Genomic DNA, 72,089 nt, shown 5'->3' with positions numbered 1-72,089 from the left:
AACGAGAGAAATGTTATCATTTCCGCTCAGAGAAAAATTGAAGTAAAATGTCTTATCTGCCCGGCGCCTCCCGCCAGGCATTGGAAGGGAATTCCGAATTATGGAAAGTTGTGGAAGGGGGGGAAGCCGTCGGGTATCATCCCGTTCATCTGTGCCTGTCACTTCCACACGCCATAGTTTTAAATATATTTTATATCTCTTTCTTTTTATCTTCCAGATAAAACTCCGTTTTCTAATTCCAAATTTGTTCTGTCGATTTTCGGGAGTTGGTTGATGAAGGATAACGAGATACGTGTCTAAGGTAAACTGTGTCCACCACAGTCACGGACGGCACGTGTCCGGGGACTGTGTCCACCACAGTCACGGACGGCACGTGTCCGGGGACCAGACTGATCCAGGAGAACAAACACCGGTTGTCCCGCGACACCTGTCACCAATAACAACGCAGTGACATGAGAGTGAACGATAACTATTATATATATATTGAATTGTTCAGTATGATGCGAGGTAGCAGCTGCCTCTACACGTGTTTAGAGCCCGGCAGCTGCATCTACACGTGTTTAGAGCCCGGCAGCTGCCTCTACACGTGTTTAGAGCCCGGCAGCTGCCTCTACACGTGTTTAGAGCCCGGCAGCTGCCTCTACACGTGTTTAGAGCCCGGCAGCTGCATCTACACGTGTGTAGAGCCCGCAGCTGCCTCTACTCGTATGTAGAGCCCGGCAGCTGCCTCTACACGTGTGTAGAGCCCGGGAGCTGCCTCTACTCGTATGTAGAGCCCGGCAGCTGCCTCTACACGTGTGTTGAGCCCGGCAGCTGCCTCTACACGTGTGTAGAGCCCGGGAGCTGCCTCTACACGCGTGTAGAGCCCGGGAGCTGCCTCTACTCGTATGTAGAGCCCGTCAGCTGCCTCTACACGTGTGTAGAGCCCGGGAGCTGCCTCTATTCGTATGTAGAGCCCGGCAGCTGCCTCTACACGTGTGTTGAGCCCGGCAGCTGCCGCGTGTACAGAGGTCAGCAGCTGTCACTCTGAGTGAACAAAAAGACTGACCAGACCTGCTCTACATGGGTATACTAAAGTAGTTTCTACTTTTCATATTTCACTGTAGGTTTGTAGCATATTCCTAATATTTACCACATTTTAATGAGAATATTCAGTTCAGTAACGATTGGATAAAAAGATTCAGATTCTCATTATAGTTGCAGACTTTTCTCTTTTGCAGATTGATACCAGACTAAATTTTGTGTTGTACAGTATAGTGATTGGTATTTTGAAATATGTGAGCAGTGGGGGGGGGGGGACACTCTCCCTAGAACGAACGAGTTAATAAGAATGTGTTCGTAAAGTTTATAAATAGAACACAACACGAAATTTTCCATTGCCACAATGCTATGAATGGGGTGTATATATATATATATATATATATATATATATATATATATATATATATATATATATATATATATATATATATATATATATATATATATATATATATATATATATATATGTCGTACCTAGTAGCCAGAACGCACTACTATGCAAGGCCCGATTGGCCAAATAAGCCAAGCTTTCTTGAATTAATTGTATTTCGACTACCTAACCTACCTAACCTAACCTAACCTAACTTTTTCGGCTACCTAACTGAACCTAACCTATAGAGATAGGTTAGGTTAGGTTAGGTAGGGTTGGTTAGGTTCGGTCATATATCTACATTAATTTTAACTCAAATTAGGAAAAAATGACGTCATACATAATGAAAAGGGTAGCTTTATCATTTCATAAGAACAAAAATAGAGAAAATATATTAATTCAGGAAAACCTGGATTATCAGGCAAATCGGGCCTAGCATAGTAGTTCGAGAAGTGCATTCTGGCTACTAGGTACGACATATATATATATATATATATATATATATATATATATATATATATATGTCGTATATATATATATATATATATATATATATATATATATATATATATATATCTGTGACGATAATCTCCTTCAAGAGATTGAGCCTGCTCTTCCCTCCATAATTACGTCTTCACAATTATATAAAAAGACTATGGAAGAAATGTCCAACAACGACAACAACACCAGCAAGGCTTGCCAGGGTGAGCAAAACGTATGCAGCCAGCCACCTGTTCGAACTCCAACCACCAAACTACCCGTTGATCGCTACGGCTCCGCTGATTGGTCGCCGGTCTGGCTGCACCTGCACTCGCCCCCCATACTACCTGATGTCTGGGGTCGCCCCAACATCAGTCCTCAGAATGTTCAGTGCTTTCGTGGCCAGCACTCCTCCCAGCTAGACGTTAGCGTGTACTGAGAGAGGTGGTGGCTTTAAGCCAATATTCCAGCACCTCCCACTTACCTTTGTGTTGCACTTCTTGTTATTTTGCCTTAACGTAACTTTTCATTGTGTCATTTAATTATTCTTATTATTTTGATTGATTTTATTATAAGAATTTGTTTGTGCATTATTTTCATGTTTTGATTTATTTAACGTAATTAAAATTTCATTGTTAAAGTTTTACTTGTGTTTTGTGTGTCTTCTCCTTACCTTACCACAGACGAAGTTCCAGTTTTTCTATTTTTTTTTATAACTATGTGACGAGGCCATACCCCTAGCCTTAAACAGCCGAACACCAACGCGTTACCGTCACAAGTTATATGGGGGCCTGTCCTAGGAGCTTCACTCAGGTACTGGTGCCAAGTGGTAATTTATGGTAAGCGTATTTAACTTTGTTAACGTAGCTTTACTATTTTTCATTCAATTTCATTTTTTATAAGGTGCGGTGTATTGTGCATTACGAGAGTAACATATAGTGAAGGTGAGACAACTTTGGATTACGTGGTGACTGTAGGCCGCAGTCATACTCTTAATTGGTCATCTCTCCCTCCTTGTTATTACTCGTGTTTACCATCTATGTCCCTTGAATATTTCTCATTCTGACAGATCATCATATTGGTACCCTGGTACTGTGGTCTGCCCCGGGTCAAGAGTACCCAATCTTCTGCAATCTGACTGTAGGAGGATAAAGAGGGCCATAGTTCCTCTAGCTCGAACTTTAGTTGCTGAATTGGGACCTCAGCAGCAGTTCTCGTCACCAGTTGACACCTCGCACCCCTACACGTCAGTCAGAGATGATGATACATACAACGGTAGGGAATTAGCTTATTTTTTCAGAGCACAAAAGTTCGCTAATTCTGTAAGTATCATATTAAATTCAGTAGGAAAAACTTGCTTTATGTCCTATAGAGACTTGGCAAGGTATGCCTACATCCTTGGACTACCAATTTTACTTTTGAAGCATTTAACTGTTTCATTTGTTTTCGAAACTCTGTTTCATTTGTTAGTAGGATTTTCTTGCCCTTATTCTCTTACATGAGTACCGGGTACAAGATTTCCTGCGCCCTTGATTTAATTTAATCATTTAATATCTTTCACTTAACGTTAATTGTTAAAGATCACACAGGATAGGTACCAGTTGCCACGTTGTCCTGTTTCTGACATTTCATTATTGAATATTCGTGTACCTTTATTTGCTAATTTCACCATGTTTCGTCTCCAAACTTTCCGTGCAAATCCAGCAGGTGAAATAGGGACTTTAAGTCGTGCCAAGAGGACTGAACTACAAACTCTTGCACATGAGTATCAACTAGAAGTTCCCTACCAAGCCAACAAAAATGACCTACACAACCTGTTGCTGGATTACTATTTAGAGCAAGGTAAGATAGACTCTGAAACTCATGAAACTTACTATATTGCAGATAAAACTGATTTGGCAACGCTGAAACTCAAACTAGAGCTGGCCAAGATTGAACGTGAGCAGCAAAGGGAAGCCCGTGAACAGCAAAGGGAAGCAGCTGCTTTGAGGAGAGAGGAACAAGAACGAGAAATCACCCTCAGAGAACGTGAAGCTGCCTTGAGGAGAGAAGAACACGAACGTGGACTCGCCCTCCAGGAACGTGAGGTTGCACTACTCCAGGAGCGGGAACGAGTACAGCTTGAAACCAAACGACGCGAGTTGGAAATACAACGCGAACATGACAAGCAACAAGCGACTCTGGCTCTTGAGTGTCGTCAACGGGAATACACGTTGGAAACTTCACACCTCGCTCAACGCCAGCAAGCTACTGCCAATCTTCCCGTCAGTTTTAATATATCACATGCAAGTAAGTTAATGCCATCCTTTGTAGAAGCAGAAGTTGATGTGTTCTTTACCACCTTTGAAACCCTTGCTAATCAACTCAGTTGGCCTGTCGACCAATGGGCCACACTTCTCAGAGTCCATCTTACAGGTAGAGCTGCAGTCACACTCAGTACTTTGGCGTCTGAGAATGACTACTACACTCTGAAACAAGCAGTGTTAGACGCCTACCTACTTTCCACAGAAAGTTATAGAAGGAAATTCCGTGACCACCTGAAGGCAAGTACCACTACCTTCCTTGAGTTTGCTAACACGAAACGGAGGTATTTCATGAAATGGCTGGAAGCAGCACATGTCTCTACTTTTACAGAACTCGTCAACCTGATGCTTGTTGAAGAATTCTTGAGACGTGTGCCACCTCCTGTCCGCCTCTACTTAGCAGATAAAGAAGAAACCGACTACCTGAAGTGTGCTAAGTCGGCTGACACTTACAGCCTCATCCACCGGCTGACACCTGAACCATCCTCCAGTAAGAAGTCGTGGTACAGTTACGAGAAGGTGAGCCCCGATCAAGCTGGTTCACAACTGTACTGCAAGTATTGTAGACTCTATGGACATACCATAGACAAGTGTGGTAAGTCTCAATACAAGGGAACCACTGACCAACAAAGACCCAAACCAACTCCTCCTAAGTCCGGTAAGCCTGTGATGAATGTTGGTGTTAATGTTAATGATCTTTCTCTTTTCAGTAACCACCTGTATACTGGAACTGTCTCTGCCAACGGTTCAAATCCGGAGGGACGTTTCAAATTGAAGATCTTGAGGGACACAGCGGCTCTACAATCGATCATCTTGAAGTCGGCTGTGCCCAACATAGTCTACACCGGGGAAACAGTCTTCATCACTGACCTCACTGCTACCACTCCATACCCTCTCGCCAGAGTCCACCTGGATTGTCCCTACGTGAACGGGGAAGTCCAAGTCGCCGTCAGGGAAAAGCCTTTTCCCATGCCTGGAGTGCAACTTCTCCTAGGCAACGACTTGGCAGAAGACCTGCAACCGACCAACCTGATCGTCATGGACAAACCCCAGGTGTGTAACTGTGCCAATAAATCCTATTCTTGAGTATGTTCCAGCAGAGGTTCAAGAGAGTGATGAAGTTTCTCCTCCGGTTCTCGTGACCACCCGTGCACAAGCCGCACGTCCACAGCCAGCTGACTCTACTGCTACCGCTGTCCCTCAAGACCCTCAGAAACTCCCCCCGCATCTGACCAAGTTGGAGTTCCGTAAGTTGCAGAGGGAAGATCTTACTTTAACACCATTGTTTTTCCAGGCTGAGACACAACCCGACAGTATTCCTGGGTTCTTCCTAGAGAACGACTTGCTCTACCGCAGATATAGACCCAGTAAACTGAAGGAGGAGGACGATTGGGCCAACATCGAACAACTTGTGATTCCCACCAGCCTGCGGCCCACTATTCTACACCTGGCCCACGGAGCATTCTCCCACTACGGCTTCAACAAGACTTACCATGGGATTCGCCAAGACTACTACTGGCCAGGTATGGTAAATAACGTCAAACAGTACGTAAAACAGTGTCATACATGTCAGATGGCAGGCAAACCGAACGTCTCCATTCCCAGAGCACCACTGATTCCCATACAGGTGCCTGCGGAACCTTTCCACAGACTCATAATAGACTGTGTTGGTCCTTTACCTCGGACCAGTTCAGGTAACGCCTACATCCTAACCATCCTGTGTCCTACCACCAGATTTCCCATAGCAGTTCCAGTGAAGAACATCACGGCTGCTACGGTTATCAAACATCTATTGAAGATCTTCACTCAATACGGATTTCCCAGGGAGATTCAAAGTGACTGTGGCACCAACTTCACCAGTGATCTCTTCAAAAGGACACTGGAGGAGTTCAACATCAAACAGGTATTGTCCAGCCCCTATCATCCTGCTTCACAGGGTTCTCTTGAACGTAGTCATCAGACCATCAAAGCACTCTTGAAAAAGTTTTGTAGTGAAACCTCAAAGGATTGGGATAAGCAGATTGACCTAATAATGTGTATTTTCAGAAGTCTCCCCAATGAGTCCCTAGGAGTATCTCCTTATGAGATGCTCTACGGCCGTAAGTGCCGTACTCCCCTTAAGGCTTTCAAAGACTCTCTCAGAGATGCCACCTTCAGTGAGCATCAGAATGTGCCCCAGTTTCTTCAAAACCTTCAACACATTCTAGAGAGAGTCCACCGCTTTGCCCATGATAATCTATTGAAAGCCCAGGTGAGAATGAAGACTCATTACGACCAGACCAGCAAAGTAAGAAAATTCAAGCCGGGAGACTTCGTCCTTGCCTATTTTCCTATCCCAGGTTCACCTTTACAAAACAAATTTTCAGGACCCTACTGCGTCAAAGAGTGCAGAAACAACAACACATACGTCATAGAGACTCCAGATAGGCGGCGGAAGACCCAGCTGTGCCACGTCAACCTCCTGAAGCAATATAATGGTACTCCTCCCACTGTCTTGATTAATTGTTCTACCTTCACAGAACCCTACATCCACAGTGAGACCATCCCGGCTTCTTCTCCCGAAAGCACTGACAAGGAGTCGGCGCTTTCTAATTCCAAAATCCTTAATGATCTTCCCAAATGCTTTCAGGATAATAATCGTGCTCCTATGCCCTCTTCTAATTCCACTCTCACCTCGTCAGATAAGCCCTACATCCTCCATGTCGACGCCAATGGTACCGACGATGGTGGTGTCGTGATGCAGCAACGAGGCGAGAAGAATACACCTGTCAGCGACTACTGCTACAAGGAACGACGGAACAATTGGCAAGGAGCTACTCTTCCTCATCCTGAAGCTTCAGCACTTCACTCCACACCTGAAAAGTGCTCGGTCCACCATCAATACGGACCACACCACCCTACACCTCCTGCAGCACGCCCACTTCTCATCTCAACGTCTTCTACTATGGGCTTGCTAACTGCAGAAATTCAACCTGGAGACACGCTATACCAAGAGTCTGACAACATCTTAGCCCATGATCTCTCCAGAGTTTATGAAGTAGAAGCAACTCCATCTAATACTCCACCACATAACGACGTACTTCTTCCAGAACCGCAGGCTTCGGGGGAGAGTTGTGACGATAATCTCCTTCAAGAGATTGAGCCTGCTCTTCCCTCCATAATTACGTCTTCACAATTATATAAAAAGACTATGGAAGAAATGTCCAACAACGACAACAACACCAGCAAGGCTTGCCAGGGTGAGCAAAACGTATGCAGCCAGCCACCTGTTCGAACTCCAACCACCAAACTACCCGTTGATCGCTACGGCTCCGCTGATTGGTCGCCGGTCTGGCTGCACCTGCACCCCATACTACCTGATGTCTGGGGTCGCCCCAACATCAGTCCTCAGAATGTTCAGTGCTTTCGTGGCCAGCACTCCTCCCAGCTAGACGTTAGCGTGTACTGAGAGAGGTGGTGGCTTTAAGCCAATATTCCAGCACCTCCCACTTACCTTTGTGTTGCACTTCTTGTTATTTTGCCTTAACGTAACTTTTCATTGTGTCATTTAATTATTCTTATTATTTTGATTGATTTTATTATAAGAATTTGTTTGTGCATTATTTTCATGTTTTGATTTATTTAACGTAATTAAAATTTCATTGTTAAAGTTTTACTTGTGTTTTGTGTGTCTTCTCCTTACCTTACCACAGACGAAGTTCCAGTTTTTCTATTTTGTTTTATAACTATGTGACGAGGCCATACCCCTAGCCTTAAACAGCCGAACACCAACGCGTTACCGTCACAATAAATATATATATATATATATATATATATATATATATATATATATATATATATATATATATATATATATATATGCCTTCCCGGACCTCCAAAAAAAAAATCACAACAAAGCAATCATTTGGTGACTTGTATAATACAGAACACAGCCTATCACCTTCCTTGACGGAGTTATCCTGCTTGTGCATGATGGCTATCTAGTTGCTGGAGAAGACGGCGCGATGCGCTATCGCCGGAAAGTAGGGGGGGGGGGGGCTGGTTATCTTCAGTCATGTTTCGTGTGGGAGGTGATGAGTTGGTAGGAAATACCTGTGGGCCATCATCTATGTTGTTGGTTTCCTCTCTCAGGTCGCTTAGATTCCTCATTTATGTAATGGGTCACCTTTTCCCTGACTTTGGTGTAGTGTCAACACTCTTCCTATCAGCCACTGTTAATGGAATGTTTCTCGATGAAGTCCAAAGAAAGCACGGCATTGGCTTGTTTGGGCACGGGAAAACTGTTAACTGAGGCGGCGTGGGTCTCAGCTGATACAAGTCACATCGTACGCGCGATGGTTCACAGTGTATTTCAATCCTACCTAACCCAATCCAACCGAGTCTAACACAGCATAATTTAAGCTAACCAAATTATGTATACAGATTTAATAATTGAAAAATTTGCAATCGAAAAGTATTGTGTATGAGCTGACTGTACCCCTCCTTCCCTAGTCGGCCGTGCGGACGTTTTTGTACAATACTCCAGCCACTTGCCGGTCGTTATTGTACGATACTCCAGCCACTTGGCGGTCGTTATTGTACGATACTCCAGCCACTTAGCGGACGTTTTTGTTCAATATTCCAAACATGTGGGGGACGTTCCGGCGGGTTCGGTTAGTGATTTGATGAATTAAGGGGGAATTGAGAGGATGTTTGGATGAACGAGTGCTCGTATAACGAAGACCTCCTTTATAACGATATTCGTTACTCTCGTCTCAGTGTATATACTGCGAGAGATTACTCTAATCTCGGACTATGTTCAGAACTAAAGTATACTTGCTGGTAGACTATTGTGGCGGTTTTCTTTGTTGACCCTCACGTCGTAGACGTCAATATCGACTGCATCAGATTACTATTTACATTAAATGGAGCTCCAGAGACTCAGGCAGGAGGAAATGTTTATACCACACTAACTGACTTTCACGGAAATGCGGAGGCACCTCACAGGGATTTATCACAGCAGTGCACGAGACTGACAAGGAACACACCGGACTGGCAAGGAACACACCAGACTGGCAAGGAACACACCAGACTGGCAAGGAACACACCAGACTGGCAAGGAACACACCAGACTGGCAAGGAACACAACAGACTGGCAAGGAACACACCAGGCAGGCAAGGAACACACCAGATTGGCAAGGAACACACCAGACTGGCAAGGAACACACCAGACTGGGAAGGAACACACCAGACTGGCAAGGAACACACCAGACTGGCAAGGAACACAACAGACTGGCAAGGAACACACCAGGCAGGCAAGGAACACACCAGATTGGCAAGGAACACACCAGACTGGCAAGGAACACGCCAGACTGGCAAGGAACACACCAGACTGGCAAGGAACACACCAGGCAGGCAAGAAACACACCAGACTGGCAAGGAACACACCAGACTGGCTAGGAACACACCAGACTGACAAGAAACACACCAGACTGACAAGGAACACACCAGACTGGCAATAAACACACCAGACTGGCAAGGAACACACCAGACTGGCAAGGAACACACCAGACTGATAAGGAACACATCAGACTGGCAAGGAACACACCAGACTGGCAAGGAACACACCAGACTGGCAAGGAACACGCCAGACTGGCAAGGAACACACCATACTGGCAAGGAACACACCGGACTGGCAAGGAACACACCAGACTGGCAAGGAACACACCAGACTGGCAAGGAACACACCAGACTGGCAAGGAACACACCAGGCTGGCAAGGAACACACCAGACTGGCAAGGAACACACCAGATTGGCAAGGAACACACCAGACTGGCAAGGAACACACCGGACTGGCAAGGAACACACCAGACTGGCAAGGAACACACCAGACTGGCAAGGAACACACCGGACTGGCAAGGAACACACCAGACTGGCAAGGAACACACCAGACTGGCAAGGAACACACCAGACTGGCAAGGAACACACCAGACTGGCAAGGAACACACCGGACTGGCAAGGAACACACCAGACTGGCAAGGAACACACCAGACTGGCAAGGAACACACCAGACTGGCAAGGAACACACCAGACTGGCAAGGAACACACCAGGCAGGCAAGGAACACACCAGACTGGCAAGGAACACACCAGACTGGCAAGGAACACACCAGGCAGGCAAGGAACACACCAGACTGAAAGCTGTACCAACACTATGGACTAAAATATAAGATTACACTCGCCCGAGGAAGGCACAAAGGCCTCCACCATGCGAGGAAGCTCCCATATTTCCATTTATAATCCAGCAAGAAACCCAATCGTTTATTGGTCCAAATTATGACTTAAAATTTGGTGTGTTTGCTCTAGAGTCTAGACTCATCCTAGCGTAACACCTTCTCTCTTGTGTGTGTTTGTTTATGTGAGGGCACGTGGTCCCTTGTTCCATGAACATGTATGTCCATATAGCCAGCCCATCCTCCTTTTAAGTACTATATTTAAGTACTATATTAAGAAGTGCATCGTTACTATAGTAACGATGTGGACCATCGTATAAATATTCACGTAATAGACGACTAGAAAGTAAAATTTGGTACTATTAAATTTGAACAATGCGGAGAAGGTTTTGTCAGAAACTAATATTTCCTAATAAAATTACTAATTTTATAACAGTAATATTAATAATTCTATTAATATTATAATAAAATAAAATAATATAATTATATATGAATTATATATAATAATAAAAAGTAAACTAAAAATAACAGAATTACTAATAAAATTAGTATTTTGCTAATTTTACCAAACCTAAGCTAACCATCCTAGTCCTAATACACGCAATATGCGGCCTAAAATATATATATATATATATATATATATATATATATATATATATATATATATATATATATATATATATATATATATATATATATATATATATATATATATATATATATATATTTTATTAAATATGACCGAAAAAGTAAGATTAATAATTCTAACACGAATTTTCTCAATCTTTCGTACATTATGCTTCACTGTTGGAGGTAAATCAAAAATCACTTCTCCAAAATTCATTTTTATTTCTAGTCTGACGCGACACGGGCGCGTTTCGTAAAACTTATTACATTTTCAAAGACTTCACAAATACACAACTGATTAGAACTTGCGTTTCCCTGATTTTATATCTACATTTGAGTGAGGTGGGAAGGGTGATGTGGCATTACATTTGAGTAAGGTGGGAAGGATGATGTGGCATTAGAGGATATTAATAGGGTATTAAAAGTATCAACACAAGACAGAACACGAAACAATGGATATTGAATAGAAGTGTTTGTAGAAAGCCTATTGGTCCATATTTCTTGATGCTTCTATATTGGAGCGGAGTCTTGAGGTGGGTAGAATATAGTTGTGCAATAATTGGCTGTTGATTGCTGGTGTTGACTTCTTGATGTGTAGTGCCTCGCAAACGTCGAGCCGCCTGCTATCGCTGTATCTATCGATGATTTCTGTGTTGTTTACTAGGATTTCTCTGGCGATGGTTTGGTTATGGGAAGAGATTATATGTTCCTTAATGGAGCCCTGTTGTTTATGCATCGTTAAACGCCTAGAAAGAGATGTTGTTGTCTTGCCTATATACTGGGTTTTTTGGAGCTTACAGTCCCCAAGTGGGCATTTGAAGGCATAGACGACGTTAGTCTCTTTTAAAGCGTTCTGTTTCGTGTCTGGAGAGTTTCTCATGAGTAGGCTGGCCGTTTTTCTGGTTTTATAGTAAATCGTCAGTTGTATCCTCTGATTTTTGTCTGTAGGGATAACGTTTCTATTAACAATATCTTTCAGGACCCTTTCCTCTGTTTTATGAGCTGTGGAAAAGAAGTTCCTGTAAAATAGTCTAATAGGGGGTATAGGTGTTGTGTTAGTTGTCTCTTCGGAGGTTGCATGGCTTTTCACTTTCCTTCTTATGATGTCTTCGATGAAACCATTGGAGAAGCCGTTATTGACTAGAACCTGCCTTACCCTACAGAGTTCTTCGTCGACTTGCTTCCATTCTGAGCTATGGCTGAGAGCACGGTCGACGTATGCGTTAACAACACTCCTCTTGTACCTGTCGGGGCAGTCGCTGTTGGCATTTAGGCACATTCCTATGTTTGTTTGCTTTGTGTAGACTGCAGTGTGGAAACCTCCGCCCTTTTCCATGACTGTTACATCTAGAAAAGGCAGCTTCCCATCCTTTTCCGTCTCGTAAGTGAAACGCAGCACGGAACTCTGCTCAAATGCCTCCTTCAGCTCCTGCAGATGTCTGACATCAGGTACCTGTGTAAAAATGTCGTCAACATACCTGCAGTATATGGCCGGTTTCAAGTTCATGTCGACTAAGACTTTTTGCTCGATGGTACCCATGTAGAAGTTTGCAAACAGGACACCTAGGGGAGAACCCATAGCGACCCCATCTACTTGCTTATACATGTGCCCATCCGGGCTCAAGAAGGGTGCCTCTTTAGTACAAGCTTGGAGTAGTTTCCTCAGAATACTTTCTGGCATGTCAAGAGGAGTACAGGCTGGATCACGATACACTCTGTCGGCTATCATTCCGATTGTCTCGTCCACAGGTACGTTGGTAAACAGCGATTCTACGTCCAACGAGGCTCTTATCCCTGTGGCCCGTGCGCCCCGCAGTAAGTCCACAAATTCCTTTGGAGACTTCAGGCTGAAGGCGCAAGGAACATAAGGAGTCAGCAGGCCGTTGAGTCGCTTCGCCAATCTGTACGTGGGTGTGGGTATCTGGCTAATGATTGGCCGAAGTGGGTTTCCAGGCTTGTGCGTCTTGACATTTCCATACGCATATCCAGGTTTATATTCCCCAATGATCTTTGGCAGGTGGAGTCCGGATTTCTTGGCGTTCACAGTTTCGATCAGTTTGTTGACCTTTGCTTTTAATTCGGCTGTAGTGTCCTTCGTTACCCTTTGGAACTTAGTTTGGTCAGAGAGTATGATGTTCATTTTCGCCAGATATTCGTCTTTTTTAAGAATGACATATATTGGCGACTTGTCACCTCTCCTGACAACTATCTCCTTGTTCTCACGAAGGCTTTTAGCTGCCGCTCTAAGCTCGGGGGACAGTATGGTGCTTCTGTAGTTGCCTCGATTCTTTCCTCCTTCTGCAATAAGTTCTGCTTGTAAGGTATCTTTGGTAGTGACCTTCTTTTGTGTCTCGAGGTCGAATATGTCGTCCAACAGAATTTCCAACTCCACTTTCCGGGCCATTTCACTCGGTCTGGACATAACATGACAGTTTATGCCCAGATTTAGGAGAGTGACTTGGTCCTCAGTGAGGTTAATTCCTGCAAGGTTCAGGAAGCCATCTCTTGGTCGTGGAATTGCCATAGGTCCTCCATATAATGTTGTTAGTTTCTTGATAATCCTTGTTTCAGTGCTGAGGTGATGTTGGTCTGTGAGGATGTCGAGGTGTTGTTCAATGCGGGTACGGATACTATGGTCGATGTTGCTATTTCTCCACTCGTTTGTAGCATGAAGTAGTTGCGTTTTTTTGTCTTTGATTTCATTCTCTGCCTTGTATATCTGATCACGAATCAGATCCTGGCGATATTTTATCGTGAAGGCTTGATTCCTTGCTGCTGGGTCGTGCACTTTAACATTAGTATATTTTGGTAGCAGTCTTTCCTGTAGACATATTTTATTAAATATGACCGAAAAAGTAAGATTAATAATTCTAACACGAATTTTCTCAATCTTTCGTACATTATGCTTCACTGTTGGAGGTAAATCAAAAATCACTTCTCCAAAATTCATTTTTATTTCTAGTCTGACGCGACACGGGCGCGTTTCGTAAAACTTATTACATTTTCAAAGACTTCACAAATACACAACTGATTAGAACTTGCGTTTCCCTGATTTTATATCTACATTTGAGTGAGGTGGGAAGGGTGATGTGGCATTACATTTGAGTAAGGTGGGAAGGATGATGTGGCATTAGAGGATATTAATAGGGTATTAAAAGTATCAACACAAGACAGAACACGAAACAATGGATATTGAATAGAAGTGTTTGTAGAAAGCCTATTGGTCCATATTTCTTGATGCTTCTATATTGGAGCGGAGTCTTGAGGTGGGTAGAATATAGTTGTGCAATAATTGGCTGTTGATTGCTGGTGTTGACTTCTTGATGTGTAGTGCCTCGCAAACGTCGAGCCGCCTGCTATCGCTGTATCTATCGATGATTTCTGTGTTGTTTACTAGGATTTCTCTGGCGATGGTTTGGTTGTGGGAAGAGATTATATGTTCCTTAATGGAGCCCTGTTGTTTATGCATCGTTAAACGCCTAGAAAGAGATGTTGTTGTCTTGCCTATATACTGGGTTTTTTGGAGCTTACAGTCCCCAAGTGGGCATTTGAAGGCATAGACGACGTTAGTCTCTTTTAAAGCGTTCTGTTTCGTGTCTGGAGAGTTTCTCATGAGTAGGCTGGCCGTTTTTCTGGTTTTATAGCCAGATACCCACACCCACGTACAGATTGGCGAAGCGACTCAACGGCCTGCTGACTCCTTATGTTCCTTGCGCCTTCAGCCTGAAGTCTCCAAAGGAATTTGTGGACTTACTGCGGGGCGCACGGGCCACAGGGATAAGAGCCTCGTTGGACGTAGAATCGCTGTTTACCAACGTACCTGTGGACGAGACAATCGGAATGATAGCCGACAGAGTGTATCGTGATCCAGCCTGTACTCCTCTTGACATGCCAGAAAGTATTCTGAGGAAACTACTCCAAGCTTGTACTAAAGAGGCACCCTTCTTGAGCCCGGATGGGCACATGTATAAGCAAGTAGATGGGGTCGCTATGGGTTCTCCCCTAGGTGTCCTGTTTGCAAACTTCTACATGGGTACCATCGAGCAAAAAGTCTTAGTCGACATGAACTTGAAACCGGCCATATACTGCAGGTATGTTGACGACATTTTTACACAGGTACCTGATGTCAGACATCTGCAGGAGCTGAAGGAGGCATTTGAGCAGAGTTCCGTGCTGCGTTTCACTTACGAGACGGAAAAGGATGGGAAGCTGCCTTTTCTAGATGTAACAGTCATGGAAAAGGGCGGAGGTTTCCACACTGCAGTCTACACAAAGGAAACAAACATAGGAATGTGCCTAAATGCCAACAGCGACTGCCCCGACAGGTACAAGAGGAGTGTTGTTAACGCATACGTCGACCGTGCTCTCAGCCATAGCTCAGAATGGAAGCAAGTCGACGAAGAACTCTGTAGGGTAAGGCAGGTTCTAGTCAATAACGGCTTCTCCAATGGTTTCATCGAAGACATCATAAGAAGGAAAGTGAAAAGCCATGCAACCTCCGAAGAGACAACTAACACAACACCTATACCCCCTATTAGACTATTTTACAGGAACTTCTTTTCCACAGCTCATAAAACAGAGGAAAGGGTCCTGAAAGATATTGTTAATAGAAACGTTATCCCTACAGACAAAAATCAGAGGATACAACTGACGATTTACTATAAAACCAGAAAAACGGCCAGCCTACTCATGAGAAACTCTCCAGACACGAAACAGAACGCTTTAAAAGAGACTAACGTCGTCTATGCCTTCAAATGCCCACTTGGGGACTGTAAGCTCCAAAAAACCCAGTATATAGGCAAGACAACAACATCTCTTTCTAGGCGTTTAACGATGCATAAACAACAGGGCTCCATTAAGGAACATATAATCTCTTCCCATAACCAAACCATCGCCAGAGAAATCCTAGTAAACAACACAGAAATCATCGATAGATACAGCGATAGCAGGCGGCTCGACGTTTGCGAGGCACTACACATCAAGAAGTCAACACCAGCAATCAACAGCCAATTATTGCACAACTATATTCTACCCACCTCAAGACTCCGCTCCAATATAGAAGCATCAAGAAATATGGACCAATAGGCTTTCTACAAACACTTCTATTCAATATCCATTGTTTCGTGTTCTGTCTTGTGTTGATACTTTTAATACCCTATTAATATCCTCTAATGCCACATCATCCTTCCCACCTTACTCAAATGTAATGCCACATCACCCTTCCCACCTCACTCAAATGTAGATATAAAATCAGGGAAACGCAAGTTCTAATCAGTTGTGTATTTGTGAAGTCTTTGAAAATGTAATAAGTTTTACGAAACGCGCCCGTGTCGCGTCAGACTAGAAATAAAAAATGAATTTTGGAGAAGTGATTTTTGATTTACCTCCAACAGTGAAGCATAATGTACGAAAGATTGAGAAAATTCGTGTTAGAATTATTAATCTTACTTTTTCGGTCATATTTAATAAAATATGTCTACAGGAAAGACTGCTACCAAAATATACTAATGTTAAAGTGCACGACCCAGCAGCAAGGAATCAAGCCTTCACGATAAAATATCGCCAGGATCTGATTCGTGATCAGATATACAAGGCAGAGAATGAAATCAAAGACAAAAAAACGCAACTACTTCATGCTACAAACGAGTGGAGAAATAGCAACATCGACCATAGTATCCGTACCCGCATTGAACAACACCTCGACATCCTCACAGACCAACATCACCTCAGCACTGAAACAAGGATTATCAAGAAACTAACAACATTATATGGAGGACCTATGGCAATTCCACGACCAAGAGATGGCTTCCTGAACCTTGCAGGAATTAACCTCACTGAGGACCAAGTCACTCTCCTAAATCTGGGCATAAACTGTCATGTTATGTCCAGACCGAGTGAAATGGCCCGGAAAGTGGAGTTGGAAATTCTGTTGGACGACATATTCGACCTCGAGACACAAAAGAAGGTCACTACCAAAGATACCTTACAAGCAGAACTTATTGCAGAAGGAGGAAAGAATCGAGGCAACTACAGAAGCACCATACTGTCCCCCGAGCTTAGAGCGGCAGCTAAAAGCCTTCGTGAGAACAAGGAGATAGTTGTCAGGAGAGGTGACAAGTCGCCAATATATGTCATTCTTAAAAAAGACGAATATCTGGCGAAAATGAACATCATACTCTCTGACCAAACTAAGTTCCAAAGGGTAACGAAGGACACTACAGCCGAATTAAAAGCAAAGGTCAACAAACTGATCGAAACTGTGAACGCCAAGAAATCCGGACTCCACCTGCCAAAGATCATTGGGGAATATAAACCTGGATATGCGTATGGAAATGTCAAGACGCACAAGCCTGGAAACCCACTTCGGCCAATCATTAGCCAGATACCCACACCCACGTACAGATTGGCGAAGCGACTCAACGGCCTGCTGACTCCTTATGTTCCTTGCGCCTTCAGCCTGAAGTCTCCAAAGGAATTTGTGGACTTACTGCGGGGCGCACGGGCCACAGGGATAAGAGCCTCGTTGGACGTAGAATCGCTGTTTACCAACGTACCTGTGGACGAGACAATCGGAATGATAGCCGACAGAGTGTATCGTGATCCAGCCTGTACTCCTCTTGACATGCCAGAAAGTATTCTGAGGAAACTACTCCAAGCTTGTACTAAAGAGGCACCCTTCTTGAGCCCGGATGGGCACATGTATAAGCAAGTAGATGGGGTCGCTATGGGTTCTCCCCTAGGTGTCCTGTTTGCAAACTTCTACATGGGTACCATCGAGCAAAAAGTCTTAGTCGACATGAACTTGAAACCGGCCATATACTGCAGGTATGTTGACGACATTTTTACACAGGTACCTGATGTCAGACATCTGCAGGAGCTGAAGGAGGCATTTGAGCAGAGTTCCGTGCTGCGTTTCACTTACGAGACGGAAAAGGATGGGAAGCTGCCTTTTCTAGATGTAACAGTCATGGAAAAGGGCGGAGGTTTCCACACTGCAGTCTACACAAAGGAAACAAACATAGGAATGTGCCTAAATGCCAACAGCGACTGCCCCGACAGGTACAAGAGGAGTGTTGTTAACGCATACGTCGACCGTGCTCTCAGCCATAGCTCAGAATGGAAGCAAGTCGACGAAGAACTCTGTAGGGTAAGGCAGGTTCTAGTCAATAACGGCTTCTCCAATGGTTTCATCGAAGACATCATAAGAAGGAAAGTGAAAAGCCATGCAACCTCCGAAGAGACAACTAACACAACACCTATACCCCCTATTAGACTATTTTACAGGAACTTCTTTTCCACAGCTCATAAAACAGAGGAAAGGGTCCTGAAAGATATTGTTAATAGAAACGTTATCCCTACAGACAAAAATCAGAGGATACAACTGACGATTTACTATAAAACCAGAAAAACGGCCAGCCTACTCATGAGAAACTCTCCAGACACGAAACAGAACGCTTTAAAAGAGACTAACGTCGTCTATGCCTTCAAATGCCCACTTGGGGACTGCAAGCTCCAAAAAACCCAGTATATAGGCAAGACAACAACATCTCTTTCTAGGCGTTTAACGATGCATAAACAACAGGGCTCCATTAAGGAACATATAATCTCTTCCCATAACCAAACCATCGCCAGAGAAATCCTAGTAAACAACACAGAAATCATCGATAGATACAGCGATAGCAGGCGGCTCGACGTTTGCGAGGCACTACACATCAAGAAGTCAACACCAGCAATCAACAGCCAATTATTGCACAACTATATTCTACCCACCTCAAGACTCCGCTCCAATATAGAAGCATCAAGAAATATGGACCAATAGGCTTTCTACAAACACTTCTATTCAATATCCATTGTTTCGTGTTCTGTCTTGTGTTGATACTTTTAATACCCTATTAATATCCTCTAATGCCACATCATCCTTCCCACCTTACTCAAATGTAATGCCACATCACCCTTCCCACCTCACTCAAATGTAGATATAAAATCAGGGAAACGCAAGTTCTAATCAGTTGTGTATTTGTGAAGTCTTTGAAAATGTAATAAGTTTTACGAAACGCGCCCGTGTCGCGTCAGACTAGAAATAAAAATGAATTTTGGAGAAGTGATTTTTGATTTACCTCCAACAGTGAAGCATAATGTACGAAAGATTGAGAAAATTCGTGTTAGAATTATTAATCTTACTTTTTCGGTCATATTTAATAAAATATGTCTACAGGAAAGACTGCTACCAAAATATACTAATATATATATATATATATATATATATATATATATATATATATATATATATATATATTTATATATATATATATATATATATATATATATATATATATATATATATATATATATATATATATATATATATATATATATATATATATGTCGTACCTAGTAGCCAGAACGCACTTCTCAGCCTACTATACATGGCCCGATTTGCCTAATAAGCCAAGTTTTCTTGAAGTAATATATTTTCTCTAATTTTTTTCTTATGAAATGATAAAGCTACCCATTTCATTCTATATGAGGTCAATTTTTTTTTATTGGAGTTAAAATTAACGTAGATATATGACCGAACCTAACCAACCCTACCTAACCTAACCTAACCTAACCTATCTTTATAGGTTAGGTTAAGTTAGGTAGCCGAAAAAGTTAGGTTAGGTAAGGTTAGGTAGGTTAGGTAGTCGAAAAACAAATAATGCATGAAAACTTGGCTTATTAGGCAAATCGGGCCTTGTATAGTAGGCTGAGAAGTGCGTTCTGGCTACTAGGTACGACATATATATATATATATATATATATATATATATATATATATATATATATATATATATATATATATATATATATATATATATATATATATATATATATGTATATAAATATATATATATATATATATATATATATATAAATATATATATATATATATATATATATATATATATATATATATATATATATATATATAAATATATATATATATATATATATATATATATATTTATATATATATATATATATATATGCAGAATAATCACATATGAAAAATAGAAAATGCTTAACGCGTTTTCGGCTAATTCGCCTTCATCAGAGCAAAGTAGAATCATTCTACTTTGCTCTGATGAAGGCGAATTAGCCGAAAACGCGTTAAGCATTTTCTATTTTTCATATGTGGTTATTCTGCATACTTGGATCAGTGTTTTTGTGATCATTGTTGCATATATATATATATATATATATATATATATATATATATATATATATATATATATATATATATATATATATATATATCTATATATATATATATATATATATATATATATATATATAGGTGCTTTATGAGGCCTGGGAATATTTAAGTTCGAAAAACTGAGTAGGGTTCGAACCTATTGTCTGGGTACTCCTAAGCAGTGCCATAGACCAATGCACCACGACATGGTAAAAAAAAAGCCTTGCAACCTGGGATTTAACTTAATCCCTTAGGGTTCTTGAGGCTTCCACTGGATTTCACACAATGTACTTTGGGTTATAGTCCAGAAATTCTACCTCATGCAATTCTCTTCAGTTACACAAAGGAAATCACACAAACGTGATGGGATTACGCTGAACTGTAGGGTTCCTTAGACTTCAGTGGAAGCCTAGAGAATTCATCTGAATTCCAGATTGCAATGTTTTTTTTTACCATGCCGTGGTGTAGTGGTCAAATACGTTGCTTGGGAATACCCAGAAAATAAGTTCGAATCCCCCCTCACGGCTGCTACTGATTTTCTCATTGAACCATCACGTCAAAGTTTTTTTTTTGTATTTTTATGTCTTGTTTTTAGCTTGTTTCTTGACTATAAATTGAATAGCAGCAATTTCTATTATCTATTTGTCCATTACGTCAATATGTTTACGATGGTCTACGTAGGTACCAAATTATTATCTAAACAGGAGTATGGGTTGACATAGAAGTCCTTGAGAATTCATTAAGTAAATCTTAACTTATCGAACTTCAATTCATTGCTTCGAATTCTAACTTGGGTTAATTTATAACACTATATGTCTGCGTAAGGTCATAGAAAGCCTGGTGCAGCTCACAGATAGCCTGATGCAGGTCATAGATAGCCTGGTGCAGGTCATAGATAGCCTGGTGCAGCTCACAGATAGCCTGGTGCAGCTCACAGATAGCCTGGTGCAGCTCACAGATAGCCTGGTACGGCACACAGATAACCTGGTGCAGCTCCCAGATAGCCTGGTGCAGCTCACAGATAGCCTGATGCGGCTCACAGATAGCCTGATGCAGCTCACAGATAGCCTGGTGCAGCTCACAGATAGCCTGGTGCAGCTCACAGACAGCCTGGTGCAGCTCACAGATAGCCTGGTGCGGCTCACAGATAGCCTGGTGCGGCTCACAGATAGCCTGGTGCGGCTCACAGATAGCCTGGTGCGGCTCACAGATAGCCTGGTGCAGCTCACAGATAGCCTGGTGCGGCTCACAGATAGCCTGGCGCAGCTCACAGATAGCCTGGTGCGGCTCACAGATAGCCTGGTGCAGCTCACAGATAAAGACCTTGAACGTCAATTCGGTTATTGTTCGATTCTGGTAAATTGCCAGAAAATTTCACCAATCGGAGGTATTATTTGAAACGTTTTATAAAAAAACAATTTGTAGCAAAAATTGCGATTGACCGCCCGTTCCTTGCAACCCAGCAATTCAACCATGGACCAGAAGCTGTGCTGTGCAACCTAAGCAGCAGCAGGAGATAAATCATGCAGTTATATAATACAGTCAGCGAACAGTAGCTAGCTGATATGAAAGTTGTATATTTTAACAAATGTAGAAGCAAACTCGCTTTATTATTGTTGTTGCAAGGATAAATTTTACAATTAAATAGAATACAGTGGACATCATGATGACCAAGCCACAACTCAGAAGATGGAGAAGCGACGACGTTTCGGTCCTTCTGGACTATTATCATGTCGTGTGTCTTGACAATGATCTCCTGTTCTTGCCAATCTCAATATGGTATTCTTCGAAACCGTTCTTCTTCCCACTATTGATACTCGTCCCTCTCTCTGGCTTCGCTATGTTGATGATATTTTTGCTCTATGGCCTCACAACCCTACTCTTTTCTTGCCTTTCCTCACCTCTCCATCCTTCCTTTTCTTGACGTTCATGTTCGCAGCTTCGTGTGTAGTTTCTCTTTCTCTGTCTACTGAAAACCCGTGTATAGTGGTATGTACATTCACGTCTTTTCCTACCATCCTACTTCAGTTTAGAAAAGTGTTCTCGCTTCTCTCTCTTCCTCCGCGCGTCAGTGACCCTCAGTTTCTGATTCTGAAATTTCCTTTATTTACAAATTTTTCTCTCGCCTTGGAAAGATTTGTATCAACTGTGATACAATCAACCGTTATACTTTATCAACTGTGCCTATTCTCAAGCTAAACGAAATTTCTTTCATCCCAAACCTGTTTCCAACACTAGTACCACTGTGCTCTGCCTTCCATTCATATCTGAACAAGAAAACACAAATGCCCTTCATCCCCCCCTTCATGTTAAGCTCGCCTTTCGGCAAACTCTTCGTTGAAATCTGGTTCACACTGCTCCTCCAGCTTCCAATGCTGCTGGAGTCTACTCTATTTCCTGATCGTCTTGTCCTTTCCAATACTTTGGCGAAACTGCCCATAAATGACACACTTAAAGAGCACAAAAGAAGTGTTAAGTCTCACACGACTTGATAATGGTCCTAGACGGACCGAAACGTCGTCGCTTCTCAATGTTCTGAGTTGTGATTTGGTTATCATTTCTTCAGCCACGATATTGTGAGTCATCGTCTGCAGGGGGCATCATATTCAGCTCCTTTGCAAGAACACTTTTCAGGCCTCATGTTTCAAAAATTACAATGGCTAGTGGGGATGAGGTGAAGGGGATAACCAGAGGTAATAATGGGATAGCGTTCAGAATGGACCCGAGACGTGAATACTACATCAAATGCAACCTCGAGCTCACAGGCTCTCTCTCTCTCTCTCTCTCTCTCTCTCTCTCTCTCTCTCTCTCTCTCTCTCTCTCTCTCTCTCTCTCTCTCTCTCTCTCTCTCTCTCTCTCTCTCTCTCTCTCTCTCTCTCTCTCTCTCTCTCTCTCTCTCTCTCTCTCTCTCTCTCTCTCTCTCTCTCTCTCTCTCTCTCTCTCTCTCTCTCTTTCTCTCTTTCTCCTTTGTCTCTTTATCTGTCTCTCTTTCTCTTTCTCTCTTTGTCTCTGTCTCTCGTTATCTGTGTCTGTTTCTTTCACTCTACCTTTATATCTATTCTTTTAAATAAAACTAGGGCTCATGAGGAATGGCATTAATATTTATAATGCAGGTGGACGCTATAAGAGCTGTCTTTTATCCAACATCAGCTCAGATGAATCCTTGCCGTAGAAACTCATTTGTATGATGAGCTTAACATTTGTTTCTATGTTGAATAAATTTTATTAGGTGCTAAGTTATAATCAAGTTACTAACAGGGTGAAGGTAGTGTTACCTGTGTACTAAACACAATTTTGAACCATATATTTGTTCTTTGAAAGTGAGGACAGAAGACAGTTTCCTGAAGTAGACAGTCTTAGGAGAATCTCTCCGGCCTGGCTGCGCCAAGCCCTTGATCCACTGAGTCTTACTTACAGCAGCTACATTCCCACTCGACTTAATATACGAGTGTGTAATATCGGTGGGATCTGCAAAGCTTTGCCCCAATGATGTCCTCATAGGTCACTGAACGTTAAACCCAGCTCTAGATGCATAATATAACGGACATAAAGATAACTGAGAAAATTGTATCTGGCCTTTCTTGGGCTTATGGAGGTCACCTTGTATTACTTATCGAAACTCAGTCATGTGTGTATGTGATAGGTGGGAGAGGAGTGCTCAATTGTTCTCGGGTTTTTCTGCCTTCCCTTTCCCACGGTCCAACTCCCCCTTCCTCCCTCTTACCTTATCTCCTCCTTTCTTATGTTCTCCAACTTTCTTTCCACAAGATTTCCCCCGCTCCTCTCCTCTCTTTCCCTCTCCGGTCTATCTGTGTTTCCTGCCTCTCCACCTGTCTTGTCCCTGTCTTTCCCTCCCTATAAACATCACCTTCTCACCCTTTCTCTTTCGCTCTCTTCAAACATCTAACTCTTTTATTTCTCATTCGCAATTTTATTACCTTCTCCAACTTTCTCTCACATAATCCCCCTCTCTCCCCTTCCTTCTCCCAATCTTTCTTTCCAATCCCCCCCCCCCCCTCTCTCTCTTTCCTTATCTTCAAACATTCACTTGGGCTCCTTTCTTCCCTCTTTCAACGTCCCCCGACGCCCCCCCCCCCCCCCCTCTTCTGTCTCAGAAAAGTGAAGAGACTCGGCCAGCCACTTTTTCCTGATAAGGTAGTGGGGAGGGTCCCTATTTAATCCGAACCCCTCTTAATAGGACCAACTGGACCGACTCAGACTAGCCTATGTAAGTCTTGTACCCCAATCCATTCACTCTGCAAAACTGGGTGAAGCGAGCCCTATATATATCTGGTCTCCAACCATACTAACAGAAGTTCTCTGTCATAGATACAGACAACCAATACTGGAAAAAATTCCAACACTTCTTGAAACTGTTGATATATGTAAGTTAAGGTACATATAACGTATTCGTGTCCTGATACACAGATCTGGAAGTCTATCAGACATGCAGACAAAGTTGAAGGGAATTCAAGCAACTGTGCATGGCTTCATATACGATACAAGAAGGTCAGTCAACATGAGTTCCATCTCCTCTGTTTTTAGTCGTGAGTTTTATTTGTATTGAGTGCACTGGATTGAGTGCACTGGAGGGTAAGGAAGTGTTCACGGCAGAATTTATGCTAGAAACTCATTGCGATGGTAATATTTTTGTGATAATATTTTCGTTGTTTAATGTGGTAATTACGTCTCGCTGTTTAATTGTAGAAACATTTCTTTGTTATAGAAATGACTTTTTGGTGTATTAACTTTGAGGCCAAAGGCTAACTTCAGGGAGCAACGACTTTGAGAGAGAAAGTACTTCGTTTAATAATGATTCTGGTTCAGGTGTTTATGGTGGTATCCATTGAGATGCATGTTAGACATAAAATGGCTACCATCCCAGAATGATAACATTGGCATGAGTTCATTCCCCCCAAATCATCCATTTAATGGTTTTAAACGTCAAGTAAGAAGTTATAGACAAGGAGATAATAATGAAGAGTTCAGACGGTGGAACAAAATAGTTAATTACCTTTGATCCTGTGTGAATGTGATTCCTTTAAGAGTAAGTCGTGTCTCTCTGCTCTCACACTGATCTCCTGAATGACATCAAGATACCTTTGAATATTGTATGACACAGTGTTAAACAGCCGCTTGGACTCATTGGCAAAGCGGACGTTTCGCGTCTTGCAGGGTTCGATCCCACAACTGTCCAAGTGGTTGGGAACTTTTCCTTCCCTCTGTCCTCTCTCAGTGTCTAGTCCTCAAATCGCTCCCGAATGATATGTACCCAACCTGTCCTCCTACAAAGAACGTCGCATTTCGCTCGTATACGTTACATTAGGTCAAAAATGATCGTACTAGAAAATGGAAGCGGGTGGCAAAAGTGACGTACTGTCTCGTTTTCTGTGTTGAGTCCTCTGGTAGGTTAGGAGAGGACACTTGAGGCTTTTCCATAAAATTCTGAGCAGCAGACTCTCCGAGGCAGTCAGAATCGACAGGCGGCAGAAGGCCTTCGTCCCTGTGGATGGATGCCCTGAAAACCTAGTGATCCTGGGTACCCTCCTAGCTGAGACTCGTGCGCTCAAGCACAACACGCACCTAGCGTTTCTGGATAAGGAGAAGGCTTTCGATAGAGTCTCCCATCCGGCCATACATCGGGCCTTGAAACGTAAAGGCATTCCGAAGCCTTTAAGGACATACATAATGTCGGGCTATGATCGGTCCTCAACCGTAATAACCAGCCAAGGGGAGAAGTCGAAGGGCATCCTGATCACTAGGGGGGTGAAACAGGGTGACCTCCTGTCTCCATTTATCTTTAACCTAATAATTGATGAGGCAATTACTAGGGCTAAGGACTTGGGACTAGGGATTGGACTGGGGGGCGAAAAGGTATCAGCACTGGCATTCGCTGATGATCTGGTTGTGGCAGCAGAGACGGCTGCTGGACTACAGAAGCTTATAACAAGTATTTGCCACACACTGCGTGGCTCTGGTCTTAAAGTGAAGTCCCATACGCTATGCATAGCAAACGATGCACATCGTAAGACGTGGCATGTCCCCACCAAGAAGGCATACTACGTCGGGGACGATGAAATCGGTACTATGAGTGTGGAGGACGAGTAAAGTATTTAGGAATACTTATCAAGGCCGGGGGCAGACGCCTATCCTATGGTTCCCTGTTTGAGGACGGCCTGACTAACATCACTAAGGCGCCACCCAATTCCCAACAGAGGCTATACCACTTAATCCCTAAGATGAACCACCGGCTTGTTCTCGGACGCGTGTTTAAGATGGAATTAGCGAGACTTGACTGGCGGCTGCGGCCTGCCTTTCGTGGCTGGCTGCGATTGCCTCATGATACTCCTAATGCCTTTTTTCGTGCCGACGTAAAGAACGGTGGACTAGGAATTCCCGACTTTGCTACATCAATCTGCCTACAGAAGAACAAGCGGCTCGGGGCATTGGCAGAGTCGGAGAATCCAGTGGCAGTGGCAGCGGCTCTCCTAGCCGCGTTCCAAGCGCGAATGCGTCGATGGGTAGACCCGACCACGGCTGCCTGAACCCCTTCTAACAGAACGACTGAGCGCTCCAGAAGATGGAAAGCCAAACTGTACAGCATGGTTGACGGTGCCGGCCTTGTGTCTTCTTGTGAGGTTCCATCTTGCCACAAGTGGGTCGCATCCGGTACCCGTCTGCTAAGCGGAGGACATTTTGCACGTCATCCAGATTATGGCAAACGCTGTAGCCACTCCGTCTAGAGCAGCTAGTGGTAGACCCGAGGCTTCTGGTCTTTGCGATGCTTCCCAGAAACCAGGGACCCTGGGCCACATATCCTGTGCATGCTACAAGACACATGGGGCTCGGGTGAAACGTCATGACGATATCACCCGGTTCGTAGCCGGGCACCTGCAGCAAAGAGGTTTTGAGGTGGAACGTGAAGTCCGTATACTGGATGGAGGAACCTTCTGCAAGCATGACATCATAGCTTGCAAAGGTGACGGGGCCTTCATATTAGACACCCAGGTCTCAGCTGACAACTTCCCACTCTCCTGCCCACATCAGAGCCAGTGCGACAAATACGGCACCCCAGAGATCCTTCAAAAGGTCAGGGAATATACCGGGAAGCACACAGCATCCGCCTCTTCGATAACCCTTAATTGGAGAGTAGGATAGTGCAAGGAAAGTGCGAGTGGACTACAGGATATGGGACTCACCAAGAGCGACCTTGAGATTTGCTCTGTGAAAGCCCTGACCTGGACATATTCCATCTACAGAATATGGTCCAAAACCACATCCAGGTGCAGACCACCTTAATCCCAGGATCACCGTGCGCAGGGTGCATAAGGGTTAATATAGTCTTGCTTAGGTGAACCGCAGCCAGGATAGCTGTCAGCCAACTATCTAAGCAGAGTCATCATCTGAAGTACCACTTTTCCAAATGGTGTCTCACAAGAGGGGTGGAGGACCTGGCCAGAGCCCACGAGTGGGTACGGCGGCGGCCGGAGGGACACCTATGTGCATACATGATATTCCTCCCGTGTTAGGAGCTTCCACTATGAATAGTTTTTTCCATGTATGCCGATGTCAAGTCACCAATCCTGCCGCTTAGGCAGCTTGTTGTTTTTCCTTCAGCTTTAGTTCTTTTTAATGATATATTGTGCACCTCTCCCTTTGTTTGCTGTGTCCCATATAAGAAAAACAAAATTTAAAAGAATTTTCCATTTTGTGTATGTTATTTTCATGTTATTATGTGTTATTATTATCATTTTAATTCTTGTGGGTTGTGATGAGATCTGCCATTTATGTGTATTTTAGTTTGTGTTTGATAGGGAATTAGATATGCTTAGGGGAGCCTTCTCGCCATGCCCTGTGGCTGGGGGGATTGGTGCCCTGAAGCTACATAAACACCCTAGGGGAGTTAGGGGGACAACAATGACCGTTTTCTTGACGTTGGGGAAACCTTAGGAGGACGGGCTGATGTACTCACACTGCCTTATTGGTTTCTCTTCATAATTACGTCGCCTTCCGGGGTTGCCGTCTCCTTCCCGCAATTACTTACTGACTTCCGGTGAGCACAAGATGAGACGCGTTAGTATAACGTATTTACAGGGATGAAATCCATCTTCCCTGGAAATAATGCAAACGTAGACTTCAAAATTTTATGAAATGTCGAAAATTCATCAAAGTTTTGTTCTATGCTCGATTGACTGTGATACTTTGTGGAATTAAAAAGTTTCTTGTTCATGACTTTTGTCGTTATGACAACCTAACCTATCCGCTAGGCCAGTTAATATAATGTAATGGCCAACGCTGACCTAGAAATGGTTGAATATCTCATTTGCCAAGTTCAGTGGTGCATATGTAAATAATTGTTGTTTGTTTGACTTTCATGATTACCATTTTACATGTATTAAAATTCACTAATTTGCATTTATTTTATTTCCCAATTTCGTTAAAGCTGGCGTTATTAATTAATGATTATGTGTTCAGGTTGATGCTGAAATATAAGAGTCTCTACTCTTATATTTCAGCATCTGTCTACTTTCATATATGTAGTTCATGCCAGCCCGACTAAAACGCTAGTAGTTATAGCAGCTATATGAGAGAACGTTCAAAAAAGGACTGTTAGGCCCTAAACGTTCACTTTTTATATTACTGACTTGAGCCAAATGCGGTACTAAAACTTAGAGAGTAGCTAGAGAACTTAACCTAACCTCTCCAAGGCGCAAATAAGCCCTCATAGGCCTAATACAGTATACATATGGGCCACATTAGGCCTAATACAGTATACATATGGGCCACACTAGGCCTAATACAGTATACATATGGGCCACACTAGGCTTAATATAGTAAACATGTGCCACACTAGGCCTAATACAGTATACGGACGTGCCACACTAGGCCTAATACAGTATACATATGGGCCACACTATGCCTAACACAGTATACATATGGGCCACACTATGCCTAACACAGTATACATATGGGCCACACTAGGCTTAATATAGTAAACATGTGCCACACTAGGCCTAATACAGTATACATATGGGCCACACTAGGCCTAATACAGTATACATATGGGCCACACTAGGCCTAATAATGTTCAAGCACGGTTATTGTTTTTTTTCCCTCGTGCCCTCAACAAGATGACTAGCACACAGCGTGAACACTGCGGCCTGCACCTGTTCATTCTTGAACGTTACAATACATACTTGCTATAAGAACTATCATATTAAAAGTTATTCTTAAAATAACTCTTAAAAATGAGACTTAGGCTGGGTTATTCTAGAAGGCTTTATCGCGATTGCATAGATTCACGGTGCATTCTACAGCTTATCGTGGCAGCCTTCACAACGACCCAGTACCCACCACGACGACCCGCACCAAGCACGACGACCCAGCCCCCTTCAAGACGACCCAGCACCCATCACGACGACCCACCACCCATCACGACGACCCAGTACCAAACACGACGATCCAGCCCCCTTCAAGACGACCCAGCACCCATCACGACGACCCAGTACCCATCAAGACGACCCAGCACCCATGAAGACGACCCAGCACCCATCACGACGACCCAGTACCCATCAAGACGACCCAGCACCCATGAAGACGACCCAACACCCATCACGACGACCCACCACCCAGCACGACGACCCACCACCCAGCACGACGACCCAACATCCATCACGACGACCCACCACCCAGCACGACGACCCACCACCCAGCACGACGACCCACCACCCACCACGACGACCCATCACCCAGCACGACGACCCACCACCCAACAGGACGACCCACCACGCACCACATCATCTTGAGCCCTTCGGGTCATCTTCAGACTCCAGACGTCATCTTCAGAATTTTCCGGTCAGCGTCATACTCTCCAAGTCATCTTCAGACTTTCCAGGTCATCTTCACACTCCCCAAATCATCTTTAGACTTTCCAGATCATCTTCAGAGACTCCCAAGATCATCCTCAGACTTTCCAGATCATCTTCAAACTCTCCAGATCATCTTCAGATCACTTCACGAGCCAGCAGGACATCCACAGACTCCTCCCCCCTCCCCCCCCCCCCCCCCCAAGATAAAATTTACATCTCTAAGACGATTTCAGATCAAAGCTTTCGAAAGGTAAATCCTTGTTATTAGTATTGTTTAAGATTTGTCCAGTTGCGTTCAGGTTATGTGGGTTGAAACTTAGTAAATGTACGTGTCGAGAGGCTCCATGACAACTTTGTATCTTGATAACACAGCTGCTTGGAAGGTACAGTACAGCATTAGTACAGCATTCTCTTCCTTGTAAGTCTAGAGCAGTTGTGAAATTTCATCTCCTTTAGATGGTCAGTCTGGAGCCATGGTGGAGTATTCTCTGCCTTTAGAAGGTTAGTCTGAAGTATCTGTTAAGAATTATCTCCCTTGAAAGTTAGTATGCAGCATTAGTTAATAAATTGTTTTCTCTCATTTCTCTGGACTGTCAATCTGGAGCCTTAGTACAGCATTCTCTCCTTTGTAAGTTTAATTTGAAGCATTAGTGACGTATTCTCTTTCTTGGAAGGTCAGTCTTGAGTGTTAGAGCAGCATTCTCTACCATGTAGAGAGAGAGAGAATGCCTTAAGGATTACTTAAGTTTCCTCTTCCTTGGAAGGTCGATCTTGAGCATTCTCTTCCTTCTATAAATTATGAGCTGAAATGTTTTGTGAATGAACGGAGATTCATCTAGTTTTCTCTCATTCTGCGGCCAGCTTGGAGTCCCTGGGTAAATACTGGTTTAATACAAGGTTGTGTATTAAACAATGGAATGTATTAAGCAGTGGATTTATGAACAAATCACCAAGTAAGATAACATACGCTGGATCGCGGGATTGTTTGAAGTGTATCTTAGACACAAATATCAACAGGTTTGGGTGGATGTAAATATGAACTGCCGCGTGTGTGCCAATAGGCCTTCTGCAGTTTAATTGTCTATTATTATTATTCTGATTTTCTTAAGAGACAGTGAAGCAGGAGCCCATTATTCCATGTTCCATTCCTGCATGGAATGGAACATGGAATCATCTTCAAACCCATGGAGCTTCATCATCTTCATGGAGTCCTGCATGCAGGATTCCATGTTTCACTCTGCATGCAGATTGGAGTTCCTTGTTAAAAGCAGAGTCCCAGAATCTGCTAACTTCGTTTTTATTAAGCTGTTGTCGATTCGAGTCATCGTTGCAAGCCATATGAATACCATCCATTGTTAATTTTACTACCTTGATAAGAATGTGAAAGCAATTACACCTATATTCTTTTCCCTATACTTTTTTCAAACAGAATAAAAACGGTTTAGTCTATCTCTCGCTCTTTTCCTTAACACAACCTGATTTCATTTGCTCTGAATAAATAAAGATTAAGTACAAAGTCAAGGAAATATATATACATTGACTCAAGGAAGAACAGACACACTCTCCGGTGGTAATGACTTCTGAGTTGGAGACACTTGTAATGCGACCCGGGACCCGCCAAGTGTGTAATGAGATCTGACGTGCCGTCCTTTGTTGAGAGAAAGACTCTTCCTGGTACTAATACTTGGCACTTTTTAAAGGGTTTCTTTGATAGAGATATTTATATGCTGACGTCTAGTTCAGGATGCAACACCTTCGTCTGCATTCGTGAGGACTTCAAGACATCTTTTCTTTCTATTGAAGGGATGCCTACAACAAACTTTCACCTATGTAAATGCCTCTAAAGTAATCCACCTTCCACACATACAAATTCTACCAAAAGTAAGTATTAGTCAGTATAAGTAGTAAGTATAAGTGTAAGAAAGTATAGGTAGAAGTATAAGTAATGATGCTAAACGATTTGGCGGGGTCGTATCCCGGGGACCATAGGATTAAGGACTTGCCGAAACGCTACGCGTACTAGTGGCTGTACAAGAATAAAACAACTCTTGTATATAAATAAATAAAATAAATTAATAAATACATATTAGTACAGGCAGCCCTTAGCTCTTTGGATTACATCTTGAGGGACAATATTAAGATTATATATATGTTGAACATATATTTGAAGAAGATTGTGCAATTTCATTCCTGTCATATACGACAGATGCATTGCACCATTGTTTCTCTCTTCTGCAATCAATGTAATTGGAAATTCTCTGATGAGCTTAATTAATCCAACTGAACCGTCCTTGTATTACTACCAAGGTTCACCAGTTTGGATTTTTGGGAGGCTTAGGGCCTATGGACTTCTGAATGGTCATTAAGTTCTGGGCTTCAGATCTATTAACCTCTGGAAGGATACTGAGATTTGGGATAATGGCCTTTAACCTCTAGAGCAGTGCTTGTCACAGTCTCAGGTCAGAGTCCCAGGTCAGGGTCTCAGGTCAGAGTCCCAGGTCAGAGTCCCAGGTCAGAGTCTCAAGTCAGAGTCTCAGGTCAGAGTCCCAGGTCAGAGTCTCAAGTCAGAGTCCCAGGTCAGAGTCTCAGGTCACAGTCCCAGGTCAGAGTCTCAGGTCAGAGTACCAGGTCACAGTCCCAGGTCAGAGTCTCAGGTCAGAGTCCCAGGTCAGAGTCTCAGGTCAGAGTACCAGGTCACAGTCAAAGGTCACAGTCCCAGGTCACAGTCCCAGGCCAGAGTCCCAGGTTAGAGTCCCAGATTAGAGAACACTAAAAGCACACTCAACAAAGTGTGATGTTGGGAAGGGGAAGAAAAGCCTCTGTAACTAATGTGTAACATTTAGCAATAACTTGAGTGATCAAACCACACGCAGTAACCTTGCGAAGCATGGAAATTTTTAATTTAATTATGGAAAAGCACCAAGCCATTACGACTGTATAGCCGTTGGAAGGGATACGGATTTATGATGGGACCGAGAGAAAGGAATGGTTTCATACTTTCATTATTGTGCATGTCTATTTAACCCGTCGATGTGGTCAGACGCCATTTTAGTCAGGCAATCATTGTTTTCCCAGTTCAAGAGCAGTCCAAGATGAGAAGCTCATCTGCTTCTCATCTTTGAATCTGTCCCTCAGGTCATCATAGAGGTTGAAGAGGTGTTCTGAGACTATTTGTAAGACAAGTTGTTATAGATCACATTTTTTGTGTTGAGACGTGTGAAGTGAAAGACGAGACTTGAGCCTCCCAAAAGCCAGTTTACTGATCAACCAAACATTACATATAAGATCCACCAAAGAATTTAATATAAATATGTTCACAATGCATTTTTTTCTTAATTATCATTTAAGCATGTGAAAATGTTCACAAAAATAGTTTTACTAGACTAGTAACGGTAAATTACTTACTAGTAACGGTAAATTACTTACTAGTAACGGTAAGTTACTTACTAGTAGCTGAAGTTACTTACTAGTAACGGTAAGTTACTTACTAGTAGCTGAAGTTACTTACTAGTAACGGTAAGTAAGCTACTTACTAGTAACGGTAAGTAAGCTACTTACTAGTAACGGTAAGTAAGCTACTTACTAGTAACGGTAAGTTACTTACTAGTAACGGTAAGTAAGCTACTTACTAGTAACGGTAAGTTACTTACTAGTAGCTGAAGTTACTTACTAGTAACGGTAAGTAAGCTACTTACTAGTAACGGTAAGTTACTTACTAGTAGCTGAAGTTACTTACTAGTAACGGTAAGTAAGCTACTTACTAGTAACGGTAAGTAAGCTACTTACTAGTAACGGTAAGTTACTTACTAGTAGCTGAAGTTACTTACTAGTAACGGTAAGTAAGCTACTTACTAGTAACGGTAAGTAAGCTACTTACTAGTAACGGTAAGTTACTTACTAGTAGCTGAAGTTACTTACTAGTAACGGTAAGTTACTTACTAGTAACGGTAAGTTACTTACTAGTAACGGTAAGTTACTTACTAGTAACGGTAAGTTACTTACTAGTAACGGTAATTACCATATTGTAGCCGTCTGCTCTCTCATGTTTGGGAGATACAAACGCAAACAAATGGCTACAGCATTCCTGACAGCCTCCCTACTGACTGGCATATGTGCATATAAGGATATGGATAAAGACAGGAATATATACAGCCAGTTGACGGCATCTTATAACACACATAGTTATCAAGAGTCACCCCGGGCATCTTATTAGCATGGGCATGCTTATCAGACCTCGATAACGGAATAGTTTCATAAAGGATTAATTCTGAAGAATCAGTTTGCTGTGTAAGATGAATCTTTGATCGCCCTTATAATTGTGTAAACAGGTATATCTTCTTATTACAGAGTATATCAACTGGTCTATCCAATATATTTGTTTAAACTGGTGAATCATGTCATTACAGAGTCAATGTGTACTCTGTACACAGTGAATAGAGTACATTCTTTCCCAGTTCGGAGTTCCTCATGTGTACTCTGTACACAGTGAATAGAGTACATTCTTTCCCAGTTCGGAGTTCCTCCCTTGACTAAAATTTCTTCCTCTGGGTAAAAATTCCTCCTTGTAATTTGAAATTCCTCACCTGGGAGCCAAATGCCTCCCGTTTTAGAATCACTGCTCTATAGAGTAATCAGGTCGTGGTTCCAATGCCTACCATCCTCTGGACGGTTAATAACCTGCGAGCTAAAGGCCTGTCAACATCTAAAGGGTTATTAAGGCCGTTGTAAAAGCCTATACTGATTATGCAGGCGATGAGTCACAATAACGGGGCTAAAGTAAGTTGACCAGACCACACACTAGAAGGTGAAGGGACGACGACATTTCGGTCCGTCCTGGACCATTCTCAAGTCCATTGTGACAACCGACTTGAGAATGGTCCAGGACGGACCGAAACGTCGTCGTCCCTTCACCTTCTAGTGTGTGGTCTGGTCAACTATACTGATTAACCAAGAAGTGTACTTTAGCCCTGAGCATGATTAACGACTGAAGTAAACTTTTGAGAGTATACGCACCACAATGCGGTGTCCATATCTCGTTATACCTGTCCCTCATACATCATACTTCTCCAGCCTATGTACGAGTCATCATCCGTAGGAGGAAAGGAATTTATACAACGATCATCCCCGATAGATTTAATTTTCGATACGCACAGTTTTAACTTCTCCTTTGCGTCCTTTCCAGGTTAAACAAATTCTTGCTTCGTCATTTATTTGTTTTAATGAACTTGCAAAGACTTGTGTGAAAAAACATATCTGAAATTTGTCTTTTACCATATACTTAAATACAGTTAAATTGAACTACTTTCGTATTTTATTTCAACCTGGATTAAATTATGAAATAAGGGAGAGCAGTCACACACACACGCACTCACACACACACACACACACACACACACACACACACACACACACACACACACACACACACACACACACACACACACACACACACACACACACACACACACACACACACACACACACACACACACACACACACACACTAGGTGAGTACACACACAACGCCGCGGGAGTCTGTAGGAGACACGCGATTAGTGAGGTCCGCGGAAATTCGTCAATTTCTCGGGACATTGAAGGAGTATAGAGGCTAGATCATAGTATTTGGCCTCTCGCAGTGTGTAGCTAGCAGGGTGCAACATAGCATAGTCATATCGCTAGCGATAGTGCGAAGATTTGGCGAAGAAACGAAAAGTGGAGCTAGGGCATCACCGGTGCATGTAAGTGTGTGACCTGACCGGGTGGGACGACCCGCCGTGGAGCTACCTGATTGTGCTGTGAGTGGTGACTGTGATCAGTGGTACAGTGAATTAGTGAACTGTCACATAACGATACAGTGACTGACTCCAGAGCTTTGTGTAGACAGAGAAGAAGACCTCATCAATCTACCAGCATTTAGTGAATCACCTAGTGGGAGACAACGAAGGATAAACATCGTCATCATACATCGCTCATCTGGTTGTGTGAGCGGGAGGCAGTCTGGTATGTACCCCTCTCTGGTCAATTAATCAGGTGTACAGATTGAGGTAAAAGATTATCAAATTCTCGTTCAGGATATCAAATATATTTAAAAATCTCAGAGTGGCTCATTTAGGCAGAGGTAACGCAAAAGGGATATCTTGACACATACAAGCACGCCCGCCCACGTACGTATACACGCACACGAGTGTGCACACGCTAAAACAGACACACACACACGTGCACGCACACACACACGTGCACGCGCACACACACACACAATTGTCAGTCAGGGGAAAAGGCATTAACACCTGGGATAGACCTTACTATCCCCCCCCTCTTGACCCCACCACCTGACCTGACCTGACTTAGTCGCCATCTCCGCCCCCCCCCCACCCCCAGTCCCCCGCATCGCCCATACACACACTCTTCCCCTCCCCACTCTCCCTCTCTCCCACTCCCTCTCTCCCACTCCCACTATCTCTCTCCTGCTCTCTCTCTCCTGCTCTCTCTCTCTCTCTCTCTCTCTCTCACTCTCTCTCTCTCTCTCTCTCTCTCTCTCTCTCTCTCTCTCTCTCTCTCTCTCTCTCTCTCTCTCTCTCTCTCTCTCTCTCTCTCTCTCTCTCTCTCTCTCTCTCTCTCTCTCTCTCTCTCTCTCTCCCTCTCTCTCTCTCTCTCTCCCTCCCTCCCTCCCCCTCTCCCTCCCTCTCTTTCCTTCCCCCTCCCTCCCCCTCCCTCTCTTTCCTTCCCCCTCCCTCTCTGCCCACACACACACACACACACCTCCCCCCCTCTCTCCCTTACCCGCTCTCTCCCTCACCCGCTCTCTTCCTCATCCACTCTCTCCCTCTCCTCTCCCTCCCGCCTCTCTCTCCATCTCCTCCCCCCCCTCCCCTTCTAGCTTCTTCTCACTTCAGTGGAAGGGTCGGATCCCCCCCCACCCACCCATTTATCTCTCCCTTTATCACTCCCTTTCTCTCTCTCTCTCTCTCTCTCTCTCTCTCTCTCTCTCTCTCTCTCTCTCTCTCTCTCTCTCTCTCTCTCTCTCTCTCTCTCTCTCTCCCCCTCTCTCTCTCTCTCCCTCCCCCATCCCAACAGGGTCAAGATGGCAGCCAGAGGTCCCAGGGGAGCAGGAAAGAGCCAAGGTGACGAGATGAAGGAAATGTTCGCCCAGTTTCTGGAGGACATCAAGAGTGAGATGCAAGAAATGATGCAGGAAATGAAGAACGAAATAAGCAACCTGAAAAGAGAGCTGACAGCAGCAAAGGAGGAGATTAGAACCCTCAAAGAGAATGGTATCGAGGCTGAGAGTCAGAAAACCACCCAGGGAGAAGGTGGTAATAGTTTTCTGGATGAGAATGCCACAATAAAAGCAACATTTGCGGAAATACTAAAAAAAATAACTCTGAAGTAATGACTGCAGTGATGGAGGTGGCCATGAAAGCAGCCACCTCGCAGGAGGCGGCACGCTCCACTAGCCAACTGCTGGAAAGGAAAAGATCAGTGGTTGCTGTGGGTATTAGGGAACAGGAAGGAACCAATAGGACAGAGTGGAATGACAAGGACAAAGCAGCAGTGAATGAAGTACTAAAGGCACTAGACATGGAAGGGGCCGAGCATAGCATTGAGAAGGTTTTCAGGCTAGGCCGGTACAACAAAGACCGAGACCGAATGATAAAGATAGTGTTTGCAAACGAGAACACAAAGGAGAGGATCCTATCAAGGAAGAGCTCCCTGAAAAACGTGGGAAAATTAAAAAATGTATTCCTCCAGCGAGACATGACAAGGGAGGAGAGAGCCGTGGCGGCAGAAGCAAGGAAGAGGCGCAGGGCGAGAGGGGAAAACCAGGAAGTCACAGCTCCCAACACAACACCCCCAGAGGCGAGGGGGGAACCCACAACCAGCTACCCAGTAACACCAGAAGGGAGGACAACCCCGCCTCCCTCCTCTGCATAGAAAACCCCCCTACCCCAAACCCTCCCTGCCCCCACTCAAAAGTTCAGCCAAATCTCCCTCCCCCCACACCCAATCCCCACCCATCTACCCCTCCCCTCCTCCCGAGTCCTCCCTCCCCCCCTTTCCTTCCCGTCCTCCCTCCCCTTTCACCCCATACCCTCCCTGTCCCTCCCCCTTCACTGGATCGCCCGCCCCTCATTCCAGTATCCTCTGAGATCCTGTTACCCACCTCACAGGTCCTCACACCCATGGAACAGCCTCCCCCACCAGCAGAACACTCACCAAGGAGGCGATTTGAGAAGGGACAGAAGAAAGTGAGCCTCAAAGCGATGTACACTAACATAGATGGAATTACAAATAAAGCAAATGAGCTTGGAGAACTGGTACTAGAGGAAAACCCAGACATAATAGCCCTCACAGAAACAAAGATCACGAAAACAATAACAAATGCAGTGTTTCCACAGGACTATTATGTTATGCGGAAAGAGAGGGAAGGAAGAGGTGGGGGTGGTGTAGCTCTGCTGGTAAGAAAAGGCTGGGATTTTGAGGAGATGGATATTCAGGGCTGTGAAGGTTTCAGTGACTACATAGCAGGTACTGTAACAAATGGAGGGAAAAAAATTATAGTCGCAGTCATATATAATCCACCACCAAATGACAGAAGACCTAGACAGGAATATGATAGAAACAACATGGCCACCATTAACATAATAGAAAGAGCAGCTTCTGTTGCTAGCAGGAATGGATCTGGACTACTAATTATGGGAGACTTCAACCATGGGAAGATAGATTGGAAGAACAGAGACCCGCATGGAGGACCAGAAACATGGAGAGCTAAGCTGCTGGACGTGGCAACAAGAAACTTTCTAAGCCAGCATACCAAAGAGCCAACAAGAATGAGAGGAGAAGATGAACCAGCAATGCTTGATTTGATATTTACCCTAAATGAATGGGATATAAGGGAAGTTAAGATGGAAGCGCCCTTGGGAATGAGTGACCACAGTGTATTGAACTTTGAGTACCTGGTAGAGCTAGGACTTATCTCCCCCCAAAAAGAACTAGGAATCAAAAGGCTGGCATACCGAAAGGGGAATTATGAACAGATGAGAAGTTTCCTAAGTGAAATACCTTGGGACACAGACCTCAGAGACAAGTCTGTACAGGGTATGATGGACTATGTTACCCAAAAGTGTCAGGAGGCAGTAAACAGGTTCATCCCGGCCCAAAGGGAAAAATCCGAGAAGCAACAAAAGAATCCATGGTATAATAGGGCATGTATGGAAGCGAAGAAACTGAACAAGAAGGCGTGGAGGAACTTCCGGAATAACAGAACACCAGAAAGCAGGGAGAGATACCAGAGAACCAGGAATGAGTACGTCAGGGTGAGAAGAGAAGCAGAGAAAAATTTTGAAAATGATATAGCAAACAAAGCCAAGACCGAACCAAAGCTACTCCACAGTCACATCAGAAGGAAAACAACAGTGAAAGAACAGGTATTGAAACTTAGAACAGGCGAGGACAGGTATACAGAGAATGACAGAGAGGTGTGTGAGGAACTCAACAAGAGGTTCCAGGAGGTCTTCACAGTAGAACAGGGTGAGGTCACTGTGCTAGGAGAAAGGGAGGTAAACCAGGCGGCCTTGGAGGAGTTCGAAATTACGAGAGAGGAGGTCAAGAGACACCTGCTGGATCTGGATGTTAGAAAGGCGGTTGGTCCAGATGGGATCTCACCATGGGTACTGAAAGAGTGTGCAGAGGCACTTTGCTTGCCACTCTCCATAGTGTATAGTAAATCACTAGAGACGGGAGACCTACCAGAAATATGGAAGACGGCGAATGTGGTCCCAATATACAAAAAGGGCGACAGACAAGAGGCACTGAACTACAGGCCAGTGTCCTTGACTTGTATACCATGCAAGGTGATGGAGAAGATCGTGAGAAAAAACCTGGTAACACATCTGGAGAGAAGGGACTTCGTGACAAATCGCCAACATGGATTCAGGGAGGGTAAATCTTGCCTTACAGGCTTGATAGAATTCTACGATCAGGTGACACAGATTAAGCAAGAAAGAGAGGGCTGGGCGGACTGCATTTTCTTGGATTGTCGGAAAGCCTTTGACACAGTACCGCATAAGAGGCTGGTACATAAGCTGGAGAGACAGGCAGGTGTAGCTGGTAAGGTGCTCCAGTGGATAAGGGAGTATCTAAGCAATAGGAAGCAGAGAGTTACGGTGAGGGGTGAGACCTCCGATTGGCGTGAAGTCACCAGTGGAGTCCCACAGGGCTCTGTACTCGGTCCTATCTTGTTTCTGATATATGTAAATGATCTCCCGGAGGGTATCGATTCATTTCTCTCAATGTTTGCGGACGATGCTAAAATTATGAGAAGGATTAAAACAGAAGAGGACTGTTTGAGGCTTCAAGAAGACCTAGACAAGCTGAAGGAATGGTCGAACAAATGGTTGTTAGAGTTTAACCCAACCAAATGTAATGTAATGAAGATAGGTGTAGGGAGCAGGAGGCCAGATACAAGGTATCACCTGGGAGAGGAAATTCTTCAGGAGTCAGAGAAGGAAAAAGACTTGGGGGTTGATATCACGCCAGACCTGTCTCCTGCAGCACATATCAAGCGGATAACATCAGCGGCATATGCCAGGCTGGCCAACATACGAACGGCATTCAGAAACTTGTGTAAAGAATCATTCAGAACTTTGTATACCACATATGTCAGGCCAATCCTGGAGTATGCAGCCCCAGCATGGAGTCCATATCTAGTCAAGGATAAGACTAAACTGGAAAAGGTTCAAAGGTTTGCCACCAGACTAGTACCCGAGCTGAGAGGTATGAGCTACGAGGAGAGACTACGGGAATTAAACCTCACTTCGCTGGAAGACAGAAGAGTTAGGGGGGACATGATCACCACATTCAAGATTCTGAAGGGGATTGATAGGGTAGATAAAGACAGTCTATTTAACACAAGGGGAACACGCACAAGGGGACACAGGTGGAAACTGAGTGCCCAAATGAGCCACAGAGATATTAGAAAGAACTTTTTTAGTGTCAGAGTGGTTGACAAATGGAATGCATTAGGGGGTGATGTGGTGGAGGCTGACTCCATACACAGTTTCAAGTGTAGATATGACAGAGCCCGATAGGCTCAGGAATCTGTACACCTTTGATTGACGGTTGAGAGGCGGGACCAAAGAGCCAGAGCTCAACCCCCGCAAACACAACTAGGTGAGTACAACTAGGTGAGTACACACACACACACACACACACACACACCAAAATCAAAGAGCCAGAGCTCAACCCCCGCAACCACAACTAGGTGAGTACACACACACACACACACGATAAGTTTTCTTATCAGCACACAATGATGATGCAAAAATTTTTGCATCATCATTGCTGATGATGCAAAAATTTTGCTGATGATGCAAAAATTTTGCTGATGATGCAAAAATTATGAGGAGGATCAAGATAGAGGAAGACAGTATGAGGCTACAAGATGACCTAGACAAACTGAAGGAATGGTACGACAAGTGGCTTTTAAAGTTCAACTCAAGTAAATGTAAGGTAATGAAAATAGGAGTATGAACTAGGAGGCCAGTTTAGTCAAAATTTACGAAACGGACAGAGAGAAAGGTCCAGGAGTTGATATCACGCGAAACCTGTCTCCTAAAGCCCACATCAAAAGAATAACATCAGCGGCCTATGCGAGGGTGGCTATCATCAGAACTGCTTTCAGAATGCTGTGTAAGGAATCCTTCAGAACCTTGAATACCACTTAAGTCAGACCAATCCTGGACTATGCAGCCCCAACATGGAGCCCGTACCCAGTCAAGCACAAGACGAAACTGGAAAAGGTTCAGAGGAATGCCACTAGGCTAGTTCCAGAACTAAGAGGCATGAGTTACGAGAAAAGGCTGCGTGAGGTGCACCTCCCGACACTAGAAGACAGAAGAGTAAGGGGAGACATGATCACTACCTACAAAATTCTCAGAGGTATTGACAGGGTTGATAAGGATAAACTGTTTAACACAGGTGGTACCCGAACTAGAGGACACAAGTGGAAACTGAGTACCCAAATGAGCCACAGGGATGTTAGAAAGAACTTTTTCAGTGTCAGAGTAGTTAACAAATGGAATGCATTCGGCAGTGATGTGGTGGAGGCTGACTCCACACAGTTTCAAATGTAGATATGATAGAGCCCAGTAGGCTCAGGAATCTGTACACCAGTTGATTGACAGTTGAGAGGCGGGACCAAAGAGCCGGAGCTTAACCCTCGCAAGCACAAATAGGTGAGTACACACACACACACACCACACACACACACACACACACACACACACACACACACACACACACACACACACACACACACACACACACACACACACACACACACACACACCACACACACACACACACATATACACACCTTTCACGCCCAAAAGGTTTTCAGGAGCAACTGATCGAAGGTAAACTCTGGTGTACTTAGGTACACAAGCTCAGCTATAGAAACTTGAGCCAAGATGGTGTGCAAGAGAGTGTGTGCGTGTGCGAGTGCGTGTGTGTGTGCGTGTGCGCGCGCGTATGTGTGTAGTCACCTAGTTGTGCTTGAGTGGGTTGAACTTTGGCTCTTTGGTCCCGCCTCTCAACTGTCAATCCACTGGTGTACAGATTCCTGTGCCTATCGGGCTCTATCATATCTACATTTGAAACTGTGTATGTAGTCAGCCTCCACCACACGACTGCTTAATGAATTCCTTCTGTTAACTACTGTGACATTGAACAAATTCTTTCTAATGTCTCTGTGGCTCATTTGGGTACTATATTTCTCCATACATACTCCATACAGAATATGCAGCTCCAGCCATACTCCATACATACTCGTATGGTATGATGCTACTTTAATTCGTTAGGTACAATGGTGGTTTAAGATTTTAGGTACAATGGTGGTTTAAGATTTTAGGTACAATGGTGGTTAAAGATTTTAGGTACAATGGTGGTTTACCTTGTTGGTTACGAAAGTGATTTAAATCGTTAAGAATGATGGTGATTTAACTTGTCGGTTTAGCCGGCTTGATTTAGTGTAAAAGAGAGATGAGAGAGTGGGAAATTAGAAGACTGAGGAGAGAAGGGAGAGAGAGAGGAGAGGAAGAGAGAGAGAGAGAGAGAGAGAGAGAAGGGAGAGAGAGAGAGGCTCAATCACAGCCGGAATATAGCCCATCTGGTACTTTATACAACAATTTAGATCAAACATGTGCTAATTATATGATTTAACGCCCTACCAGCCCACTAATTAGAGCATCCGGATGCTGCAAACTGAGACTCGAGTGGTTGATTATTACGGTAGTTTGTGGCCGTTAGTAACCCAACACCAGACGAACGGGAAGCCTTAAACGACTCTTCATCTCTAATTCAATACCTATTCATCTCTTTTCTATTAAATTCATCTCTGTTCTGTCTTCCCCGTATTGTGTGTCAGGTAAATGAACATAGTGTAGCGTAGTGTAGTGTAGTGTAGTGTAGTGTAGTGTAGTGTAGTGTAGTGTAGTGTGGTGTGGTGTAGTGTAGTGTAGTGTAGTGTAGTGTAGTGTAGTGTAGTGTAGTGTAGTGTAGTGTAGTGTAGTGTAGTGTAGTGTAGTGTAGTGTAGCGTAGTGTAGTGTAGTGTAGTGTAGTGTAGTGTAGTGTAGTGTAGTGTAGTGTAGTGTAGTGTAGTGTAGTGTAGTGTAGTGTAGTGTAGTGTAGCGTAGTGTAGTGTAGTGTAGTGTAGTGTAGTGTAGTGTAGTGTAGTGTAGTGTAGTGTAGTGTAGTGTGGTGTGGTGTAGTGTAGTGTAGTGTAGTGTAGTGTAGTGTAGTGTAGTGTAGTGTAGTGTAGTGTAGTGTAGTGTAGTGTAGTGTAGTGTAGCGTAGCGTAGTGTAGTGTAGTGTAGTGTAGTGTAGTGTAGTGTAGTGTAGTGTAGTGTAGTGTAGTGTGGTGTAGTGTGGTGTGGTGTAGTGTAGTGTAGTGTAGTGTAGTGTAGTGTAGTGTAGTGTAGTGTAGTGTAGTGTAGTGTAGTGTAGTGTAGTGTAGTGTAGTGTAGTGTAGTGTAGTGTGGTGTAGTGTAGTGTAGTGTAGTGTAGTGTAGTGTAGTGTAGTGTAGTGTAGTGTAGTGTAGTGTAGTGTGGTGTAGTGTAGTGTAGTGTAGTGTAGTGTAGTGTAGTGTAGTGTAGTGTAGTGTAGTGTGGTGTAGTGTAGTGTAGTGTAGTGTAGTGTAGTGTAGTGTAGTGTAGTGTAGTGTAGTGTAGTGTAGTGTAGTGTAGTGTAGTGTAGTGTAGTGTGGTGTGGTGTGTAGTGTAGTGTAGTGTAGTGTAGTGTAGTGTAGTGTAGTGTAGTGTAGTGTAGTGTAGTGTAGTGTAGTGTAGTGTAGTGTAGTGTAGTGTAGTGTAGTGTAGTGTAGTGTAGTGTAGTGTAGTGTAGTGTAGTGTAGTGTAGTGTAGTGTAGTGTAGTGTAGTGTGGTAGTGTAGTGTAGTGTAGTGTAGTGTAGTGTAGTGTAGTGTAGTGTGGTGTAGTGTAGTGTAGTGTAGGTAGTGTAGTGTCAGGTATATACAGTGTCAGGTATACAGTGATTCAGAGACACGGGAGACATCTCCCGTCACGCAGGGTGCAGTTGCACCTCCAAAGATCTCCAGTATCATCTATTGATTGGGCCGAAAGGGCCACCACTTACGGGCTATTCATGCCCCGTGCCACCTCTCGGGTGGCTTAATCTTTATCAATCATCAATCATCAGTGATTCATCTCATATCACTATACGTGTGGCAATTATACAGACGTCTCAACCACTTTAATAGGGTATTCTCCCAGTTGTATTCCAGTTTTCATTGCCATTCTGTTATATATGGATTGTGTTCGGAGGTTTCTTTGTGTAGTGGTGATGTGGTCATGACTTGTGCTTGCGTAATGTGGGCATCTTGACTTTGTGTACTGGTGGGAGGGTCATAACTTTGCGTGTGTACTGGTGAGAGGGTCATAACTTTGCGTGTGTACTGGTGGGAGGGTCATAACTTTGCGTGTGTACTGGTGGGAGGGTCATAACTTTGCGTGTGTACTGGTGGGAGGGTCATAACTTTGCGTGTGTACTGGTGGGAGGGTCATAACTTTGCGTGTGTACTGGTGGGAGGGTCATAACTTTGCGTGTGTACTGGTGGGAGGGTCATAACTTTGCGTGTGTACTGGTGGGAGGGTCATAACTTTGCGTGTGTACTGGTGGGAGGGTCATAACTTTGCGTGTGTACTGGTGGGAGGGTCATAACTTTGCGTGTGTACTGGTGGGAGGGTCATAACTTTGCGTGTGTACTGGTGGGAGGGTCATAACTTTGCGTGTGTACTGGTGGGAGGGTCATAACTTTGCGTGTGTACTGGTGGGAGGGTCATAACTTTGCGTGTGTACTGGTGGGAGGGTCATAACTTTGCGTGTGTACTGGTGGGAGGGTCATAACTTTGCGTGTGTACTGGTGGGAGGGTCATAACTTTGCGTGTGTACTGGTGGGAGGGTCATAACTTTGCGTGTGTACTGGTGGGAGGGTCATAACTTTGCGTGTGTACTGGTGGGAGGGTCATAACTTTGCGTGTGTACTGGTGGGAGGGTCATAACTTTGCGTGTGTACTGGTGGGAGGGTCATAACTTTGCGTGTGTACTGGTGGGAGGGTCATAACTTTGCGTGTGTACTGGTGGGAGGGTCATAACTTTGCGTGTGTACTGGTGGGAGGGTCATAACTTTGCGTGTGTACTGGTGGGAGGGTCATAACTTTGCGTGTGTACTGGTGGGAGGGTCATAACTTTGCCTGTGTACTGGTGGGAGGGTCATAACTTTGCGTGTGTACTGGTGGGAGGGTCATAACTTTGCGTGTGTACTGGTGGGAGGGTCATAACTTTGCGTGTGTACTGGTGGGAGGGTCATAACTTTGCGTGTGTACTGGTGGGAGGGTCATAACTTGCGTGTGTACTGGTGGGAGGGTCATAACTTTGCGTGTGTACTGGTGGGAGGGTCATAACTTTGCGTGTGTACTGGTGGGAGGGTCATAACTTTGCGTGTGTACTGGTGGGAGGGTCATAACTTTGCGTGTGTACTGGTGGGAGGGTCATAACTTTGCGTGTGTACTGGTGGGAGGGTCATAACTTTGCGTGTGTACTAGTGGGAGGGTCATAACCTTGCGTGTGTACTGGTGGGAGGGTCATAACTTTGCGTGTGTACTGGTGGGAGGGTCATAACTTTGCGTGTGTACTAGTGGGAGGGTCATAACTTTGCGTGTGTACTGGTGGGAGGGTCATAACTTTGCGTGTGTAATGGTGGGAGGGTCATAACTTTGCGTGTGTACTGGTGGGAGGGTCATAACTTTGCGTGTGTACTGGTGGGAGGGTCATAACTCTGCGTGTGTACTGGTGGGAGGGTCATAACTTTGCGTGTGTACTGGTGGGAGGGTCATAACTTTGCGTGTGTACTGGTGGGAGGGTCATAACTTTGCATGTGTACTGGTGGGAGGGTCATAACTTTGCGTGTGTACTGGTGGGAGGGTCATAACTTTGCGTGTGTACTGGTGGAAGGGTCATAACTTTGCGTATGTACTGCTGAGAGGGTCATAACTTTGCGTGTGTACTGGTGAGAGGGTCATAACTTTGCGTGTGTACTGGTGGGAGGGTCATAACTTTGCGTGTGTACTGGTGGGAAGGTCATAACTTTGCGTGTGTACTGGTGGGAGGGTCATAACTTTGCGTGTGTACTGGTGGGAGAGTCATAACTTTGCATGTGTACTGGTGGGAGGGTCATAACTTTGCGTGTGTACTGGTGGGAGGGTCATAACTTTGCGTGTGTACTGGTGGAAGGGTCATAACTTTGCGTATGTACTGGTGAGAGGGTCATAACTTTGCGTGTGTACTGGTGAGAGGGTCATAACTTTGCGTGTGTACTGGTGAGAGGGTCATAACTTTGCGTGTGTAGCTCATGGTGTAGGATAACTTAACAACTGACAGACTCTCCCCAATATATCACAAAGATGACATAAAACTCCAGATCTTACATGTGTAAGACGATAACCACATGACCAAGATCTGACTCACTGATAAGACATCACCATCCCCTGCAAGAAGTTATATATAGACATATTTACTGCAAGTTGCAAACTCAGCAACGGCAAAGTTCTCTCCTTAGATAGATAGTCCTTGTGGAGGAGTCTTCAAAACTCCTCACATGAGAAAACATTTGAAGCTACAAATCTCTTTTGAGCTGAAATAAAATTCCTCAATTTGTAAACTTTTCTTTGGTGCTTATCATATAAGGTCTTCACTTACAGCCAGACTACAAACTTTTTGGCAGGATGGGATGGAAGAGTTACAGGGAAGGTTACCGGGTGGGATTAGTTACAGTTACATAGTGGGAATGGGTACAGTTACAGGATGGGATTGGATACAGTTACAGGGTGGCAATGCTTACAGTTACATCTGCTGAAAAACTGTTCTGAATATATCTGCTGAACAGTATGCTATTCCTTAATCTCTCTCTCTCTCTCTCTCTCTCTCTCTCTCTCTCTCTCTCTCTCTCTCTCTCTCTCTCTCTCTCTCTCTCTCCTCTCTCTCTCTCTCTCTCTCTCTCTCCTCTCTCTCTCTCTATCTCTCTCTCTCTCTCTCTCTCTCTCTCTCTCTCTCTCTCTCTCCTCCTCTCCCTCTCCCTCTCCCTCTCCTCTCTCTCTCTCTCTCTCTCTCTCTCTCTCTCTCTCTCTCTCTCTCTCCTCTCTCTCTCCTCTCTCTCTCTCTCTCTCTCTCTCTCTCTCTCTCTCTCTCTCTCTCTCTCTCTCTCCTCTCTCTGTCTCTCTCTCTCTCGTCTGTCTCTCTCTCTCTCTCTCTCTCTCTCTCTCTCTCTCTCTCTCTCTCTCTCTCTCTCTCTCTCTCTCTCTCTCTCTCTCTCTCTCCCTCTCCCTCTCCCTCTCCCTCTCCCTCTCTCCTCTCTCTCTCTCTCTCTCTCCTCTCTCTCTCTCTCTCTCTCGTCTCTCTCTCTCTCTCTCTCTCTCTCTCTCTCTCTCTCTCTCTCTCTTTCTCTCTCTCTCATGTCTTCTTTCTCTCCCTAGCTAATTTCCAATTTCGTAATATGCCCAATATAACTTTTATTTTTATTAAATTCCACCCCGTGACTTTGGCTTCATCCCCCCAAGTCGTCTCAGGGGGATTATGCTGTAGCTTTATATCTCATTTGTTGCAGATACAAAATTGGCTTCGTTACAGCGGCTTCCTGTTACTTGATTCTTTCCTTCCGTGTCGGGGGGGGGGGGGAGATGGTTTGTTGTTCGTTGTTTTTGTTGTCCTTAAACAAATATGCGCAAGTAATCACTTTCGGGATGTGATTGCATTGGTGATTACACTGTGTGTGTGTACGGTTTTGCCTTTCACTGTTGGTCCACTTGACATGACGATCGGTTGACAGGACCGACGGCTGATATGACGGTCAGTTGACTTTCGGTTGTACATGGTACAACCCCCGCTTGATGGTACAATTGGTACAACCCCTGCATGATGGTACACTTGGTACAACCCCTGCATGATGGTACACTTGGTACAACCCCTGCATGATGGTACACTTGGTACAACCCCTGCATGATGGTACACTTGGTACAACCCCTGCTTGATGGTACAGGTTATTAACCCGAAGATAACACTTGAAGATAACTGTTATAATAAAGTTTAACTGCAGAGCCAGGCTACGTAAGCTGTTATTGTTTTAGATTTTATATTGATTATTTATTATATAACGCTGAAAACAATGCACTGTACACGCTGACAAAAAATAGTGCACTGTACACCCTGATATATTATTTTACGTGTTATGATCTCAGCCTGTAGGAGAAACGAGTCTCCCCCCTTGAGAGTTATTCAGCAAGCCTGACCTAACCGGAAGGTCTAGGAAATATAGAGGCGATAACACAGATGTAAAATAGTTTGTTGGATTCAAATAACAATTTAAGATTATGGGCAGTGCATAAAACAGCAGATAAATGACTGGTTAGGATATGTGGATATTTTGTTGGAGGCATGAGGCTCGCTTCTGGAGGGCTTTGACCTCACTTGAGGCCAGACATCGCAGGGGGAAAGCCGCGCTCCGTTTGAGCTCCCGTCAGAAAGGAACCCCTAGTGATATATCTCCAAGAGAAGAGAAGTGTGTAGACGTGCCAGCTGTAGAATCGAGCTGGGAACGTTGTGGTCTCAAGTCCTGGTCGACGAGGAGGAGAGTATTAAGCCGCCCAGAGACATTTTCGTGAGCTGTGGAATCGCCCTGACCAAGCTCTGTCAGAGGGATAGCGCCCTCGACTAGACAATCTGTGGTTTGTCTTTGGGGAAGAAGTTGCTGAGAACTTCGAAGCCAGCACAGAGGGAGTAGTTGATGAGACTCCAAGGTAGTGGAGCAGAGGACCTTGAGCTGTGAGGAGAAGCAGTGAAGAGGAGTGTCACGTGCTTCTGTAGAGGTGGTGAAGCACCATAGTTGCTCGAGGGAACTTCATGGTGTAGCAGCCAGGAGAGCTGTGGAGGACCCTAGCAGAAGGGTGAAGCACCGTAGTGCTCAAAGAAACTTCATGGTAGCAGCTTGGAGGAGCTGCAGAGGATCCTGGTAGTAAACCCAGAAGAACCTGAAGAGATCAGGGTAGTGAACTTTCAGATGTGGAAGGGAAGTTCTAAATGATTACTTGTAAGGAGGTAATCGAGTGTTTGGTTGTCATTAGCGTGCAAGACGCAGTGAAAGGTGGGTGATTGTTTGCATTCTTATGTCAAGGAGTGTTTTATACTGAAGTTTAGAGTTACAGTCGTAGGCTTGATTACCTACAGATGTATGTGTTCTAGGACTGATAGAGTGATCGATTGATCATTGTTATGTATCAAGGAACATTTATACTGATATATGTTGTTGCATTCACATGTTGATTTTCTTTGTACAAATTTATAGATACATATATATATATTCTCTTGCTGATGATGCAACAGTGTATGTAGACTTGATCAACTTGAGGAGGTTGATAGTATCAGGTGGTGAACCAGGAGATAGGATACCACTTGATAAGCTGATGATAGAGTTCTGATGGTGTTGGAGTGCAACCTGATTGTAATAGTATAGCGTATAGGATTCATTATTATTATATGTGTGTATGTATTGTGTATGTGCTTTGTCCAGTAAATGTATTCCAATTTGCTGGTGTTTGCCCTTGTCCTAGTGAGGCTTCCCAGGAAATAGTAAAGGAAGGAGAGAGAGAGAGAGAGAAAGAACCAAGAACCACTGCTTTGGACAGGGTAGAAGGTAATACTAATAAGTCAAAGGGGGATTGAGGAGATCATATCACCTAAGGAGAGAGTGGGGAGTCACAGCGGCTCGAGTGGGTGTGTGCACGTGACAACGAGGCTAAGTGTTGGAGCCGCATCCCCTAAATGTGTGACGTTGAGCCCCTCTCCAAGAGCCAGAAGCGCCAAGGGTGATCCCCTAGTATAAGCACTCTACCGAGGTGTGGGTTGGGTTGTCCGTAGAGAAGGATCAACGACGACAACACCACCAACCAACACACAAACTATAATATACGATAGAGAAGTGAAATGCTGAGTTGCAATAGCTAGGTACTGCTGTGGGAAACCGGTGGCGCAGTGGTTGCAATAGTGAATAATGAATGTGAAGAAAAGACTGAAAACATGTGTAAGTTGAATTTTGAAGACTCAAAACATGTGTAAGTTGAGTTTTGAAGACTGAAAACATGTGTAAGTTGAATTTTGAAGACTGAAAACATGTGTAAGTTGAGTTTTGAAGACTAAAAACATGTGTAAGTTGAGTTTTGAAGACTGAAAACATGTGTAAGTTGAGTTTTGAAGACTGAAAACATGTGTAAGTTGAATTTTGAAGACTGAAAACATGTGTAAGTTGAATTTTGAAAACTGAAAACATGTATAAGTTGAGTTTTGAAGACTCAAAACATGTGTAAGTTGAATTTTGAAGACTGAAAACATGTGTAAGTTGAGTTTTGAAGACTCAAAACAAGTAAAATTAGAGCGATTTTTTGGATGAACCTACATCCATTATCAAGGCGCTGTAACACAATATATTGTCTCAATTCATTGTTTACCCTTGATATGGGTATACGCAGGATATTCATCTGAAAATTTGGATTAATAATACACTGATATATGTAAATGTGTCTTTTCTACATCGTCATTTAAACAAGTCGTAAGTTTCTCCACCGTGAATAATATTGCATGATCCTGAATACATTTGTGTATACATTTGTCTTCCCTCTGACATGGTGTTTTTTTTGGGAAATTACCTCAGAGGCTCACCCACAATTGTTATTATTGCATATTGGAATATTATGTTTCATTTGCTAATTTCTGTAATTGGGAATTAAATTGGAAGGGGGAAGTTTGCCTATAGTTGAGAGTGGTTGGAAGGGAGGGACGTGTTGAGCGGATAGGGATGATCCACGTCCATCCGTTAATGAATTAATCCATTTAAGATGTTGTCGCCCATATATTCCAGTGTTTCGTATAATTGTTAATTAGGAGAGTTTATTTGTATAATTATATAAAGAAACATTCTTTGGAATTAATGTACCACTCGATTTAGCTCCATGTCACTTGTCTCTGTTAGTCTGGAGTGTGGTCAGGGGATGGGAAAAGGTAGCAAGTACCTTGGGCAGAATTTTTTTTTATCAACATATTTACGAACGTGTGAATTTATGCAGATATCCTGGACTATAGGAAAGGGGGAGAACAGTGTGCGTCAAGAACTAGCTTCTTGTTGCTAAAAATCCCCATCTCGCAGGAGAGTATAAGACGTCATACAGCGCCTTGTGATCAGTTGTCTGCACTGTCAAACTCTGGATGCATGATGAGGATACCTTCAAGACTACAACAGTTGTGGAAATTATCCAGAGTAAAATGTTATTTATAGAGGAAAGAACCCCCCCCCCCCCAACAAGAGTGAATGAGGTAGCAGTGATACAAAGCTGTCCCCCTCACACAGGATGGCTAGTCATACAGGACCATGTTATCAGTAGTCTGCACTGGCAAACTCTGGGTGCTTTTGAGATTATCCTCGAGAACACGAGAGTTAATATAGTGATTGCAAAGCTCCAGGTACCTCATACCAACGTATCTGAATGGTCTGATAACTGGGCATTCAGAGATGTAGTGTGGGAGATCATGCCGCAGTTCTGCTCACAGTTTGCACCTGAAGTGCTCAGGATTGGGAGACCCGTCACCTGCAGCCATCTGTCACAGGTAACGGTAACCCAACCTGATCCTGCCAACCACTGTGTCACAGTCTGGTCGACGTTTTGTGCTGCCCATAAACATAGGTTTCGGATCTAAACTTATCATAGCATTTTAAACTGGTGCTTTCATGTCTTTAGGAGTAGAAACTTTTCTATTAGAGCCAAGTGTTTAGAACAATATAGTCTTGACAACAGAGATGGGGATACCCAGGTCTGCTTCAACTTCATCTTTGTTAGACGCTAATTTGCCTGCAATGTCTGTGTCATTATGATGGGTTATATATATGTGAGATGGTATCCATACAATGGGGTTTTCTAAACCCTTTACTCTGTGCAGCGATCAGGTCCTTCATAACTGTTATTCTGACAATCTTGCAGATCGGTAGAATAATTATTCAACACGGAATTCGACTAAATCCAGTATAGAATGTCTGGAGGCCGAAACTGGTGCCACAACCAAGGTTTTTACGATTAACCAACCGGCACTGTGGCTCTTGTATATTGGTGTCCTCCATGCACCACCTTGAGACCCCAGGTGAACGAAATCTGGGTAGCAAATGTACTGTAATATCTTATATAATTCCTTGTTAACTTGTAACTTAAAAGGTTTTTACTCGTGGTGTTTTTTTTACCTGGTCCTGGAATTAACCTGGACCCGTTAACACGCATCGTTATCACTGTTCGTTGCATGTTATGTGAATGATTGTGTTATTTCAGTGATAAAAATCTGGTTATCAAATCCCTAGTAATTTCATCGTCCCTTATTTGCATTTATATATTATTGGGTTCAGGAAGAGTAATGAGATGAATGAGGTCTATGGTTTACACTACGACCGTCGCGTGGTGGTACACTTAGTACACATGCCGTCGCTGCTGTAAGAGAGAGGCTCAATCAAGCAGAAATGGTGTTCTATTAACCTCCATCTGCTGGTCAACCACACCATCGTACTACACCTGCTGATCATCAGTCCTACCTCTGACGCCCCTACTCCAATACACGGTACTGAAGTACACTACCTCTGGAGGTCAGAGTGAGATCTATTTGGTTGACAGAGCCTACGTGCATGGGGTTGAAATGAAACCTCGATTAGGCTCCAGTAGAAGCCTCGGGATTCTCGTGGGTGCAGCATCACTCCAGTTTGTAAATTTTTATACCATGTCGTGGTACAGTTGACTAGAACGCGTCTGGGAACACCCAGCGCATAGGTTCGAATCCTCAATAGGGCTCCTGTGGATTTGTTTATAATACTTAACTATACTTTTAAACGGAATATTTTGTAATATAATAATCAAAAGGTTAGGATTTAATCCACAGTTCTTTTTCAGAGACCAGAGACTTGCTCGGAGTTATATCTTTCAGCTCAGACACGTGGTTTAGCGGGTTTAATATGTCACTAGCAATTTGCTTTCAATACAGAGTGAGAAACATTATTTTGTTAAGAGTTGGAAACCACTGAATCGTGTTAAAACGTTTCTGTGGTTATAATGTCGAGCAAAACAGTATTACTCGTGTTCTCAACTACAGTCGGGTAATAATAATAATTCTTGTTTACAAGTTACAATATAACTCGTGTCCTCAACAGCAATTTAGGAATTACACGCTGTGGTGAGGCTGGTTATTAACATGCAACAGTAATCCTGATTGAATTTTTAGAATAATATTTATGAGAGGTTTTAAATTCGCGAGAGGAAAACAGAAGGGAATTATGCTGAAATACGTTGTGGTGATGAAGTGGTGGTTGAGGAAAGGCTCAGGTACAGAGCAAATGTATATCTATTCTTCAACATTATTGTTAACATTTTGTTGTTATTGTCTACTAAATGTGTTATGGAAGGGGTTGTGGTGAAGAAGGTTGTGTGGTGGAGGGTTGTGTGATGGAGGAGGTTAGTTGGTGGAGGGGGTTGGGGAGTGTGTGGTGGAGGAGGGGAAGGAATATTTTGCTTGTCACAAGTGCCTCGAGATCCAAACACCTGCTCACCTCTCACTGCCTCTTATTACCAAGGTGATCAATGACGTCATGCTGGGTCAACCAATCCAACCGGTGATTAATGAGTGGTGGCCCCGGAGCTTATCTCTTGAGATTAAAGCTACGCTCAATGCTTAATTACAAACGACAATATATTAAGAAGATCCGTTGATTCAAGTATATAGCTAAATTACCAGAGGTCCTTCATCACAAGCCTAAACAGGGACAGGAACCCACCATCTTGTCAATAGTCCCCGCTTCCATTGGCATTAATTTACACTGTCAATATCCAGACCACGACGGAACACACAAGCAGTATGCAAACAGGAGACTGCTAAGATGCAATGGACTTATAAGTAAGGCACTTCACCTTCACCTCATCCTCGGATATATATATCATGCAGCACGAATCTTTGAAATCCATAGCCCGCTCCTGTGCCAGGTAAGTCCTCTACGGGCTCACCATAGCCCGTGCTACTTGCACCGCTCCTGTGCCAGGTAAGTCCTCTACGGGCTCACCATAGAACGTGCTACTTCGAACTTTATGTTCCCAGTAGCTGAATCTTAAACAACAACAACTTTGAAATCATTTGAATCTTGATAATGTTAACAAGAGTTAATGAAACGCATCTCTCAGCGTCAGGCCAAATAAAACTGTTAAAATGAGCTCAGGAGAGTTCATTTTTACTCTTTCCTTCTCAAGTGATGAAAAATGTAAGGGAAATGAAGGAAATTCATTATATATATATATATATATATATATATATATATATATATATATATATATATATATATATATATATATATATATATATATATATATATATATATATACCCTCTTTTCTTCCTCTCTTCCAACCTCTCCCCATCTGTCACTTTTTTCCCCCTTCCATTCTCACTATCCTTCTCCTCCCTCTCTTCCCCCTCTACCACAACACCCTTGTTGTGTCCCATTGTATACATAATAGTATTAATAAACACTGTGTACTAACTTTGTACATAAATTGTATAATTAATGCCATATATAAATATATTGTTGCAGCAGTGAGTATAGGTGCATATATTTGTATGCACTTTTAGATGTGTGTGTACTATGTGTGTCCGCATGTCCGGGGCACTCTTAAATGTTTTATTAAGGTTTTGTTGATATGCTTAATAGGGCGTTGTTAAACTGTTAAATGCTTGTTGAGAGCGCTGGCCACCGAGCGAGTGTGTGCGTGTGTGTGTGTGTGTGTGTGTGTGTGTGTGTGTGTGTGTGTGTGTGTGTGTGTGTGTGTGTGTGTGTGTGTGTGTGTGTGTGTGTGTGTGTGTTTGTGAGTGTGTGTGTGTGTGTGTGTGTGTGTGTGTGTGTGTGTGTGTGTGTGTGTGTGTGTGTGTGTGTGTGTGTGTGTGTGTGTGTGTGTGTGTGTGTGTGTGTGTGTGTGTGTGTGTGTGTGTGTGTGTGTGTGTGTGTGTGTGTGTGTGTGTGTGTGTGTGTGTGTGTGTGTGTGCGTGTGTGTGGGTGTGTGTGTGTGTGTGTACTCACCTAGTTGTGTTTGCGGGGGTTGAGCTCTGGCTCTTTGGTCCCGCCTCTCAACCGTTAATCAACTGAGGAACAGAATCCTGAGCCTACTGGGCTCTATCATATCTACATTTGAAACTGTGTATGGTGTCAGCCTCCACCACATCATTTCCTAGTGGATTTCATTTGATAACTACTCTGACACTGAAAAAGTTCTTTCTAACGTCCCTGTGGCTCATATGGGTATTTTGCCTCCACCATTGTCCCCTTGTGCGTGTACCACCCGTGTTAAATAATCCATCCTTGTCTACCCTGTCAATTCACCTGGGAATTTTGTATGTGGTGATCATGCCTCCCAGAGCTCTTCTGTCTTCCAGCGACGTGAGATGCAGTTCACGCGGCCTTTCCTCGTAACTCATGCCTCTTAGTTCTGGGACTAGCCTAGTGGCATACCTCAGACCTTTTTCCAGCTTCGTCATGGGCTTGACAAGGTACGGGCTCCATGCTAGGGCCGCATACCCCAGGACTGTCCATACATATGTGGTATACAAGGTTCTGAAAGATTCCTTATGCAGGTTTCTGAAGGCAGTTCTGATGTTAGCCAGCCTCGTATACGCCGCAGATGTTATTCTTTTTATGTGGGTTTCATGAGATAGCTTTGGCGTGATATCAACTCCTAGATCTTTCTAGGAGTTGTGTGTGTGTGTGTGTGTGTGAGTGTGTGTGTGCGTGCGTGCGTGTGTATTTACTATTTTGTATCTGCAGAGTCGAGCTATTAACTCTTTGACGCCTCTTTTCGAACCAATTTATTTTTCCCTGCATTATGTCTACTACATATATTTCTCTTACACACGTGCACACCCACCCACACACCCACCCACACACACACACACACACACACACACACACACACACACACACACACACACACACACACACACACACACACACACACACACACACACACACACACACACACACACACACACACACACACACACACACACACACACACACACACACACACACACACACACACACACACACACACACACACACACACACACACATCCCAACGAAACAGCCCGTAGCAGTTGTCTAACTTCCAATTACCAATTTACTGCTAGATGAACAGGTGGGGGACCAGGGTGAAAGAAACTCTTCCCATTTGTTTCTGCCTCTACCGGGAATCGAACCCGGGCCCTTAGGACTACGATCCCAGAGCGCTGTCCACTCCGCCCCCAGGCCCACCATGACCGTCCTGGGCGGCCAGCCCAAGTGGTTAGGTTACTCCAGGTGTGGTAATGAATTATTATAATGTTTTGTTAATATTATATTTAACGAACATCTGCATACGTAGAGAACTACAGAATGATGCTTAAGTTAGGGAATATCAGATATCCTTAGGGGGATATCAGATATCCCCTAAGTGTACCCCGGATAGGGTAGGAAGTATTTTTCATAGTTGGTATAATGCCTGAGTTTACCTGTGGTGCGGTCGAGAGATTCACCTCACTGGTTTCTATAAATTTTTCAGCGATTACCGACTCTGACAGTCCTGAGGGACTCAGTTTTTGAGAGTCCATAGTGTCTTTCAAGATGTTAAGGTCAATAGTGACTTGAGGTTGCCCAGTACTGGATACTTTAACCCTGTTGATTCTATAGAGACTTTGATATTGATAGTCCTTAGGGACTTTAATGCTGGATAATGTCACATTGAATACAACTTAACCTCATTAACTTAGATACACTTTAACTGCCGACTAGTGTACCAATGCTCCTAAGATTTGCTAGATGCTGTAAAGTTAAACTAAGCTCATGACAAGTTAACTTTACACCATCAAGTAAATCTTGTGCACCAATGTTGTCGAGTTTCGTGTACCTTAAGCTTGACCTAGTTAACTTAGTAGTATGTAAGCTTCTGGGTCAAGTGGCAATGTTATTAACTTCAATGTGTTGTAGATATTGTTGTAAACAGCTGTTGTTATGTTGTGATAAGTTCACACAAGTAAACCACCAGTTTTCACCGTAGACATTTATTCTTGAGGTTATCTTGAGATGCTTTCGGGGCTTTAGTGTCCCCGCGGCCCGGTCCTCGACCAGGCCTCCACCCCCAGGAAGCAGCCCGTGACAGCTGACTAACACCCAGGTACCTATTTACTGCTAGGTAACAGAGGCATAGGGTGAAAGAAACTCTGCCCATTGTTTCTCGCCGGCGCCTGGGATCGAACCCAGGACCACAGGATCACAGTCCAGCGTGCTGTCCGCTCGGCCGACCGGCTCCCATCTTATTGTATCCCTAGACAGACTAACGTTGATAATGACATAGATATTGCAGCCAAATTAGCGTGTAACAAAGATGAAGTTGAATTAGACCTAGTTATCTCCATTTCTGCTGTCAAGACTGTTCCAAACACTCAGGTCTGATAGGAAAGAAATTACTGACTCCCAACGACCTGAAAGCACCAGTATAAAAAGCTATGATTTGTTCAGATCTGAAACCTATGTTTATGGGCAGCACAAAACGCCCACCAGACTGTGCGACACAGTGGTTGCCAGGATCAGGTTGGGTTACCATTACTTGTGGCAGGTGGCTACAGGTGACGGATCTCCCAATCCTGAACACTCCAGGGGCAAACTCTGTGAGCAGGAACTGCGGCATGATCTCCCACACTACATCACCGAATGCCCAGTTATCATATCAGACCATTCAGACCCGTTGGCATGAGGTACCTGCAGCTTTGCAATTACTTCATTCACTCTCATGTTCTTAAATACATCCTCATAATGCGTCTAAAATTTGCCAGTGCAGGCTACTGAACTTATGGCCCTGTATGACTAACCATCCTGCGAGATGGGGACTTTTAGTATCACTACTACCTTATTCACTCTTGTGTTGATGATATCCTCATAATGCACCCAGAGTCTGCCAGTGCAGACTACTTATCACATGCCTCTGTATGACTAACCCTCCTGTGTGATGGGGACTTTAGCCAACGTAGCTAGCTTTTTGAAACACACACTGAACATCCCCTTCATATAGTCTAGGGAAGCTGCATAAATGCAGAGGTACCTAAATGTGCTAATCAACAAAATAATAATAACGTTGATGTACGCGAGACCAGGGGAGTCCACTATTGAGAAAAGTCAGTCTGCATCACTAAGCACTTTATAGGAGTCATAACAAATAGTAATAAGCTGTGGTTCCTTCTGTTTACATTCTTCTTCCCATTGTTTACTAGTTTCTCATTTTTCCTTTCTCCTATATTTTTCCCTATCTCTCTATTCCTCAGAAAATGTTATAGCTAAACAAACTGAGGGAAAACAAATTGTAGATATCAGGCTCGTGAAAATCACAGGAGAGAGGGGTGGAGAGGGGGGGGGGTTCGTCATAGATGCAGATATTCCTTAATTAAAATTAATTAAAATAGGACAATGAGGCCGACCTCAACTAGCCTATGACACACCCATACCTCCCCATGTGTCATCCTGGGAAGTTGAGTGAAGGAATCTGGCAAGCCTCCGGCCACCAATCTGGAGCAAGCAGACAAACTGGCAGCCGTTCTATTATATAACCAGATATATAACTCGGTATTCAAATCCGGTATTTAAGACAATAGTCGAATAAGGAAGATCAGAAGAGCGTTAACACACTCTAAAGTAATGTAATTTACTTCATTATAAAAGGAAATTAAATTGCTAGCGGTTGTTGCAATTGTTAGCTGATGAATGTGAAACATAAGAGAATTGGTTAGAAATAAACTCAAAACAGGCACAAAGAGACTATAGTGTCAATCGCGGCCACCAGGAGGGGGGGGGGAGGTATCATAATCGAGAGGATAAAACTTCTGATTAAACCAGAATGTTTAATTCAAAGACAACAAGAAAACGTTCAGACATGGCGTATCGGATGAGCGCATTCATCGAATTACCAACAGAACAAACGACTGCATTAGCCAAACAACACAGTAGGTTAGATTGCCGAGCCCTTAATTAAATTTAGCTACAGGCTATATACCCTCGAGGCTTCGCTAGGACACACACACACAAACACACACACACACACACACACACACACACACACACACACACACACACACACACACACACACACACACACACACACACACACACACACACACACACACACACACACACACACACACACACACACACACACACATACACACACACAGATCCCATGTGGTCTAGTGGCTAGGATACCTGGCTTTCACCCAGGAGGCCCGGGTTCGATTCCCGGCATGGGAAGTAGTTTACCCACATGAGCCACAGAGACCTTAGAAGGAACTTTTTCACTGTCAGAGTAGTTAACGGATGGAATGCATTCGGCAGTGATGTGGTGGAGGCTGACTCCATACACAGTTTCAAATGTAGATATGATAGAGCCCAGTAGGCTCAGGAATCTGTACACCAGTTGATTGACAGTTGAGAGGCGGGACCAAAGAGCCAAAGCTCAACCCCCGCAAGCACAAATCGGTGAGTACACCCCCCCCCCCCACACACACACACACACACACACACACACACACACACACACACACACACACACACACACACACACACACACCCACACCCCCCCCACACACACACACACACACACACACTCTAACGCCATTTTATGAAAAATGGCGTTAAAGGCGCCACAATCAGCTGGAAATTGTTAGAGAGAACAGCTACAATCACAACAGGAATTGTTAAAGAGATGCGCCACGCTAAACATATGTATTGTTGAATACAAGAATCACCATCAACATAAGATAGAGCCAGGCGACATCATCAACATAAGATAGAGCCAGGCGACATCATCAACATAAGATAGAGCCAGGCGACATCATCAACATAAGATAGAGCCAGGCGACATCATCAACATAAGATAGAGCCAGGCGACATCATCACCATAAGATAGAGCCAGGCGACATCATCAACATAAGATAGAACCAGGCGACATCATCAACATAAGATAGAGCCTGGCGACATCATCAACATGAGATAGAGCCAGGCGACATCATCACCATAAGATAGAGCCAGGCGACATCATCAACATAAGATAGAGCCAGGCGACATCATCAACATAAGATAGAGCCAGGCGACATCATCAATATAAGATAGAGCCAGGCGACATCATCAACATAAGATAGAGCCAGATGACATCATCAACATAAGATAGAGCCAGGCGACATCATCAACATGAGATAGAGCCAGGCGACATCGTCAATATAAGATAGAGCCAGGCGACATCATCAATATAAGATAGAGCCAGGCGACATCATCAATATAAGATAGAGCCAGGCGACATCATCAACATAAGATAGAGCCAGGCGACATCATCACCATAAGATAGAGCCAGGCGACATCATCACCATAAGATAGAGCCAGGCGACATCATCACCATAAGATAGAGCCAGGCGACATCATCACCATAAGATAGAGCCAGGCGACATCATCACCATAAGATAGAGCCAGGCGACATCATTACCATAAGATAGAGCCTGGCGACATCATCAACATAAGATAGAGCCAGGCGACATCACCACCACAAGATAGAGCCAGGCGACATCATCAACATAAGATAGAGCCAGGCGACACCATCAACATAAGATAGAGCCAGGCGACATCATCAACATAAGATAGAGCCAGGCGACATCATCACCATTAGAAAGAGTCAGGCGACATCATTACCATAAGATAGAGCCAGGCGACATCATCACCATAAGATAGAGCCAGGCGACATCATCACCATAAGATAGAGCCAGGCGACATCATCACCATAAGATAGAGCCTGGCGACATCATCACCATAAGATAGAGCCTGGCGACATCATCACCATTAGATAGAGCCAGGCGACATCATCAACATAAGATAGAGCCAGGCGACATCATCAACATAAGATAGAGCCAGGCGACATCATCAACATAAGATAGAGCCAGGCGACATCATCACCATAAGATAGAGCCAGGCGACATCATCACCATAAGATAGAGCCTGGCGACATCATCACCATTAGATAGAGCCAGGCGACACCATCAACATAAGATAGAGCCAGGCGACATCATCAACATAAGATAGAGCCAGGCGACATCATCACCATAAGATAGAGCCAGGCGACATCATCACCATAAGATAGAGCCTGGCGACATCATCACCATAAGATAGAGCCAGGCGACACCATCAACATAAGATAGAGCCAGGCGACATCATCAACATAAGATAGAGCCAGGCGACATCATCACCATTAGAAAGAGTCAGGCGACATCATTACCATAAGATAGAGCCAGGCGACATCATCACCATAAGATAGAGCCTGGCGACATCACGACCACAAGATAGAGCCAGGCGACATCATCACCATAAGATAGAGCCAGGCGACATCATCAACATAAGATAGAGCCTGGCGACCTCACCACCACAAATGAGAAAGGTCGCACCTGGAGATGAGAATATAGTGCTCCTTAAAGCAAAGTGAAGCATGATAGCCATTAAGGGGATGGGGGTGGGGATGCAGCCCCCCCACCCCCTCTTCCGGCGGCCACCGGGTCGTTAGAAGAGGGGCCGCCATATAACGGAATGCGGGCTGTTATGGTGCCTAGTTAGACTTATTCCCACTCGCGGGATGTAAGGGTTTCGTTGCATATGTGGAGAACATGGATGTGCTTATGCGGGTGTTGGTATATCCGTCTGGTTCAGGTCTTAGGCTTGCTCGCGCACACACACACACACACACACACACACACGCACACACGCGCACCGGTGTGGGCGTCGTTGGGGGTGGGCGCCGGTGGCTGATCGGACAGCACGCTGGACGCGTGATCCTGTGGTCCCGGGTTCGATTCCGGGCGCCGGTGACAAACAATGTGCAGAGTTTCTTTCACCCTAATGCCCTTGTTACCTAGCAGTAAATAGATACCTGGGAGTTAGTCAGCAGTCACGGGCTGCTTCCTGGGATGTGTGTGTGTGTGTGTGTGTGGTGTGGAAAAAAATAATAGTTAGTAACAGTTGATTGACAGCTGAGAGGCGGGCCGAAAGAGCAGAGCTCAACCCCCGCAAACACAACTAGGTGAGTAAACACACATAGTAGTAATGACTACAGCAGTAATGACTACAGCAGTAATGACAACACCAGTAGTGACAACACCAGTAATGACAACACCAGTAATGACAACACCAGTAATGACAACACCAGTAATGACAACAACACCAGTAGTAATGACAACACCAGTAATGACAACACCAGTAGTAATGACAACACCAGTAGTAATGACAACGGCAGTAATGACAACAGCAGTAATGACAACAACACCAGTAATGACAACACCAGTAATGACAACAACACCAGTAATGACAACACCAGTAGTAATGACAACAGCAGTAATGATAACACCAGTAGTAATGACAGCACCAGTAGTAATGACAACACCAGTAGTAATGACAACACCAATAGTAATGACAACACCAGTAATGACAACACCAGTAGTAATGACAACACCAGTAGTAATGACAACACCAGTAATGACAACACCAGTAATGACAACACCAGTAATGACAACACCAGTAATGACAACACCAGTAATGACAACACCAGTAATGACAACACTAGTAATGACAACAACACCAGTAGTAATGACAACACCAGTAATGACAACACCAGTAGTAATGACAACACCAGTAGTAATGACAACACCAGTAGTAATGACAACACCAGTAGTAATGACAACACCAGTAGTAATGACAACAGCAGTAGTAATGACAACACCAGTATTAATGACAACAGCAGTAGTAATGACAACACCAGTAGTAATGACAACACCAGTAGTAATGACAACACCAGTAGTAATGACAACACCAGTAGTAATGACAACACCAGTAGTAATGACAACACCAGTAGTAATGACAACAGCAGTAGTAATGACAACAGCAGTAGTAATGACAACACCAGTAGTAATGACAACACCAGTAGTAATGACAACACCAGTAATGACAACACCAGTAATGACAACACCAGTAGTAATGACAACACCAGTAGTAATGACAACACCAGTAGTAATGACAACACCAGTAGTAATGACAACAGCAGTAGTAATGACAACACCAGTATTAATGACAACAGCAGTAGTAATGACAACACCAGTAGTAATGACAACACCAGTAGTAATGACAACAGCAGTAGTAATGACAACACTAGTAGTAATGACAACACCAGTAGTAATGACAACACCAGTAGTAATGACAACACCAGTAGTAATGACAACACCAGAAGTAATGACAACACCAATAGTAATGACAACACCAGTAGTAATGACAACACCAGTAGTAATGACAACACCAGTAATGACAACACCAGTAATGACAACACCAGTAGTAATGACAACACCAGTAGTAATGACAACACCAGTAGTAATGACAACACCAGTAGTAATGACAACACCAGTAGTAATGACAACACCAGTAATGACAACACCAGTAATGACAACACCAGTAGTAATGACAACACCAGTAGTAATGACAACACCAGTAATGACAACACCAGTAATGACAACACCAGTAGTAATGACAACACCAGTAGTAATGACAACACCAGTAGTAATGACAACACCAGTAGTAATGACAATAGCAGTAGTAATGACAACACCAGTAGTAATGACAACACCAGTAGTAATGACAACACCAGTAGTAATGACAACAGCAGTAGTAATGACAACACCAGTAGTAATGACAACAGCAGTAGTAATGACAACACCAGTAGTAATGACAACACCAGTAATGACAACACCAGTAGTAATGACAACACCAGTAGTAATGACAACACCAGTAGTAATGACAACACCAGTAGTAATGACAACACCAGTAGTAATGACAACACCAGTAGTAATGACAACACCAGTAGTAATGACAACACCAGTAGTAATGACAACAGCAGTAGTAATGACAACACCAGTAGTAATGACAAGACAAAGGTGTCAACAACCCAAGAACACTGTTGACAACACAAATGTATAATAACTAACGATGAAAATGATCACAAGCAACTAGTTCTTTTGCCTGCACAAGTTTCTGCATTTCAGAATTTCTTTCTACATTTTTTTTTACCTTTTGCATGTTTCCCCATGAACAAAAAACAACAATTGTTTTTGTGTACTTGAGTTCCTCCACTTTTTTTTAAATTGGCTTTACAAATAGTAAAGTAACAAAAGCTTTACAAATAGTAAAAATTTACTGATAAAGTAAATAATTTACTTTATCTGACTACTGGTGTAGTCTCTATTGAGACATTGATAAGTGAATTGTTTGATCATCCTTTTGCCCGGTAAAAAATCTACCATTCATGTTCATTCATGTTCAGTTAGAGTCAACTAACACAACACTTGTACCCCCTATTAGACTGTTTTAAAGGAACTACTTTTCGACGGCTCATAAAATGGAGGAAAGTGTCCTGAAAGATATTAATAGGAACTTTATCCCTACAGACAAAAATCAGAAAATACAATTGACAATTTACTACAAAAACAAGAAAACGGCCAACCTTCTCATGAAAAACTCCCCACACACCAAACAGAACGCCTTGAAGGACACCAACGTTGTCTATGCCTTCACATTTACTTGGGAATTGTAAGCCCCAAAGAACTCAGTATATAGACGACAACGTTTCTCTTTTGCGATTAACAATGCATAAGCAACATGGCTCCAGCAAGGAACATATAATTTCTTCTCACAATCAGACCATCACCAGAGAAATCTTAACAAGTAACACAGAAATCATCGATAGATACAGCGATAGCAGGAGACTCGACATCAGCGAGGCCCTACACATCAAAATGTCAACATTAGCAATCAACATCCAATTAACGCATAAATATATTCTACCCACTTCATGACCCCGAACCAACATAGAAGCAGCAAGAGAAAATACGGGCCAATAGGCCTTCTGTACGCACTTTCATCTTATGTTTTCATATACAATTTATACCCATTGATTCGTGTTTTGTCATCTCACCTAAAAACATTTGTGTCATATCACCTCACCCAAAACAAATATAAGTATGAAATGATATGCGTAAAACTGTCTTTGAAAATGTAAAACGCCCTTGCGAAACGCTTTTAGGCGTCACACCATGAATAAAAAATGAGAAAACTAACTTTGGAGAGTTAATATTTCAATTACTCCCGACAGTGTAAGAAATATTGAGAAGATTCGTGTTAGAATAATTAATCTTACCCTTTTGGTCATATTCAACAACATTATATATATATATATGTACAGAGAGAGAGAGAGAGAGAGAGAGAGAGAGAGAGAGAGAGAGAGAGAGAGAGAGAGAGAGAGAGAGAGAGAGAGAGAGAGAGAGAGAGAGAGAGAGAGAGGGAGAGAGAGAGAGAGAGAGAGAGAGAGAGAGAGAGAGAGAGAGAGAGAGAGAGAGAGAGAGAGAGAGAGAGAGAGAGAGAGAGAGAGAGAGAGAGAGAGAGAGAGAGAGAGAGAGAGAAAGAGAGAGAGAGAGAGAGAGAGAGAGAGAGAGAGAGAGAGAGAGAGAGAGAGAGAGAGAGAGAGAGAGAGAGAGAGAGAGAGAGAGAGAGAGAGCGTTTTCTCCCGGTTGCACCCGGGTCTCTTTCCCCTTTCTTCAATTCCTCTTCTCTCATCTCTGTATTATTCTCTTCTCCCTCTCTTTTACCTGACGCACGTCTCCTCCACTCTCTGACCTCTCTCACGCTCCCTCATCTCACCCTGTCTCCTTCCCCTCTGTTCAAAATTCCCCTTCTCCTCCCCTCTTTTTTTCCTCATCTGTTTCCGTGTCTATTAATATTGAATGTTCTGAAAGAGTGAGAGAGAGGGGGGACGATGGTGTGAAGGGGGGGGGGGAGGGGAAAGGCGATAGGGTGGGGGGAGAGAGGAGGGGGAGAGAGGAGGAGAAAGATGGAGAGAGGGAAAGAGGAGAGGTGAGGCTGAAATGGGGGGAGAGGGGAAGAGACGTAGGGATAGGAGGAGAGAGAGCAAAACAGAAGGGAAGTGAGAGAGAGAGTCCTGGGTGCAGCCGGGTTCCCTATATATTATATCCATAAATAAGGATGTTTGACCGATAGTCTGTCCAAGAAGGGCGACCAGATGCTTATGCCTTATCCAATTTTAACCAGGAATATCCTATTGGGTGTATGCCTAACACGGGTGGGTTTCATTGGCATCAATGAAACAAGTGCCACTTGACATGCTGCCAAATAGGACCCCCCACCAAAACGAATTTTGAAATATCATATTACCTCTACTCTCAATTATTATTGACTTTCTTACTATAATGCAAACAATATGTACTAATTTCCGTAAAATAAAAATACAAAACTTACCATGTTTTGCCTGTAATAGAATATAATAGGTAATGTTCCTAGTTTATTGATACCATCAACACCGGGTCCAGAACCAACATACTCCCAGCAACACACAATTCCCGCTCGCTCATTGTCTCTCAAGTGTCACCACTCCGTGAACATTCTTCTGCATCATTTTCCCATAACTACGTGGCCTACATACACTACCTAGATATAGACCACCTACAGGCCATTTAGACATGCCCCAAGAGAAAGGGAGAGGGAGGAAGAGGGAAATGGGGAGAGAGAGAGAGAGAGAGGGAGAAAGAGAGAAATGGAGAGGGATAGAAATAGAGAGAGAAAGAGAGAGAGAGAGAGAGACAGAGAGAAAGAGACAGAGAGAGAGAGAGAGAGAGAGAGAGAGAGAGAGAGAGAGAGAGAGAGAGAGAGAGAGAGAGAGAGAGAGTGAGAGAGACAGAGAGAGAGAGAGAGAGAGAGAGAGAGAGAGAGAGAGAGAGAGAGAGAGAGAGAGAGAGAGAGAGAGAGAGAGAGAGAGAGAGAGAGAGAACCACAAATACAAATCAGACCTTGACCCATGGAGAGAGTCCTAGATAGTAAGTGACTTCTAACCTAATTCTAAGATTCAGCCACAGCAAAAAGTTAGCAACTTCATATCTATATCCCTTAACAAATTGGAAATGAACCCATTAAAAACAAGTGGCAGACTGCAAAGCTAAGACATAAAAGATAACCTACACATTTAATGAATTTCTTGTACGTTATTATTTCCGGTTGAGAATAAGGGATGCAGTCGAGAATTCAAGTCTAAAAAAAAATTACACACACACACACAAAAATAGAAAAATTCCATTCAAACGTCCTGAATAATGTCTTCCCATTTCTTTTTAATTCATGTAACGAGACCACGCGAAAGGCTGCCATTTAGGAAAGCCTTTGAAGGATTCGCTTCTTTTCCCCCGAGGAAAATGTCTTTTGGAAAATGTCTTCGAGTTGCACATTGGAAGAGACGTGTGTGAGGCGTTAGCATTATTTACCTGTGGTTTACCTGTTGCCGTCATGTAGCGAACTCTTACTACTGTAGCCCAGAGTTGAAGGGACCCACACACACACACACACACACACACACACACACACACACACACACACACACACACACACACACACACACACACACACACACACACACCCATCAACGACTAAAAATATAAACAGTTAAGTATTTCCAATGAGAGGTAAACGCAGCCAGGAGAACATAGTTGATGGGCTGACCAAGACCGCTTATGCTTGCAGCTCTGCAGATGTGAAGACCTGCCAGGGGGGGGGGAAATATAACCTCCTTGCCGTCTCCTTTCTGCTCTGACGGCACTCATATTTTTGACGTTCAGATGCCATCATCCCGCTCATAACCCCGTCGTGTGGCGAAGCACAAACTGCCGAGTTGGCGTAGATTGGCGTAGATTGGCGTAGGTTGGCGTAGGTTGGCGAAGGTTGGCGGAAGTTGGCCTAATATGCAAAGCGACACTGTGTTTTCAATTGCATGTAACTCCGTACATGTGTTTGGGTTTTGATGCTGTTATATTCGTTTTATATAGTGAGTGTGTGAGTGCTAACATTTACCTTGGGTAGAACTGAACTCGTTAATCGCGATGTTCATATTATTATTGAGGTCTGAAAGCCCGAGTCACCTTTTAGACCTCAAACTCAGAAGTATCATATTCGATCATTTCTTCCTCTAATCTTAGTGTTTGCCCTCGTGAACATGTCAACATTTTGATGAATTGATGGCCAAATAGCCAAAAGATTGAAGTGAATCAATTATTGACCCGAGGAAAAAAAGTAATAATAATCTCACTCCGTCATTTATACTCGGATAATGTTTACAAGAAATTTGTTGTTTTGGACAAAAGTCAGTCAAACACTGACTGACTTGGCTATTGAGACGGCTTTTTGAGACTGCTTTTTGAGACTGCTTTTTGAGACTGCTTTTTGAGACTGCTTTTTGAGACTGCTTTTTGAGACTGCTTTTTAAGACTGCTTTTTGAGACTGCTTTTTGAGACTGCATTTTAAGACTGCTTTTTGAGACTGCTTTTTGAGACTGCTTTTTAAGACTGCTTTTTGAGACTGCTTTTTAAGACCGCTTTTTGAGACTGCTTTTTGAGACTGCTTTTTAAGACTGCTTTTTGAGACTGCTTTTTAAGACCGCTTTTTGAGACTGCTTTTCCACTAGCATTACTACGCCAAGAAAAAATAGATAAAAAAAGATGACATGAATTGTTGTCTTTACATTTTTACTTGTTGTGTGGCTATGGAAGTGGATTACTGCTGTGTTCTTGCCGGCGCTGTGTTCTGATCGACGCTGTGTTCTGGCCGACGCTGTGTTCTTGCCGGCGCTGTGTTCTGATCGACGCTGTGTTCTGGCCGACGCTGTGTTCTTGCCGGCGCTGTGTTCTGATCGACGCTGTGTTCTGGCCGACGCTGTGTTCTGGCCGACGCTGTGTTCTTGCCGGCGCTGTGTTCTAGCCGACGCTGTGTTCTTGCCGGCGCTGTGTTCTGGTCGACGCTGTGTCCTTGCCGGCGCTGTGTTCTGGTCGACGCTGTGTTCTTGCCGGCGCTGTGTTCTAGCCGACGCTGTGTTCTTGCCGGCGCTGTGTTCTGGTCGACGCTGTGTTCTGGCCGACGCTGTGTTCTAGCCGACGCTGTGTTCTGGCCGACGCTGTGTTGTGGCCGACGCTGTGTTCTAGCCGACGCTGTGTTCTAGCCGACGCTGTGTTCTAGCCGACGCTGTGTTCTAGCCGACGCTGTGTTCTAGCCGACGCTGTGTTCTGGCCGACGCTGTGTTCTGGCCGACGCTGTGTTCTGGCCGACGCTGTGTTCTGGCCGACGCTGTGTTCTAGCCGACGCTGTGTTCTAGCCGACGCTGTGTTCTGGCCGACGCTGTGTTCTAGCCGACGCTGTGTTCTAGCCGACGCTGTGTTCTGGCCGACGCTGTGTTCTGGCCGACGCTGTGTTCTGGCCGACGCTGTGTTCTGGCCGACGCTGTGTTCTAGCCGACGCTGTGTTCTAGCCGACGCTGTGTTCTAGCCGACGCTGTGTTCTGGCCGACGCTGTGTTCTAGCCGACGCTGTGTTCTGGCCGACGCTGTGTTCTGGCCGACGCTGTGTTCTAGCCGACGCTGTGTTCTGGCCGACGCTGTGTTCTAGCCGACGCTGTGTTCTGGCCGACGCTGTGTTCTGGCCGACGCTGTGTTCTGGCCGGAGCTGTGTTCTGGCCGGCGCTGTGTTCTGGCCGACGCTGTGTTCTGGCCGGAGCTGTGTTCTGGCCGGCGCTGTATTCTGGCCGGCGCTGTGTTCTGGTCGACGCTGTGTTCTGGCCGACGCTGTGTTCTGGTCGACGCTGTGTTCTGGCCGACGCTGTGTTCTAGCCGACGCTGTGTTCTAGCCGACGCTGTGTTCTAGCCGACGCTGTGTTCTGGCCGACGCTGTGTTCTGGCCGACGCTGTGTTCTGGCCGGCGCTGTTTTCTGGCCGGCGCTGTGTTCTGGCCGGCGCTGTGTTCTGGCCGGCGCTGTGTTCTGGCCGGCGCTGTGTTCTGGCCGGCGCTGTGTTCTGGCCGGCGCTGTGTTCTGGCCGGCGCTGTGTTCTGGTCGACGCTGTGTTCTAGCCGGCGCTGTGTTCTGGCCGACGCTGTGTTCTGGCCGGCGCTGTGTTCTGGCCGGCGCTGTGTTCTGGCCGGCGCTGTGTTCTGGCCGGCGCTGTGTTCTGGCCGGCGCTGTGTTCTGGCCGGCGCTGTGTTCTGGTCGACGCTGTGTTCTAGCCGGCGCTGTGTTCTGGCCGACGCTGTGTTCTGGCCGGCGCTGTGTTCTGGCCGGCGCTGTGTTCTGGCCGGCGCTGTGTTCTGGCCGACGCTGTGTTCTGGTCGACGCTGTGTTCTAGCCGACGCTGTGTTCTGGCCGGCGCTGTGTTCTGGCCGACGCTGTGTTCTGGTCGACGCTGTGTTCTGGCCGACGCTGTGTTCTGGCCGACGCTGTGTCGCCCTGAGTGGGGTTTAAACTTTAGTCAAACTAACTTTGCCTCTTAAATTGACTATTACAGCTCCCGCGGGGGACTTAACCAGGGTGAAGGTGTGTACTTACTTAGTTGTGCTTCCGAAGGTTGAACCCTAGCTCTTTGGCCCCCGCCACTCAATTGTCAATTAACTGATGTACGGGTTCCTGAGCCTATGGGGCTCAATTATATCCACACTTGAAACTGTATATATGAAGTCTGCCTCCACCATATCACTTCCTAAAGCACTGCATTTGTCAACTACTTTGACAGTTAACAAAAAATTGAAATGTCTCTATGGCTCATATGGGCACTCAGTTTCCACTTGTGCCCCATAGTGTGTGTGTGCCCCATGAGTTAAATAGTCTCTGTTTATATACCCTATGAATTCCTTTGAGAACCTTGTATGTGGTGATCATGTCCCCCTAACTCTTCTGTCTTCCAGCGACGTGATGTTTATTTCCCGTAGTCTCTCCTCGTAGCTCATACCCCTCAGTTCCGGTACTAGTCTGATGGCAAACATTTGAACCTTCTCCAGTTTAGTCTTATGCTTGACTAGATATGAACTCCATGCTAGAGCTGCATATTCCAGGATTAGTCTGACATATGTGGTATACAAAGTTCTGAATGATTCTTTATACAAGTTTCTAAAAGCCGTTCTTATGTTGGCCAACCTGGCATATGCCGCTGATGTTATACTCTTGATATGGGCTTCAGGGGATAGGTTTGGCGTTATATCAACCCCCAGGTCTTTCTCTCTCTCTGATTCTTAAAGAATGTCATCTCCCAATTGATACCTTGTATCTGGCCTCCTGCTTCCTACACCTATCCTAATTACATTACATTTGTTTGGGTTAAACTCTAACAACCACTTGTACGACCATTCCTGCAGCTTGTCAA

At 44.1% G+C, this 72,089-nt stretch overlaps 1 protein-coding gene and 1 non-coding gene across 2 annotated transcripts; both read left to right on the top strand.

Moving 5' to 3' along the window:
* Nucleotides 1-26,980: 26,980 nt before the first annotated feature.
* On the top strand, nt 26,981-64,817 carry LOC138363437 (dentin sialophosphoprotein-like). The gene is made up of 3 exons (XM_069322619.1): nt 26,981-27,355; nt 32,572-32,750; nt 62,927-64,817. Exons 1-3 carry the CDS (start codon nt 26,981-26,983, stop codon nt 64,815-64,817), a joined length of 2,445 nt encoding a protein of 814 aa, XP_069178720.1.
* Nucleotides 60,016-60,087, top strand: TRNAE-UUC (transfer RNA glutamic acid (anticodon UUC)). The gene has a single exon. It is a non-coding gene; the product is annotated as a tRNA-Glu (tRNA).
* Nucleotides 64,818-72,089: the final 7,272 nt, after the last annotated feature.

The sequence above is a fragment of the Procambarus clarkii genome, chromosome 1 (genome assembly GCF_040958095.1).
Source record: "Procambarus clarkii isolate CNS0578487 chromosome 1, FALCON_Pclarkii_2.0, whole genome shotgun sequence".
Lineage (NCBI taxonomy): Eukaryota > Metazoa > Arthropoda > Malacostraca > Decapoda > Cambaridae > Procambarus > Procambarus clarkii.
The sequence above is the reverse complement of the archived record's forward strand: the minus strand, read 5'-3'. Positions and strand labels throughout refer to the sequence as shown.

What these genes read in the sequence shown, in the direction of transcription:
- LOC138363437 (XM_069322619.1), top strand. Translation starts at nt 26,981, where the DNA reads ATGGCAAACGCTGTAGCCACTCCGTCTAGAGCAGCTAGTGGTAGACCC. An exon ending in CCCCAGAGATCCTTCAAAAG is followed by an intron (nt 27,356 to 32,571) that starts GTCAGGGAATAT and finishes TTTAACCTCTAG; the next exon opens with AGCAGTGCTTGTCACAGTCT. An exon ending in GTCCCAGGTCAGAGTCTCAG is followed by an intron (nt 32,751 to 62,926) that starts GTCAGAGTACCA and finishes TAATGACTACAG; the next exon opens with CAGTAATGACTACAGCAGTA.